The sequence below is a fragment of the Chiloscyllium plagiosum genome, chromosome 14, assembly GCF_004010195.1.
Source record: "Chiloscyllium plagiosum isolate BGI_BamShark_2017 chromosome 14, ASM401019v2, whole genome shotgun sequence".
Lineage (NCBI taxonomy): Eukaryota > Metazoa > Chordata > Chondrichthyes > Orectolobiformes > Hemiscylliidae > Chiloscyllium > Chiloscyllium plagiosum.
In genome coordinates, this window is record NC_057723.1 from 11,916,021 (window position 1) to 11,988,109 (window position 72,089).

General features: G+C 41.7%; 1 protein-coding gene across 1 annotated transcript; it reads left to right on the top strand.

Annotated features, from left to right (window-relative positions):
* Nucleotides 1-37,389: 37,389 nt before the first annotated feature.
* On the top strand, nucleotides 37,390-40,783 carry LOC122556889 (heart- and neural crest derivatives-expressed protein 2-like). The gene is made up of 2 exons (XM_043704148.1): nucleotides 37,390-38,514; nucleotides 40,187-40,783. The coding sequence occupies exons 1-2, from the start codon at nucleotides 38,020-38,022 to the stop codon at nucleotides 40,283-40,285; spliced, it is 594 nt and encodes a 197-aa protein (XP_043560083.1). The 5' UTR covers nucleotides 37,390-38,019; the 3' UTR covers nucleotides 40,286-40,783.
* Nucleotides 40,784-72,089: the final 31,306 nt, after the last annotated feature.

Sequence of the window (72,089 nt, forward strand, 5' to 3'; positions counted from 1 at the left end):
ATACCAAGCTTTGGTGCATCCCTCAGCACGTAGTCCTGGAACTTGCAATGTGCCAGTCTGCAACACCTGGTTGAGTTTAACTCCTTGCTCTGGAAGACCATGTGTAGCTTTAAAGTGTAGCATGAAAACACGGTAAACATGTTTAACTACATTGAAGACAGAGCGGACTCATCTGATGACAGCACACTAAGCAGAACAAGATTATTGAGTTTTTCCAGAGCTGACTCCCGCTGTCTTTCATTGCCTTTTAACTGTACAATGTCAGGTCATTATAAGAGGTAAACAAATTTTTCACATATTTACTGTATCAGTGTCTGTTTTTTGACATGTGTAGGCAAATCGGGTCATATAGGGATTCCTCGGCTACCTAGAAGATCCGCTGAATTTGAATTTGTGGGTGGGGCTTCTGAGATTAGATCTATCGCAAATTTGCTGTAGGTTAAATGTTTCCAAGAAGTGGAACAAGTTTGAAGATTGAGCAGTTTTTAAAATACAGCAAAGCAGCAACAAGACATTGATAATGAAATAGAAAAGAGAATATGAAAATAAACTCACAAATTGCAAAAGCTTCTACAGACATATAAAACAGCAGCAATTAGCACGAGTAAACATAATCCTTGAGAGCCAGAAGAAAGAGGAATTTATAATGGTGAATACAGAAATGGCAGAGATGTTAAACAATTATTTACTATCTGTCTTTGTGGTGTAAAAGGCGTTCGGAAGATTGTGGGAAATCATGGGGCTAGTGAAATGTGGAATTTAAGGATATTAGTATTAATTTAAAGAAAAAGTACTAGAGGGAAAAAACCGACAAATCTACAGGATCTGATTACTTAAACCTTGGAATTTGCATTAAAATATCAGCGACTGTGAATATAACAGACATATTCCTTTTAAACTTTCAAAAGTCTCTAAATTCTAGAGCAGTTTCCTGAATTGGAAGTGAGCAAACTAACCCTGTTAATCAAGATGTGGCAGAGCTGGTGTTGGACTGGGGTGGACAAAGTTATAAATCACACAACACTAGGTTATATGGAAGCACTAGCTTTCAGAGCACTGCTCCATCATCATGTTGTTGTGGAGCATAAGACCTTCAACCTCCACAACCATCTGATGAAGGAGCAGTGCTCCAAAAGCTAGTGCTTCCAAATAAACCTGTTGAATTATAACCTGATGTTGTGTGATTTTAACCCCGTTAATCTAGAAAGGAGGGAAATAGAAACTGGAAATTCAAGATTAGTTCATCTGACATGAGTAGCTGCGAAAATTCTTGAATCTATTATGAAGGATCTTGATATAATTGTGCAGAGTCAATGTTGCATTATTAAAGGGAAACTATTTGAAGGGTCTCTTTAGAATTCTTGAGAATGTAATCAGTCAGGTGGATAAGGGGAAACCAAGGTATGTAGTGCATTTTCAGATAATGTTCTGATCATGTAGAATTAGGACTCAAGGATTGGGATAATCCATTAACATGGTGGATTTGTTAAATGCAGTCAATACAGTCCCACACTCTTGTAGAGAAAGACAGCTGTTTTACATGCGTATCACCACACCTTAGGCAAGGGACGAGGTTAACAAGGCAGGAACCTTCATGATAACCTCAGCTTGTGCAGGAATTCAACCCATGCTGTTGGTATCACTCTGCATTACAAGACAGCCATATAGCCAACTAAGCCAATCATCTGCCCAAGGACCATTGCTGTGGAAACTTCCAATTCATTCTGCTATTTAAGATTTGTTGAAGCACAGAAAAGATAGAAAAAATGGGTCATTTTTTGTGTCAGTAGGATAGAAGTAGCGAGATTTAGTAAGAGTTAGTAATTGAGTTTTCAGTCTTTACAATCAAAATTGATGGATTCAATCCTGCCAGTTCCTGAACAGAATGGGCTCTGTCAAGAAATCTGGGAGAATCATGTGAGATGTTGGGTGAAGCATTTCTCAACACTGCAGTTAATTCATATTTTCAAACAAAGTTCTGGGCCTTCAGTATTGGGTCCTTCGTGTACCTCAAATATATGTAAATAATATGTTGCATAAGTAAGAAATGCTTTTCGGTTGTTGGAACTGTTGGGAGAGTCAAACGCCAATGATTGTTTATTCTCAAAATGTCAAGAGTGTACAGAATTGAACTGCTATCGTGACTACGCATGTATATAAAGATATTTTTATGAATAAAGTGTATTTTTTGAAACCCCAGATGAAGTCAAAGGCTTTTGCAACTTCAGCTAGGGGAACAGGCTGGTGAGTGGGTTGGCATTCATTGGACTATCCAGGGTTGTCAGGTAATAATCTTCCTTTTCATCCATTGATTCATTTTGCCTACTTTCCTGATCCACACCCCAAAAACACTGAGGACATCCAGGCTTGCTTTGTTAGCCTCATATTGCATGAGGTGTGCTTTAACATTTACAAAGGGTTACCAGGGTTGGAGGGTTTGAACTATAGGGAGAGGCTGAATAGGCTGGAACTGTTTTCACTGGAGCACGGAGGCTGAGGGCTGACCTTATACAGGCTTTTAAAATCATGAGGGGCTTAGATAGGGTAAATGGACAAGGTCGATTTCCTGGGGTGGGGGGTCCAAAACTAGAAGGCAAAGATTTAAGGTGAGATGGGAAAGATTTAGAAGGGACCTAAGGGGTAATATTTTCACACAGAGGGTGGTGCGTGTGTGGAATGAGCTGCCAGAGGAGGTGGTGGAGGCTGCTCCAATTACAACATCTAAAAGGCGAATGGATAGGTATATGAATAGGAAGGTTGTTTAGAGGGAAATGGGGCAAGTGCTGGCAAATGGGACAAGATTGGTTTTGGATTTCTGGTCAGCCTGGGCGAGTTGGACTGAAGGGTCTGTTTCCATGCTGTACATCTCTATGACTCTCTGACTCTTTGACCATGATTTCTTGGATTTTCCTGTGTCAATGGTGACAATGTTTTGGTGCCAATCAAAGGCCAAAGCAGTGAAATGTATTTGCTTCATTTTCACTATTACAAGTGATCTGGTAAAAGATGGTTAAAAACAGTCCGATTTTATTCAAGTCTTTTGGTGTGAAATGGTTCAGGATATGGGTGAACCCATTGCAATAGGCCCACCCGTGTTTCTGTTCTCCACTATGTCCTTGCATTGCTTCGCTTACTGGGTATAGTCATATCACAAGCATACATGAGTTTGTGTTTCCACAAATATGACTAACCCAGAGTTGCCATGCATTTGTTTGACCCGGAGTTACCATAAATTCAGTTAACCTGGAGTTACTGAGCATTTGGTTAACTCAGAGTTACTACAAATATCATTAACCTGGAGTTACCACGGATTTGGTTAAACCATAGTAGCCACAAACCTGGTTAACCTGGAGTTATCACAAGTTTGTTTAACTCAGAGTTACCACGACTTCAGCTAATCTGGAGTTACCACAAATTCAGATAATCTGGAATTAATAAGACCATAAGACCATAAGAAATAAGAGTGGAAGTAAGGCCATTCGGTCCATCGAGTCCACTCCATTCAATCATGGCTGATGGGCATTTCAACATCACTTATCCACACTCTCCCCGCATCTCACAAACTTGGCTAACTGAAGTTACCAATATTCTTGTAACTCGGAAATGACATGAACTCATCTAACTAGAATCATCACAAATTCAGATAACCAAGAGTTACCACAAATTTGAAAAATCTGGCATTAGCATGAATTCAGCTAATCTGGAGTTATTGTGAGTTTGGCTAAATCATTTAACAGTGTAGAACGTCAGTTTATCATGGGGATCTTTGTATTAGATTTCCCTGTTTTGCCAGTTGGAATGGTTGACACCTTCACGACAACTGGAGATTCGATTTGCCTAAACTTGACTCATTTCGACTTCACTGTGATGCTATCTTTGAATTCTCCTATTCATCCCGCCTGCACCTTTCCTTTAGGGTTTTTAGTTTCTGAAGAGAATGTAAAATCTCTGTGAATTAGGAATTAAATCTTTTAATGCTTGACATTGCCTACCTCCTGTCTTCTCTCTCAACCTAATTTTCAATCTACCTTAATAAAATTGCGCACTGTTATTCTGTAATTTGCTTTGTTCAGATTTAAGACCCTTGTTTTGAATAGTAGTGGGGATGAGACATTTAGTGACACATACCTGGAGAAATTGAGATAGCTACCCTTAAAGTGGAGAAGGCTAGTGGGGGGTTTGACAGAGCTGTTTAACATCACAAATGGTTTTTGTCTAATAAGTAGGTGGAGACTGTTTTCAGTGGCAGGAGAGAGTAACTAGAGGATACATATTTAAACGAATTATATGAAGAACGTTTTATTCTTTCATTGGATTTAGGTGTCACTGGCAACACCAGCATTTGTTGCCCATTTTAATTGCCCTTGAATTGAGTAGACATTTCAAAAGGCAGTTAAGATTCAACCACATTACTGTGGGATCTGGAGTCACTTAAAGGCCAGACCAGGTGAAGATGACAGATTTCCAACCCAATTAGTGGAGTAGATAATTTGCTGAATAACAATTAGTGATAGTTTTATGCTCCAGGTCGGTTCATTGATTTTCTACCAGCTGCTTTTGTGAGACTTGAGCCCATGCCCACAAAACCTTTATCTGGGTCTCTAAATTTGTGTTTCTAGTGACATTGCCAATACACCACCATCACCTGCTAACAACAGGGATCTCAGGAAACAAATTTTATGAAGCAACTTGTTAATGTCTAGAATTTGCTGCCTGACAAATTTGTCAAAGCAGATGCAAAAGTAACATTCAAAGAGCACTAAATGTTTGAAAAGGAAATTCTCATAGAGCTAAGAACATGAAAGGGGTCTATGATTTCAGAAAATCTGTACCAGGCTTGATGGGCTAAATAGCCTCCTTATGTATTGTACACATTTATGTTCAGCAGCCTCAACATTAACAGCTGAGAGTTGTTCGTAAAGATTCCAGTTTCACTGAGAATTTCATATGTAAGAAAGAATTTCACCAAATGGCCCAGGCACCTAACGGGCTCCACAATTCTATCACACACGACAGGAAACGAGAAACAGAAATTAAAAGTATAAGGACTCATTTCCTCTCTCAATGTTGAGAAACGCATTAGAGCCTGAAGACAAAGTAAGCAAGAAAATCAGTCCAGGCGGATAGCTACTGGCTCATATTACACATCTGGCTAACAATATTTTAATTGGTCAGTGTCACAAACACTTTAGCAATGTGGTAAATCTTAGAAATGTAGCAATATCTCAAATACAGTTAATCCACTTTTCTGATTTACATCCCAAGCATATTTTGAAGCTTATTTGAAATTTTGCTGTCTATCCTCAGCACTTGGTGCAATCCGCTCTATGAATAGTTATCATGTCAAATTGAATACTGCCTCAAAGTCTTGAAAGGGAAGGAAGAAGGATGAGAAAGCATTATAGAAAAGAAACAAAATGAAGTGAAGGACATGATGCAGGGCTCATCTAACAGTAACTGGATGGGGGAAATAACTGGGGAATGAGAGAAAGGGGAAGGAGTGTAGGAAACGAGGGAAGAATATGGAAAGGTATTTTATTTATAAGATATTTTACATTAAGTACATTAAAGGGAACAAGTTAACCAGGGAAAGAGTAGGGCCCATTAGGGATCAAGGGGAAAACCTGTGTGTGAAGCTGCAGGACATTGAAATGGTGCTGAATGAATACGTCTCCTCACTCTGTAAAAGGAGAATATAGACATGGAATTCAGGAAAAAGGACCATGAGGAACTTGCACAATTTTAGATAGGATATTGGGAGATATTAGAGGCTCTGTCAGGCTTAAAACAGACAAATCCCCTGGTCCAGATGAATTGCTTGCCAGGCTACTGTGGGAGGCAAGGCAGGAAACTGCAATAGTTCTGACATAAATGTATTATTCTTTTCTGAACGGGAGGAAGTGCCAGAGGACTGGAGGATGGTTAACATAGTCACACTTTTTAAAAGGAATAGTGGAGATGAAGCAGGAACTTATAAACCAGTGAATCTTATGTTAGTAGTAGAGAAGCTATTGGAGAAAATCAATGAATCTAGATAGAGAAGAATGTGGGAGAGAAAGGAGACTGAGAGATTAGAGATGAGGTGCTGGAAAAGAGCAAAATTCTCTCAATGATTATGGACTGCAGTGAAATAAATGTTAATACTTCAGATCTTGAAAGTCCAAAATAAAAATAATGCACTGGAGAAACTCAGCAGGTCTGATAGTATCTGTGGAGAAAGAAACAGAGTTAAAGTTTCAAGTTCAGTATGACTCTTCTGCAGAACAGAAGAGAGCTGTGTAAGTGATGGGTTTTACTTTGCAGAAAAATTGGACAGAGGAGTAGAGCAATAGATGGCAAAGGTACCAGAGCAAAAGACAAAAGGGGTTTGTTATGCTAGTAGAAATGAGATAAATTAAAGAATTTTAAAAAGTCTAGTAAGACTCTTCTTTAGAACTGTTAACTCTCTTTCTCTCTCCATATATATTTCTAGACCTGATGAGTTACTGATGCCTTTCTGTTTTTATTTACTGTGGGTTGTAGCAACATCTTCAATCTGTATACCACTCATGCAGCACCATTCCTCTACCTGTGACTCACCAATGCAGCATCATTCCTTAACCTATATCCCAACAATGCAGCATCACTCCTCAATCTGTACCCCAATGCAGCACCATTCCTCAATCTGCACCCTACCAATGCAGCATCACTCCTCAATCTGCACCCCACCAATGCAGCATCACTCCTCAATCTGTGCCTCATCAATGCAGAATCATTCCTTCATCTGCACCCACCAATGCAGCATCATTCCTTAATCTATATCCCACTAATGCAGCATCACTCTGCAATCTGTACCCTACCAATGTAACATTACTGCTCAACTTGAACCCTGAAAATGCAGCACGACTCTTGAACCTAAACCCTGACAAATAACATTATATTTTAATCTGAACTCCAATTTAGTTTTCAATTTATGATCTTCAACTGTCACATCTATAGTTTCTAACTTTTGGTTGAAAATTCTAATGAATGAGTCCCAACTGTCACATAAATTTCTCTTTATAAGGATTTGAAAATCACTTTCACATCTCCTCCCACCACTCTTTCGGGCCTAGATGACACAGTACAACAACAACTAGCAGGACAAATCCAATCCAATCCACCCAATCGTCACTTTTACACAAGTTGAATAGAGATCTGATTTCTCTCTCTCTCTCTCTCTCTCTCTCTCTATATATATATATATATATATGTACACACACACAAAGCTAATGGATAATGACATAAAGAATAGCACCAGTACTGCATAGCTTGCTACTGTCAACATTCATCCTGTGCACTTCTTTCAACGGAGTATCTTTATTCAGCTACAATTAAGAATTTGACACCTTGTCAGTGACAGCTATATTTAGAATTTAGTAAATGTTTTCTGCATAGTATCAGGTTTATGTACTGCAATTCGATAACACTGAAATGTGACATAAATTGTACTCTATACAAACTATTTAATCACTTCAGAATCTATTCAAGTGTGCTGAATCACAGAGGAAAGATGAGAATGCATTCGAGACAGGGCAGAAATGATTTTGCTCAGGGAAGAGTCATATTTGATGCAAATATTAACTTTGTTTCTCTCTCCACAGATGCTGTCAGGCCTGTTGAGATTCCTCAGAGCTATCTGGCTTTGGTAACATAACTAACTGCCAATACCCAGGTACAGGGCACTATAAACCTTACGCCCAACACATTGAGAGGAGGGCTATGTCATAAGGGAGCTCTGGTTTCCAGCATCTGCAGTCATTGTTTTTACCTATGTCATAAGGGAGTTGACTTCATCAACAGAGGAGGGTTCTATTCCACCAATGTGTAGGTCATTTGTGATCATCATTACCACCTCTTAGAAATCTGCACCATGCACCCTAGGAGCCATTCATGATGCCTGTATCCTTTAAAACTTGCATGTTCCTGCTTTAGTTCAAGAGTTGGATACCTTAAAAGGATGGCTACTTTGAGACATTGGCTACCTCTATGAACACGTCTGATGACTCTGTCACATAACTGCTTGGCTGAGGTAGTACTTAAATATAATGCAAAGTCGAACAGATGAGAGGTCTGCTGAAGGTAAGGTTTCAATACTTGGACTGGTGTAGGGGTCCTTGCAGTACACTCCAGACAGAGTGTACACAACCCTAGCAGCTGTGCACTGTACCACTGAAGCAGGCAATAAGGGGATGTGATGGACCTTGAAGAGCTGGCAGAGTGGTTGCAGTCTTCCAAGGATGAAGATGAGGAACTTTCTGCAGGATAGAATGCTGTAACCTCAAAATAGAAAGAACATAATTCTAGTGAATGAGAGTTGGATGCAGTGATCACTCATTGACTGAAAATTGAAAAGTAAGCAATCCGTATCTGTTCCCAGAGGTAAACTTCTTTTGTTTGTGTTTTGTTCACTTTTGCTGTTTTTGAATAAAATTAAATATTTTCAAATGTTTGATGACTTTCTACTATATAATCGATTCACAGAACAATGAGAAGATGCTGGGCAACACTGGGCATTGGGGGAAGACTAGTACTCTTTTAGATATCATTCTAAGATGAGATTGGCTAAGGAAGGAAAAGCTGTGTTGCCTGGTACTTAAACAGCAATTGATTTACAAATATACACTTGTATTTGCAGTAAATTGTGATGTCACCCATTTGCTCTGAGAATCATTTGTTTTTGGTTTCCCTTCCATTGTGTGGTGAAGGTGTACTCTTGGCTAGCAGTGCTTGACCAAGTATGTGGCTAGACTATAATGTTGACACCAGTGCCAGAGATATCGAGGAGGTCCCTGCAGTGGTGTGTACTTCTGCCTGTGGCATTGGATGAATGGGGTGTATTGGAGGCATCGTACACAGATAATGAGGTGAGTTTTTGAAAACAGATTGAGAAACTTCACTAGTGTTTATGAAGAGAAACCCTCCATAGAACCCAGCAAAATTGACACTTGAAAAGTTTTCTGGTAAAATTCAGTTCAATGTTTCAGCACACTTTTCAAGTTTTAGAAAGAACTGTTTTTAGAGAGAGGTGGTGAAAGAAGTATTTGCAGGATGCTCACAGATAGTGAAAAGGAGAGCAAGTGAAAAAGGCCAAAATTCAATATTTTGTCACTGGTGACAGGGTGATAGTATTGTTACCTGACTCTGGGCAACCATTAAAAGTGAGGTTCACTGTACATCACAAAATCACAAACAAACTCAGTGGTTGTGAATTATGTCATGAGTACACCAAACAGGAGGATAAATCAGTGAGTGTGTCATATTAATGTGGTAAAAAGCTATGACAGGGAGGATAATCAGGAGAAAAGTCTAGTTAGAATTGTGGAAGAGATAGGGAGTGAAACAAAAACATCATGATGACATGACAAAGTTTGAAAGTTGATTGTCCAGCAATCAGATTGGATAATACAAAGGTGCTTAAAAGTTTAGCTGCCATGAAAGTTTATGTTCTGGCAATCTATAAAAATGACTTAAAAGGCAACTGCAGACTCCTAAATTGGTTTGTGTGAAGAGGCCAGCTGCTTATGATGTTAAAGTAGGAGGTGGGATATCCTGCACACAATATCCTTATTAACTCAGTCCAGAGAAATTAGCATAATGGAAGGAAGACATTTGTTTCATGAAGGGCAATGATATTATTGAACTAAGTCACCGTAGTTGGAGCTCACCCTTTATGATGGTACTGAAACCAAATCAGTCACAAAGGTTCTGTAATGATTTTTTTTATTCATTCATGGGAAGAGGGTGTTGCTTGCTATGTGAGCATTTATTGTCCAGACAGCAGTTAAGAGTCAACCACATGGCTGTGGGTCTGGAGTCACATGAAGACCAGACCAAGTAAGAATGGCAGTTTCCCTCTCTGAAGGACGTTAATGAACCAGATGGGTTTTTCCAACAATCAATAATGGATTCATGGTCATTATTAGACTCTTAATTCCAGATTTTTGTTGAATTCAAATTCCACCATCTGCCGTGGCAGGATTCAAATGTGGGTCACCAGAATGTGACCTGGGTCTCTGGATTAACAGCCCAGTAAAAATGCCACTAGGCCATCACCTCCCTCCTTTAGCGAAGGTAATTACCTTCCCTAAATGGCATTAGTGAACAAGATGGGTTTTTCCAGACAATCAGCAATTGATTCATAGTCATTATTAGACTGTTAATTCCAAACATTGAATTCAAATTCCACAATCTGCCAGGATGGGATACAAACCTGAATCCCAGAAATGTTACCTGGGTGTCCAGTGATAAGACCTCAAGGGCCCCAAAGGAGTGGTGATTATCTTGTAAAATCAATGCAGTCAAACTTGGCAGATAGGTCTACAGTTCCCTGAGAGTGGGAACACTAATGGATAAGGTGATCGAGAAGACATAAGGCATGCTTTCATTGGTTGGGGCATAGCATATAAAAAGATCATTGCAGCTATATAGAATTTTAATTCAGCCACACCTGGAATATTGTATAAAGTTCTGATCACCACAATACCAGGAAGATGTGGAGATTTTAGAGAGGTTGCAAATATGGTTTACCAGGATGCTGGAGATGTGAGAAGCAATATTTTTCAGATAGAGGGTTGTAACTGCCTGGAATTTATAAACTTCTATAAGGTCAACCCTCAACCTCTGATTGGTCAGAGTATTGAGTACAGGGGTTGGGAAGTCATGTTGCGGCTGTACAGGACATCGATTCGGCCAATGTTGGAATATTATGTGCAATTCTGGTCTCCTTCCTATCGGAAAGATGTTGTGAAACTTGAAAGGGTTCATAAAAGACTTACAAGGATGTTGCCAGGGTTGGAGGATTTGAGCTAAAGGGAGAGGCTGAACTGGCTGGGGCTGTTTTCCCTGGTGCGTCGGAGGAAATAGGAAGGTACAGAGCATGAAGTGGCAAAAGTTTAGAAAGGAATCATGTGTTGACACATGTTGACACAGACTTAGTTGGTCCAAGGACCTCTGCCTGTCCCAGTGCTGTACTGATCTTTGTTCTAAAAACAGACTCTTATCCTACTCCACAATTGGAGGACTGCATTGAAAGATTTGGACATGCAGGGCTCGACATGAAAATTGACTTGCTAACAGGTCATTGGCAAGTTTCATTCACTGATAGAGCTTGAGAAATATCAATTTTGCAACAACAGATGGACCTTATCAATGCAAAGTCATGCACTTTGGAATGAAAAATGTATTAGCAACATTCCAATGATTAACCAACAAAGTCATTGAGGAACCATGTGACTGCATAGTTTAGATTAAGAGAAAGTGAGGACTGCAGATGCTGGAGAGTCAGAGTCGAAAAAGGTGACACTGGAACAGCACAGCAGATTAGGCAGCATTCGAGGAACAGGAGAGTTGACATTTCGGGAATGAGACCTTATGCCCGAAGCTAGATTAGAGTGGTGCTGGGAAAGCACAGAAGGTCAGGCAGCATTCAAGGAGCAGGAAAATCAACGTTTCGGGCAAAAGCCCTTCATCGATTTTCCTGCTCCTCGGATGCTGCCTGACCTGCTGTGCTTTTCCAGCATCACTCTAATCTAGACTCTGGTTTCCAGCATCTGCAGTCCCTGTTTTTACCTTATGCCCGAAGCATTGACTCTCTTGCTCCTCGGATGCTGCCTGACCTGCTGTGCTTTCCAGTGCCACCATTTTTGATTCTGAAAAGTTTACATTGGCGACGACTGTTTTCAGCCAAATCTGAGAAAAACATGTATACCACTTGACTTATCCATACGATTGGTACAAAGAGATAATTTTGTTCAAAATCATCAAAAAGTGAACTATTCAAAGCAGAAGTGAGTGACAAATTTGGGCTACACTGTGGGACAAGGCGAGGTAATGCCAAGAGAAGTGAAATTAAGAGCAATTTTGCCATGAAAATTAAGCATTAAATTTTGGGACATATTTGTTCTTTGAGGATGTAGCAAGCAGATATAATAAGGGGAAATGGTATTTATAATCTAGTTGGATTTCCATCGACAATCAAATACAGAGTGTATGTGACTGATTTGGTTTCAGTACCATTGGTTCACTAATGTCATTGTCCATCGTGAAATAAATCACTTCTTTGACTTGAACTAATTTCTGTAGACTGAGTTCATAAGGATGTTGTTTAACTTTGTGCACAAGATAAGAGCTTACCGTACTGAAGAAAATGCCTTTAAATCAATTGAAGATTGGTTAACACACAGACAACAGAGAGACTGGATTAATGAGTAAATTCTTAGTTTGGAAAGACATAATTTGGTGGGGTGTCACAAGAATCAGTCCTACAGCCTCAATTATTTACTATCTATATTAATAACTTCAAGCGGAGAGTTCTGGGTAATGCATACAAATTTGCTGATGGTACAAAAATAGCTGGGAAGTCATGTTATGATAAGGCCATAAGGAATTTGTATGTAGATGTAGATAGGTGAAGTGAAAAGACAACAAACTTGGCAGTTGGAGTTTAGTGTAGCAAAATGTGAGGTTATGCACTTGGTCAAAAGATTCAAAAGGCAGACCACTATTAAAATAGATGGAGACTGCAAAAAGTCCAGCACAGAGATATTCTTGTGCATGAGACAACAAAGCTGGTGTTTGTGCACAGCATCTACTTAAGAAAGCAAATTGAATTTTGGCCTAAGGAGTTGGAATATAAAAGTATGTATTACAACCATGTAGAGTGTTGGTTAAGCTGCACCTGGAGTACTGTGTACAGTTTAGATCCCTATATTTAATCAAGGATACATTAGAATTGGATGTAGTTCAAAAGAGATTCACAAGGCTGATTCCTGGGATGAAGGAATTGACTTATTAAGAACAGCTAAACAGGTTAGACCTTTCTTCATTATAGTTGAGAATAATGAGGGTTGATCTTATTGAAACATACTTGATTGCAAAGGGATTTGACAGGGTAGATATTGAGAAAATGTTGCTACCAGAGTGGGGGATTCTTAAAGATGGGGACGTAGTTACAGATCTGAGATGTGAAGGAATTTCTTCTGTTGTAGAATGGTTAATGCCTGAAACTCTCTACCTTGTAGCTGTGGAGACTAGATCATTGGTCGCAAGTATCAGTAAGAAGTGGCTGCGAACTCTTGAACTGGTTTTGTAATAAATGCTTATACTGTTAGGTTTGCAAGAGGTAGAATAATCATGAAAGGCCATTATCTTATTCTCAATTCTGAGTAATTATGGATTGATCTTAGTTGAGAAAACTCAAAGACTGAAAGTTTGTATGCAGCATATGACTCGAGTAAGATTAGGGCCAATAAACATAGGCGTGGGAAGTTGTGCATTCATTCAGAGGAAATAGGGGAAATGGTAAATGAATACTTTTCATCAGTATTCATACTAGACAAAGACAATGTAGTCAGGGAGAATACTGAGATACAGGCTACTAGACTAGTTGGGATTGGGGTGCATAAGGAGGAGATGTTAGCAATTCTAGAAAGTGTGAAAATATTGAAGTCTCCTGGGCCGGATAGGATTTATTCTAAAATTCTCTGGGAAGCCAGGGAGGAGATTGCCAAGCCTTTAGCTTTGATCATTATGCCGCCATTGTCTACACGAATCATGCCAGAAGACTGGAGGATAGCAGATGTTGTTCAAAGAGAGTAGAGACAACCCTGGAAATTGTAGACCTGTGAACCTTACTTCAGTTGTGGATAAAGTGTTGGAAAGGATTATAAGAGATAGGATTTATAAACATCCAAAAAGGAATAAGTTGTTTCGGGATAGTAAACACGGTTTTCTGAAGGGTAGCTTATGCCTCACAAACCTTATTGAGTTCTTTGACCAAACAGATGGATGAGGGTAAAGTGGTTGTTGTGGTGTATATGGATTTCAGTGAGGTGTTTGATAAGGTTCCCTACGGTAGGCTTTTGCACAAAATGGAACAGCTCCAAAGAGGCATGGGATTGAGGGTGATTTAATGGTTGGATCAGAAATTGGCTAGCTGAAAGAAGACAGAGGGTGGTGGTTGATGGGAAATAGTCATCCTGGAGTTCAGTTACTCGTGGTGTACTGCAAGGGTCTGTTTGGGGTCCACTGTAGTTTGTCATTTTTATAAATGACCTGGATGAGGGCATAGAAGGATGAGTTAGTAAATTTGCAGATGACACTAAGGTCAGTACAGTTGTGAATAGTGACGAAGGTTGTTGTAGGTTACAAAGAGACATAGAGCTGGGCTGAGAGATGGCAAATGGAGTTTAATGCAGAAAAGTGTGAGGTGATTCACTTTAGAAGGATTAAAAGACATGCAGAGTATTGGGCTAATGGTAAGATTCTTGGTAGTATAGATGAGCAGATACATCTCAGTACCCAGGTACACAGATCCCTGAAAGTTACCACTCAGGTTGATAGGGTTAAGAAGGCATAGGGTGTGTTAGCTTTTATTTGTAGAGGGATTGAGTTTTGGAACATGAGATCATGCTGCAGCCGTACACAACTCTGGTGCGGCCACATTTGGGTTATTGCGTACAGTTCTGGTCACCACATAATTGGAAGGATGTGGAAGCTTTGGAAAGGGTTCAGAGGAGATTTATTAGGATGTTGCCTGATATGGAGGGAAGATCTTATGAGGAAAGGCTGAGGGACTTGAGGCTGTTTTTGTTAGAGAGAAGAAGGTTGAGAGGTGCTTAATTGAAGCATATCAGATAATCAGAGGGTTAGATAGGTTAGACAATGAGAGCCTTTTTCCTTGGATGGTGGTGGCTAGCATGAGGCAACTTAGCTTCATATTGAGAGGTGATAGATATAGGATAGATGTCAGAGGTAGTTTATTTACTCAGAGAGTAGTAGGAACTTGGAATGCACTACCTGCAACAGTGTTAGACTTGCCAACTTTAAGGGTATTTAAATGATCATTGTATAGTCATATGGACCAGAATGGAATAGTGTAGGTTAGATGGGCTTCAGATTGGTCCCACAGCTCGGCGCAACGTCAAGGGCTGAAGAGCCTGTACTGAGCTGTAATGTTCTATGTTCTCTCTGACTGGAGTCAGAAGCAAGTGTAGTTTCTCTCCTTGAAAGCATTTTTCACAGCAGTTCAGGGAATAGGTAACTTCAGCAGAAGTTTAGTTTGTGCAACTTCCAAATGTTGGAATTTGATTAGAAATCTGCAGATTATTAGCAGCAGCTACAAAAGGTTAAGCAGTCAGTTTTATGAATCTTTACATTAGATGACTCCACAGTTCATAAGAAAGAAATTGGAGAGAATCATTTAAGTAGAATTGAAGGATTTAACTGAAGGACTTGAATCTCTGAAAATTAATGGTGTTAGGAAATAAGTTGAACATTTTTTGCTGGCTGTTTTAGGATTTTTCTAAGCTATATTCTATATCTAGATAGCTTGACTTATAACATATTTTTAATCATAAACCTTTTTCCTGCTGTTAAAGAAAATCTGCAGCTTTCTGTGACTATCTCTCAGTGACTGACCAGTATATTAATGAACTAATATTAACTAACTAAAAGTATGTTAACTAAATCATGCAGAGCATGGATAGGGTGAATAGCCAAGATCTTTTTTCCCAGGGTAGAGGAGTCCAAAACTAGAGGGCATAAATTTAGAGTAAGAGGGGAAAGATTTAAAAGGGATCTGAGGGACAATATTTTCATGCACAGGGTGGTGCTTGTATGGAACAAGCTGCCAGTGGAGGTGGTGGAGGCTAGTACAATTACAATATTTAAAAGGCATCTGGATGGGTATATGAATAGGAAGGGTTTAGAGGGATATGGGCCAAATGCTGACAAATGGGACTAGGTCAGTTTTGGATATCTGGTTGGCATGGTTGAGTTGGATTGTAGGGTCTATTTCCTGGCTGTATAAATCTATGACCCTAGGAGTCTACAACCAGACACAGCCAAGAAAAAAGATCAAGCTAGATTTCACACTATCTGACCTGTCCAATATTACTACCAGCTGGCATCATAACATTGGCAAATGTTTGAGGCTAAACCAATCTCTTTGTCTCAATTTGCCCCATCTCAGCTCATCTGCTACTGAAAACTTCATTCATGCCTTTGTTACCTTTAGACTTGGTTACTTTGAAAATTCTCACTTGGCACCAACTCTCTGTAAATTCTTCTGGCTAAGTTTTAACTTACACCATTAGTTACATTGGCTAATTGTCAAGCAACATCCTGATTTTAAAACTTTCATCCTTGTTTTCAGAGTTATCCATGATTTAATCTCTCCTTGTAATCACCTGGAGTCCCACAATGCTTCAAACTATCTGTGCTCACTTAATTCTGACCACTTGGCATTTCTCACTTTAACTGCATCTCTACTTGAGGCTGTAATTTCATCTGCCTAGACCCTAGCATCAGGACTTTCCTGCCTGTACCTCTGCATAGCTCTACCTTATATTCATCCTTTTCAGGTCCTGCTTAAAATCTATCTCTTGGACCAAGCTTCTGTTTAAATTATTAATTCAAATAATATCTTCACACATGGTTCAGTATCATTTTTCATAAAGCTTTTGTGAAGTACAGCACCTTGAAATATTTTGTATTGATAAAGGTGTAGTGCAAATATAAGTTGTCACTCCTGTTTTGGGTGCATTTCGAGTTGGCTTGCATTGTTTTGATTCAATGGGCTTTAACTTTAAAATTTTGAGTTACTTTGAATTTAGTTTGGCTTGAAAGATTGCACTGATTTATTTTCTGCTGGTTTTGGATAGAATTGGCTTGAGATAGATGTAGTTTGGGATGGGGGTCAAGTCAGCTTTCATTGACTGGGTGGTAATACTATACCTATGAGGAAAACTAGGCCATTCAGCCCATCAAATCTGCTCTGTTATTCCATGAGTTCATGGCTGACTTGATCACCCTCAGTTCCACTTTCTGCCTTTTCTCTATCACCCTTCATTCTTTTATTGTTTACAAATATCTATATTTAAGCCTCATCTAGCTTACAACCAAGCCTCAGCAGCCCTCTGTGATGCATTCCACAGTTACACTATCCTCTAAGAGAAGAAATTCTTCCTCATCTCTGTATTAAATGAGTCAAGCTTTACTTTGAGATTATTCCCTTAGTCTTAGATTCTCCCACAAAAGAAATAAACTCTCAGTATCTATCTTTTCAAGCCCTCTAAGAATCTTATGTTTCAATAAGGTCACCTCTCATTCTAGTAGACACTAATGAGTCCAGGCCCAGCCTACTCAACCACTTCTCAGAAGAAAATCCCTCAGTGCCTAGAATCGATCCACTAAACCCTCTCTGAACTGTCCCCAATGACAATATATCTTTCCTTAGATAAAAAGACGAAACTGCTCATAATATTCCAGCCGTGGTCTAATTACAGGTCGTTCTGCTACAACGCGTTTCATTAATGCAAACTTGCTGTAATGTGATTGATGAATTGGGGACACTGTTTCTGAAGTGCAAACTTTTAAAGCGTATGTTGGCAGCAATACAATTACATCATCAATACTTTAAGCACTGTTTCTAAAGTGCAATTCTTGTGCAAACATGGCATTGCACAAGAAGGCAACCATTGCATTATAGAAGAACTACTGTGGTGATTTGTAGCACAATTAGCACATTTTCTCTAATTTTGTGCACCAATGCTATTGAAGTAAAGACTAACTTTCCATTCACCTTCCTCATATCTATTGAAATTTTATGCCAGCTTTTTGGGACTTGTGTTCGAGGACTCCTAAATTTCTCTGCGCTATAGCTTTATGTGGTCTTTTTGCATAATTTTCAGCTCCTCTGTTCTTTCTGTCTGAATGCATAATCTCACTTTTTCCTGCACTATATTCCATCTGACAATTTTTGACCACTTACATAACCTGCTTGTATTCCTCTATAGACTCTTTGTGCCATCTTCACCACATGCCATCCAACACACTTCTATATCATCCACAACTTGGCAATGGTAGCCATGGGCGGCACGGTGGTACAGTGGTTAGCACTGCTGCCTCGCAGTCCTCTATAGACTCTTTGTGCCATCTTCACCACATGCCATCCAACACACTTCTATATCATCCACAACTTGGCAATGGTAGCCATGATTTGGAGGTGCCAGTGTTGGGCTGGGGTGGACAACGTTAAAAGTCACAAAACATCAGGATATAGTCCAACAGATTTATTTGGAAACACTATCTTTCAGAGCGCTGCTGGTGTTGTGTGATTTTTAACTTTGGCAATAGTAAATTCACTTCCCTCATCCAAATCACCAATATATGTTGTAAATAATTGTAGCCTCAGCTCCGATCCTGTGCTACTCCACCAAGTGCAGATTGCCAACATGAAAATCCCTCTTTATCTCAAATCTCTGTCTTTGTTAATCAATTCTTTATGAATGCTAATATTCTAGCCATAACCCCATGGGCTCTTATTAAGTAGCCCTATGTGTGTTCGTTTATTGAATGCCTTTTTGAAATCCAAATATATTATATTCTCTCCTTCCCTTTTATCCATCTTGCTTGTCAGCTCTCAAAAAAAATTCCATTAAATGTGTTGAGCACAATCTTTCTTTCATGAAGCCATACTAACTCTGCTTGATCATCCGTGCATGTCTAAATTCACTTCTGTTACATCCTTTATAATGACAGACGTCAAGCTGACTAGCCTATAGCTATCATTTTTTTCTGTCTGCCTCCTTTTTTGAATGTGAGTGTCACATTGGCAGTTGTCCAATCCTCTGTGACTTTTACAGGATTTAAGGAATCTTTGATGATTACTCCCAGTGCACTGACTGAATGTACTACAGTACTTCCTTTAGAATCCCACAATTCAACCCATCAGGTCCAGGGGATGTGTTGGTCTTTACTCTAATTATTTAACCCTAGTGTTTATTCTCCAGTGATAGATATTGTACTTGTTTCATAGAATCTATGTGGAAGGAGGCCATTGAGTCCATCATGTCCACTCTGACCCCTCATAATGCACCCCATCCAGACCCACCCCTTTACCATATCCATATAGCCCTACATTTTCCATGGCTAATTCACTTAACCTACACATCACTGTGAAATTTCACTATGTGAAATTTAGTTTGGCCAATCTACATAATCTGCACATTGTTGGACTGTGGGAGGAAACTCACACAGACATGGGGAGATTGTGCAAATTCCACACAGATAGTCTCCCAAGGCTGGAATTGAGCCCAGGTCCCTGGTACTGTGAGACAGCAATGCCAACCATTGAGTCACCATGTTTCTTCAAACCTCATATCCTACTCTCTACCCTTTGTCTTTTATCCTTTGATTATTCAGTATTTTTGGATTGCTATTTGTGTCCTCTAGATTGATACAAAGCCATTTCCTGGTTTCCCATTACCCTGTATTTATTTCTCAAATTCATTCTCTGACAGGCTTATATTCACATTCACCTCCCTCTTCCTTTTTCTATATATTTACAAAAACTGACTTTTTTTTAATATTACTTGTTAGTTTACCCTCATGATTTATTTTCTTCTTTCTTCAGTTCCTTTCTGTTGGTTTTAAAACTTGCATAATGCTGTCTCTTACTCTTAATCATTAATATGTTGATTTTTTTTCCAATTTAGTAATACAGAACATAGAACAATAACAGCACAGTATAGGCCCTTTGGCCCCTGATGCTGTGCCGACCTGTGAAAGCAATCTGAAGCCCAGCTAACCTACACTATTCCATTTTCATCCATATGTTTATCTAATGATCATTTAAATGCCTTTAAAATTGGCGAGTCTACTATTTTTGCAGGCAGGGGTTCCACTACTACTCTCTGAGTAATGAAACTGCCTCTGACATCTGTCCTATATCTATCACCCCTCAATATCAAGCTATGTCCCCTTGTCCTAGCCATCACCATCCAAGGAAAAGAACTCTCACCGTCCACTCTATCTGATCCTCGATTATCTTTTACGACTCAATTAAGTTATTTCTCAACCTTCTTCTCTTGAATGAAAACAGTCTCAAGTCCCTCAGTCCTTCCCAATAAGACCTTCCTTCCATACCAGGCAACATCCTAGTAAATCTCCTCTGCACCCTTTCTAAAGCTTCCACATACTTCTTATAATGTGGCAACCAGAATTGTTTGCAATGCTCCAAGTGCGGCCGCAACAGAGTTTTGTACAGCTGCAGCATGACCTCATGGCTCCAAAACTCAATCCCTCTACCAATAAAAACTAGCACATCATATGCCTTCTTAACCCTATCAGCTTGGGTGGCAGCTTTCTGGGATCTATGTACATGGACACCGAGATCTCTCTGTCCCTCTACACTAGCGGCACGGTGACTCAGTGGTTAGCACTGCTGCCTTACAGCACTAGGGTCCCAGGTTCAATTCCAGCCTTGGGTGACTGTCTGTGTGGAGTTTGCACATTCTCCCTGTGTGGGTGTGCTCTGGCTTCCTCCCACAGTCCAAAGATGCGCAGGTGAATTGGCCATGCTAAATTGCCCATAGTATTAGGTCAATTAGACGGAGGTAAATGGGTCTGGGCAAGTTACTCTTCAGAGGGCTGGGTTGGGTTGAAGGGCCTGTTTCCACACTGTAAGTCATCTAATCTTACCATGAGCCCAGTATTCTTCATCCCTGCTGTTTCTTCCAAAGTGAATCCTTTTCCACATTAAATTCTATTTGCCACCTCCCAGCCCAGCTCTGCGGTTTATCTATGTCCCTCTGTAACCTACAACATCCTTCAGCACTATCTACAACTCCACCAACCTTAGTGTCAAGCTCAAATTTACTAATCTATCTTTCTATGCCCTCATCTTGGTCATTTATAAAAATGACAAACAGCAGTGGCCTCCAAAACAGATCTTTGCAGTTCACCATTAGTAACTGAACTCTGAGATGAACATTCCCCATCAACCACCATCCTCTGTCTTCTTTCAGCGAGTCAATTTCTGATCTAAACTGCTAAATCACCCTCAATCACATGCCTCCGTATTTTGTGCAATAGCCTACCGTGGGGAACCTTATCAAAGGCCTTACTGAAATCCATATACACCACTTCAACTGCTTTACCCTCATCCACCTGTTTGGTCACCTTCTCAAAGAACTCAATTAAGTTTGTGAGGCACAACCTATCCTTCACAAAACCATGTTGACTATCACTAATCGACGTAATCTTTTCTCAATGACTATAAATCCTATCTCTTATAACCTTTTTCAACACTTTACGCACAACTGAAGTAAGGCTCACTAGTCTAAATAATATATTTTACTTCCTTTGTTAACTAGGGTGGTTTATCCCCTTTTTGGAATCCTTCTTCCTCACTGGGATATATCTTTGTTGCGAGTCATAAACTATTTTCTTAAATGTCAGCCTTTGTTCACCAACCAATTTTCTGCTAAACTCTTTTCCCAGTCCATTCCAGCCAGCACTTGAGTCTTGATAAGATTTGTAGCTCAGGTTGAGGTTTTTGATGTAGGTCTGCTCACTGAGCTGGAATGTTCATTTGACCTTCCAGCTCAGCAAGCAAACCCACATCCAGAACTCAGCACTCATTTGCAATTACCCTTATTTCAATTTCGTCAAATTATCTCTGACTCAGGTTGATCACTCTCAAAGTGAAAGCTAAGTTTTACCATTTTATCTATACAGTACTGTTTCCTATTGGAACATGTATTCTGTAAGCATTTATTAGACCTGCCTCAGGATACATCACAGGTTGAAAATAGATTGATCCATGGTTGCATCCACAACATATTATTTTCGGAAACTGTTCTGAATATGGTCAACAAATTCTTCCTTGTGGCCATCTCTGCCAATTTGGTTTTCCCAATGTATGCAAAGATTAATGTCACCCATGATTTATGCATTGCTTTTTTACATGACTCCATTATCTCATGATATATTTTTTATCCTACCGAACAAAAAATTGTTAGAGAGGCCATAGACTGCTCCCATTAGGGTTTTCTTCCTTTTTTTTAAACCTTCAGCCATTTTTATTCTACATCTTCCAATCCATGATCATTTTTCACTATTGTACATATACCATCTCAAGGAGCAAAGCTACCCTAGCACCATTTCCTTCCTCCCTGCATTTTGAAATGAGATATACCTGATTATTGAGTTCCCAGCTTTGACTCTTTGTAAACATGTCTCTACAACAGTTGTAAAATCATCCTCATTAACCTCCATTTATGTCATTAATATATTTTGTTCCAATTGCTATGCACATTTAACAACAACTATTTTTGCCCTTTTACCATTATTCCCACTTTAACCCTATTTGCTGTTTTTGTTTAATGTTTGTACACCTCTTCCCACTCTGGATATCATCTAAACAGCTACACTGTGATGCTGCCAAATGATTTTGCTCTGTAAGGGTGCCTATCCCCTCTGCAGACCCTTGCCCCTTTATTTAGGTTAAAGCTTCTTATTTGGCAATGATGTGGATTTAGGTTAGAAGCACAGTTTGTTTGGTTTGGATTGGATGTAATCTGTAGGGGGATGCATTGAAAGGATTTATTTTACATTCGCCTGGGATGTGTTATTATTCAAGACATATCTGGACTTTCTATATCCAGCCTCCTGTTTTCATCCCTCTCCAAGTGCACAGTTTTTCTGAAGTTACCATGGAGATTCCAAGTCACAGCAGACAGTCAGCCTGATGAAATTACAATCTCAAATACATTTTGAATGGAGGCTTGTACAATTGCAACACTTAAAGGGCATCTGGATGGGTATATGAATAGGAAGGGTTTGGAGCGTTATGGGCTAGGTGGGACTAGATTGGGCTGGGATATCTGGTCAGCATGGACGAGTTGGACCGAAGGGTCTGTTTCCGTGATGTACATCTTTGTGACTCTCTGACTGTAACTTGCCCTCATTCCTGGGTCCATGGGTTCCTTGGTTTTCATGAGGTCCTGTGTTTTAAAAGTCTAAAATGTTTCTCTCTGTACTTATAAGAAAGTTTTTATTTTTAAATATTCCCAAACTCAGATTTTTGCTTCAAATTGTGTCACATTTCGATGTTTTTACCATATGTCTACTAACCTTTTTAACTGCTCCAATGATTATAGCACGTTAGACTGTGGAGCACAATCAGTTATGTCGTTTGAGACTGAAAGAACCGTTAATTTTGGGACTGATGCTCGCTTTCAACAAGTGAAATAGCGACCAATTCTACCGCATTGCTGCTCCTAAGGATTTTTCAGTAGGATTGAAAGTGGGCGCTAATGTTCTCGACCCAGTTACAGCCAGCGGAATATTCCAATAGCGTTCTAAGGCCAGGCACAGGAGTTTTTTAAAGTGTCGCCGCCGTATCTTATAGCACTTAAAATTCCACATCAACGAGAGCACGTAAAAAAGAAAATCCCGACTTACTGCAAGATGGTCAGTCTATCCCAGAGCGCCCATTGACCAAGATCTATCCGTGCCATCTGATCCCTGGCAGCTTCCGCCTACACAGACGTGGGATGTAGAAGTCGAGAGAGAGGGAGAGAGAAAGAGAGAGAGAGATCATCGTCAGCTTCAATTAGTGAGCTTCCCGGCTCAGTGGGAGAAAGTTATATTCTGTCTCGGAATATTGCTGACTCTGGAAAAGTCCAGCCGCCTCTGAGTGCTCCAGTTCCTGGTAATTCATTCCCCACACCTCTGTTGCAGTCGAAAACTTTCCCAATTGGCAAACGGTCTGATTTCTAAAGCTTCAGATGAGCGATTGGGAGCGTGTTTCCTGCAGGCATCTCTCCCAGCGCCGCATGAGGAGGAGCAGGGGACCCGGAGGAAAAGTTACTGACTCCCCGGGGGCTATTCCAGCTCAATCAGACATGACAACACTATTCCAATCCCTCAACTTCCCTCTTGGCCTTGGAGGTGGTGCAGAGTAGATTTACCAATAGCCGGGATAACAGGGTTAAATATTGAGGACAGGGTGTATACTGTTAAAAATCACATAAGTTAAAAGTCACACAACACCAGGTTATAGTCCAACTGGTTTATTTGGAAGCAGTAGCTTTCGGAGCGCCGCTCCAACATCAGCTCCGAAAGCTCGTGTTTCCAAATAAACCTGTTGGACTATAACCTGATGTTATGTGACTTTAAACTTACTCCACTCCAGTCCAACACTGGCTCCTCCAACAGGAGGTATACTGTATACCAAAGCATCTAATCCCTCCATGCCGCGCGAATTTCGTTTTTACTGCGCTCGCCTCTCGGACTGAGAATTGAACACAGGACCATGTATTTCTGAAGGGAAGACCGATACTAAGTGAGCACTTACCCTCTGCATGTGTGTGCCAAAAGCCAGCAGCGCCAGTGTGCAGCGGGCTGTGCTCCTTTATACCCCCCACCGAGGTATGTAAAAGCAAGGTTCAAACCCATGGTGAAATCTGAAAGTCAATCTGTTATCATAATTCAACAAATGCATGACAAAACGTTAATCCGATTTATAATATACATTTTAAACTTTTACACGGTTCCCGTGACAATATCCAAATGCCTCCTCCCCATCAAAATACCTCACTCCCTCATCCAAATACCTACTATTCCATTCGAAAACCTCACTGCCCTCCGAATTCTCCGCTTCCCCAACCAAATACCCCACTTAGTGATTCAGATAATCCACTATCTCATCCAAATACCCCATCCCATCAGAATACTCCACTCCCATTCAAATACACCCTCCATCTCCAGATATCACACCTCCCCATCCAAATACACCTCGTCCAAATACACTTCCCCATTCAAAAAAACTCCATTCCCCATCCAAATTACCCACTCCCTCTCCTACTACTGCGCTGCCCTCCGAAGTTTCCACTTCCCCATTCAAAAAACTCCGTTCCCCATACAAATATCCCAGGCCCCATCCGCATAACCCACCCCGAAAGGAATGCTCCTCTCCCTCCAAAATACCGCACGCCCCGTAACTGAATACCCCACTCCGCATCCAAGTATCCTACTTCATCCACCTTTCCGCACATCCCTCCCTCAGGGAAATTAAAACAACATTGTCCCCTGAATCCGGTGTGGGGGTTGTGGCTGCTGGTTCTGAAGAAGGGTCACTTGACTTGAAACATTAACTCTGATTTATCTCCACAGATGCTGCCAAACCTGCTGAGAATTCCCGGCAATTTCTGTTTTGGTTTCAGGCTTCCAGCATCCGCAGATCTATAGGGTTTTTTTTTGTGTGTGGTGTTTTTGACTCTTGGACAATATTTTAGCACAAGCAGTAAATGGTTAGCACAGGTTGGGTGGCAAGGTGGCTCAGTGGTTAGCCCTGCTGCCTTACAGCACCAGACACCCGGGTCGATTCCAGCCTCAGGGGACTGTGTGGGGGATTGCATATTCTCCCCGTGATTGCATGGGTTTGCGCCGGTTTCCTCCCACTGTCCAAAGACGTGCAGTATAGGTGAATGGGCTATGCTAAATCGCCCATAGCGTACAGGGGTGTGTAGGTTAGTTGCATATATATTCCCATAGAAAATGGGTCTGGGTGAGATACTCTTTGGAGGATTGGAGTGGACTTGGGCCAAATGGCCTTTTTTCACCATGTAGGGATTCTATGAAATAAAAACAAAGCCTACGGCGGATACTGGAAATCTGAATTTAAAAGAAAACACAGAAAGTGCTGGAGAAGGTCTGGCAACATCTGTGAAGAAGCAGAGACATAGTTATGCAGCACGGAAACAAACCAAATGGTCCAACCAGCCCACGCAGACAATAATCCCAAACTCAACTAGCCCCATCTGCCTGCTCCTGGCCTACATCCTTCCAAACATTTCTTATTCACGTACTTATCCAAATACCTTTAAATGTTGTAACTGTAGCCACATACAACATTTCTTCTGGAAGTTCATTCCACGCAAGAACCACCCTGTAGGAAATGTCCATATCTTTAGTAAATTATTCTCTTCTGACCTTAAAAAAATGCCCCCAAATCCCCCATCCTATGGAAAATACACCTGTCATTCATCTTGTCTATACCCCTCATGATTTTATAAACCTGTATGAGGTCACCATTCAACTTCCTGCTTCCAGTGAGAAAAGTCCCCCGCTTCCAGCCTCTCCTTATAATTCAAACCCTCCATTCATGGCAACATCCTGGTAAATCTCTTCGGAACCCTCTCCAGTTTAACATTATCCTTCCCATAACAGGGAGACCAGAACTGGACATAAAACACCAGAAGAGGTCTCACCAACATCTTGTACATCTTCCCAACTCCTCCACTCAGGGGTGCGGTCTGAAATCTTGGGAAATTGAACATTAGTAGTTAGTGGGCAGGGCTTCATCCGTGTGCTGAAGAATGGGATTTCCCCCTCTTCATTCAGTCACTGGCGAGTTTCTCACACGAGTTCAAGTGGTTCCATACCTCCCACCCACAACACTTGGGATGATAAAGTGACAGAGCCCTGCAGGAGGCCAGTGAGCCCACCTCCGCATAGTACTCTCCCGGCCTTTCCATAGTATATCACTGTTCGCATTTATAACCCTATAAAAAAAACCCACCCGCGCCTGAAATCGCCCAGGATTTCACAACTAATAAATCTGCAGGACACAAGTGAAATCAGGCACTGAATCGCATTTGCAAGCCCTAATGAATGAAGTGAAGAGATGAACTGTGGCCTAAACCAGTTTCCAGTTTTATAATTGGATCGGAAATCAATATGCAGGAATATTGGCTGCCGAATGCGTGCGTGTCTAACTTGTTTTCAACGAGGAGGGAAAGTCACTTCCTACCGGCAGTTTGTAACACGGAGACCTGGTGAGAGGAATACTGGAGCGCAGACAACGACGAATCAATGTATCAGCTGAACATTATTTATCTTCCCCCCCCCCCCCCCAATAACATTTCCCTTGACGGAAGCTGTTAAAAGGAACTCTGACAACTCTCAGCCCTTAAAGTGAGGTCTGGTACGTAGAACCTTTCGCTGTCACAGATAATGGCACAAACTGGGGGTCATTCTGCCCACCATAGCTGTGACGGCTCTTTGAAAGAACTTTCTATTTACCGCCCTGCGCCAAGCTTTCTGCTAAGCCTTGCATTACTCCCCCTTTGAGTGTTATTCCAATTCTCTTTGCCAGTCGTTATTGGAGCTGCTTCCACCGTCCTATCAGGCAGCTCATTCTAGATCGTCATTACTCAGTTGCACAAAACATTTTCAATCTGCCACTATCTATCCTCCTTCCACCACGGGAAACTTCTCCCCTTCCTCTTCCTCTGTAAACTGGTGAAGAACATCTCGCCAAACCTCCCCTAACACCTCTGCTCTGAGGCGAGCCATCCAATTGTACGAAACTGCAGTTCCTCACATCTAGTACCATTCTCATACATTCCTTCCAATCCTTCTCTAAGACTTTGACATCCCAAAGTGTTATGCTCAGAACTGAACACAATTTGACGTTTTGCAAATGGTTAACGCAAATGCCTTACATTTGCAATCCAGAGCTTTATTAATAAAACGTAAAAATCACAATTTTAATATGTTGTCAATCTTCTCCCTGACCTTCAAATTCCGTTTTATTCGTTCAGAGAGTGTGGGCGTGACTAACTAGGCCAGTATTTATTGCCCATCCTAATTGCCCTTGAGGTGGTGGTGGTGAGTTGCCTCATGAGCTACTGCAGTCCATGTGATGTCAGCACCATCACAGTGAAGGATTAGCGATACGTCCCCCAGTCAGGACGGTGAGTGACTTGAAGGGGAACTTGCAGGTAACGGTGTTCCCATGTATCTGCTGCCCTTGTCCTTCTAGATGGGAGTGGCCATGGATTTGGAAGGTTCTGTTGAGGAGCCTTGTTGAGCTACTGCAGTACATCTTGTAGGGGTACATACTATTTCCACTGTGTATTGGTGGTGGAGGTAGCGTGTGTTGGTGAATGTGGCCTAAATCTAGTGGCTACTTTGACCTGGATGGGAGCAAGCTGGTAGAGTTTTGTTGGAGCTGCACTCATCGGCTAAGTGGATTGGTAAAAACGGAAAGAACTGAGGTAAATCAGAAACAAAAACAGAAATTGCTGGAAAAGCTCAGCAGGCCTGACGTCATCTGTGGAGAGAAAGCAGTGGCCACTCCATCCAAAAAGTTAACTCTAACGTCTCTCCACCGATGCTGCCAGACCTGCTGAGCTTTCCCAGCAATTTCTGTTTTTGTTTCTGAAATAGCTTTGTAAGGTTCATCAGATTGGGATGGCAGGACTGACATACCAAGAAAGACTGGATTGACTGGGCTTGTATTCGCTGGAATTTAGAAGGATTTGGGGGAGGGAATCTCAAGCAAACATATAAAATCCCATTGTGACTGAACAGGCTAGATGCAGAAGAATGTTCCCGATGTTGGGAAAGTCCAGAACTAAGGATCACAGTCTAAGCATAACGGGGAAGCCATTCAGGACTGAGATGAGGAAGAATTTCTTCACTCTGAAAGTTGTGAACATGTGGAATTCTCTCGCACAGAAATCTGATGGGGTCCAGTTCATCACATAATTTCAAAAGGGAGCTGGACTCTTGCAGCTCGGGGGATCAAGGGCATGGAGAGAGGGCGGGAATGCGACACTGAGATTGCATGATCAGCCGTGATCATATTGAATGGTGGTGCAGGCTCAAAGAGCCAAATGGGCTACTCCAGCACCTATTTATGATTTCTACTTTTCTGAGTATAAACCCGAAAGTCACTCTGCTCTCGCTCCCACTAAATTGTATCATGTTGTTCTTATTTCTCTGAACAAAGTGCGCCACCTCACACTTGGTGCTAAACATCATCTGCCACGAGTCTTTTATTTCACCAGCCTTTCTCTATCTTTTCACCATCTGCTATCTACACATTTTTATTACTTTCATGTCATTTGGAAACTTTGAAATGATGCCATGTGCACAGTAGTCCATGTCTTCAGGTAATATCAAAAGGGACAGGGCACCTAATACGGACCCCATGCAGGGCCAACGCTATACAGCTGTGATCCAGTCTCACGCTCCGCCCTAATTCTGAAATCGCACTGCTACCGTCACTGAGCTTCCATGGACTTTCATTTTGTGAACATGTCTGTCAACTTGGCAAGGACTGGCCACTTTCTCGATCGCTGTCTGTTGAATAAATGCAACCCCGCTCTCCGCAATGGGGGAATATTGTCGATTCATATGCATCCTGGAACCAATCCTATTCCAGGGGAGATCAGTTTTTCCAGTCGCCTTTTTCGCTATAACTTCTCCCGTTCTTGGCTATACAGTATTTCTACATCAGCATATTATTATCGATATCTGTATCATTCTTTTATGAAAAAGTAAATGCATCAAATTGGCAATATGGAATAATTATGGACCAAATCTGCTCCAACACTAAATTGGCCTTTCGTATCTTTAAGAAATTCGTCAGTTTTAAAATTAAAATCGAGATAAAATTATACGGTAATAAGATGGATTACATTGCATAAAGTGATGTTTGGCGGACAGCTTATCTTTCGCAAATATTTATTAAAATGATGTTTCCTTTCATACTTATAAAATTCCAAGAATAGCAGGGTTCTGCCTGGGTAGGGGCTCGATAAGGGGTTCAAGTGTGCAGCAGAAACCTTGGAAGGGAATGTGGGGATTGAGTGACTTTACAAACCTACCAGAATGAAATAAAACGCCAGCTCCGATCCGCTGGAAAGTCTGCTCTGAACCTCGGAACACATTAATTAAGCTTTGTGAGTTTAGATTCCAATTTTCCCCTTTGTATTAGAAAGCCACAGGGTTTCAGTTAGAGATTACCCTTAATCATTCTTGCTCAGAGCAGTTATAACACATCTCTAAAGCAGATGGGACTTGAACCTGGGTTAGAGGTAGGTATACTACCATACTATAATTACACCACACAAGCCCCCAAGTGAACCACTGAGAATACGTCCAAATAGGTCATGGTATCCCTAACGATGTTGATCGCGGAGGATTCTGTGAATATCAAGGGGCCAGTCAGATTGTCCCTTACTGTTGATGGTCATTGCCTAGAATTTGTTTGGTGTGTGTTACTTGCCACTCATCAGCCCAAACCTGGATATTGTCCTGAGCTTGTTGCATTTGAACATGGATGCTTCACTGTCTGAGGAGTTGCAAATGGTGCTCAACATTATGCAATCATCAGTGAACACCCCCACTTCTGACCTGAGGATGGAAAGAAGGTCATTGATGAAGCAGCTGAAGAAGGTTCAGCTGCTACCCTGAGGAACACCTGCAGAGATGTCCTGGAGCTGAGATTACTGACCCCCAAAACTATGACCCCAACCAGTGGAGTGTTTACCCCCAATACCCAATGATTCCAGTTTTGCTAGGACACCTTGATGCCACATTTTGTTGAATGTAACTTTGATGTCAAGAGCTGTCACTCTCACCTCACCTCTGGAACTCAGCTCTTCTGTCCATGTTTGAACCAAACTGTAATGAGATCAGGAGCTGAATGTCCCTGGTAGAGCCCAAACTGGACATTGCTAAGCAGGTTATTACTGAGTAGGTATTGCTTGATAGCACTGTTGATGACATCTTCCACCACTTTGTTGATGACCAAGTGTAGACTGACTGGGTCATAATTTGCTGAATTGGATTTGTCCTACTTTTTATTTACAGGACACAGCTGGGCAATTGGCCACATAGCTGGAGAGACGGCAATGTTTTAACTGTACTGGAAGACCTTGGTAGGGGAGCAGCAAATTCTGGATCATATGTTTTTCGCAATATTGCCAGACTGTGGCTCAGTGGTTAGCACTGCTGCCTCATAGCACAAGGGTCCCAGGTTCAATTCCAGCTTCGGGTGACTGTCTGTGTGGAGTTTGCACATTCTCCCTGGGTTTGTGTGGGTTTCCTCCCACAGTCCAAAGATGCGCAGGTCAGGTAAATTGGCCATGGTAAGTTGCCCATAGTGTTAGGTACATCATTCAGGGGGAAGTGGGTCTGGGTGGGTTATTCTTCGGAGGGTCGGTGTGTGGACTGGTTGGGCCGAAGAGCCTGTTTCTACACTGTAGGGAATTTTATAAATAAAATAAAATGTTGTCAGGGCCCATAGCCTTTACACTGCCCAGCGCCTTGAACAGTTTTATTTTTGATATAGCTTGGAGTGAACCAAATTGGCTGAAGACTGATATCCATGATGCTGGAGACTACTGCAGTCAAATGCAGTCTTGATGTTAACGACCTTTGTAAAGTCATCAGAGATGCTAGGAGGCAATACCAAACTAAGCTTGAGAGCCAGACTAATCACACATACACACTTCATTTGAAGCAAGGCCTACATGACATAATGGGCTACAGAACAAAGTCAAACAGAATCACAGACAACAATATGTCTGATAGGCTCAATGCATTCTATGCTCACTTTGAACAGAAGGTCAGTGAAACGATGTCACTTAACCCAACAGCCTTGGATGCGCCTATATGCCTGGTCACTGCCACAGGCATTAGATCGCTCTTCTTGAGAGTGAACCCACGGAAAGCAACTGGCCCTGATGGAGTCCCTGGCCATGCACTCAGATCCTGTGTAGACCAGCTGATGGGGGTATTCACAAACATTCTTCAACCTCTCCTTACTGCAGTCTGAAGTCACCACCTGCTTCCAAAAGACCACCATCATCCTGTTATCAAAGAAATATCATGCAGCGTGTCGCAATTGCTACCACCTGATGGCTCTGACCATTATTATTATGAAGTGCTTCAAGGGGTTAGTCATTGTTCACATCAACTCCAGCCTACCAAACTGCCTTGACCCATTGCAATTCATTTATATGTGCAACAGGTCCATGGCTGACGTAATTTCCCTGGCCCTACACTCATCCCTGGAACATCTGGATTACAAGAATACCTACATCAGGCTCCAACTTATTGACTACAACTCTGCCTTCAACACTACAGCTACCTGAAGAAGGAGCAATGGTCTGAAAGTGAATACTTCCAAATAAAGCTGTTGGCCTATAACCTGGTTTTGTGTAATTTTAACTTTGACAATAATTCTAAACAAGCCATCTCAAAACTCCAAGACCTAGGTTTCAGCACCCCCCTCAGTAACTGATACCCACAAACTACAATCAATAAGAATAAGTGACAACACCTCCCCCACCATAATCATCAATAGTTTTGCCCCACAAAATGGTGTACTCAGCCCTGTATTATACTCCTTATGTACTCACAACTGTGTGGCCAAATTCCATGCCAACTCCATTCACAAGTTCGTTGACGGCAACACAGTTGTAGGTCAGATCTTAAACAATGACGAGACAGAGAGACAGAATATAGGAAAGAGATTGAGTGCTTAGCAGCATGGCGTAAGGACATAATCTTTTCATCAAGGTCAGTAAAATGGAAGAGATTGTCATTGACTTCAGGAAGCAGATTGGAGGCCCTGTCTTCATCAATGCTGCTGAAGTGGAGATGGTTGACAACATTACATTTCTGGGAGTGACAATCACCCACAATCTGTCCTGGTCCACCCATGTCGATGTGACAGTCAAGAAAGGACAACAATGTTGCTACTTCCTCAGGAGGCTAAGGAAATGTAACATGTACACAAAGACTCTTAGCAATTTTTTTAATAGATTCACCATTAAAAGTATCTTATCTGAGTGTATCACAGCTGCTCTTCCCAAGACTATAAGAAACTACACAGAGAATTATGAACACAGCCCATCCATCACGCAAATCATCCTTTCATCCATTGATTTGACCTATACTTCCTCCTGCCTTGGGAAAGCAACCAACATAATCCTGGTGATACTCTCTCCTGCCCTCTCCTCACACGCAGAAGCTATAAACATTTGAATACACATACAAACAGATTAAATAAGTCTTCCACCTGTTTCAGACTTTTGAATTGACCTCTCAAATTTAATGTTGATCTCTCTCTCTGCACCTTTTCTGCATAATACTGTATTCTGCACTCTGTTCAGCTACTCTGATGCTCTTTGTCTGGTGTGATCTGCCTGTATAGCATGCAAAGCAACACTTTTCACTATATCTTGGTATGCGTGACAACAATAAATCAAACTCAAATGCAAACTCAGTCACTCTAGCCTTGCCACTGGAGTTCAGCTGTTTTGGCTATGTTTGAACCAAGGTTTTAATGATGTCAAGGACTGAGTGGCACTGGTTGAGCCCAAACTGGGCACCACTGAGCAAGTTATTGCAGAGCAAGTGCAGCTTGATAGCACTGTTGAATATGAGAAAGGAAGGATGCTGGAGAGTCAGCATTGTAACGTGTAGCACTGGAAAAGTACAGCAGGTCAGACAGTATCCGAGGAGCAGGATAATCAATGTTTCTGGCATAAGACCTTTGTCATCACATTCCTAATGAAGGGCTTATGCCCGAAATGTTGATTCTCCTGCTCCTTGGATGCTGCCTGATTTGCTGTGCTTTTCCAGCAGCACACTTTTCAGCACTGTTGAATACAGCCTCCATCATGTTACTGATAATCAAGATAGACTGATGGGGCAGTAATTGGTCAGGTGAATTTGATCTACATAATGTGTGTAGGATACACCTGGGCTCAGTTGGCTGGATTACTGGCCTGTAATGCAAAGTCAAACATTAACAATTTGGGTTCAATTCCGATGGTGATTGAGCATGAATGACTCACCTTCTCAACCTCTTCCCCTTATCTGAGGTGTGGGAACCCTCAGGTTAAACATCCTGTAGTTGCTTCTTTCCATTCGGAGAACACCCCTACGGTCTATATGGTTCATCATGGACTAAACTCCTCAAATACCAGGGTGATGAAGGTCATGACTTCCTTCCTTAAAATGCGGAACTTTTTTTCCCTTTTTCATATGTAGGTAAAACATTTTAATTAAACTTAGTTAACCAGATCAAAAATAAAGGTAAGCCAACTCAAAGTTGTCACAAACTCAACCAACTTTTTTTGAGTTAACAACAATGGAGTACAATTACTATTAATACTATGGATTACTGTTATTTGTAAAAAACACAATACACTTTCAAACCCGGGGAGATAAGTTTACAAAATAGAAGAAGTGAGGTTTCTAATATCGTCAGAAAGGTAAATGTAAACGCAGTTGCGGACGCAACAGAGTTCAATAACGTCAGAGCTTGGTTCCATCCTTCCAGCACTACAGTAATAAAAGTTCTGTACTGTGCTGTATGTTCTATGTTACAGTTCTTAAGACTCCATTGGGCTGTGAGAATGAAAAGTCCTGAGTCTTGTTTCACTCTCAGTGAATTGTTAAAAATTGCTTTACATTGGCCAGTTTCTGAGCTTGAGGGATATTAAGGGTTGGAGAGAAAGAGAAGCTGTAGCTTCAAGTGTAGCTCTGTTGCCTTTTACAAACTGAACTCTATTAGTAATCTTTAACCTCCAATATGTCATTATGCAGGTATGAGTAAAACAAGCATTGCAAATGCTTTGACACCTCACTGAGTTTGATTCATTCTGACTGAAATGGTAATTCTTATGCAGGTGATCTGAGCTTGTCAGATGATCACAGCAGCCATTTTAGGTCAGCAGCGTCCTTTGTTAAAGCACTTTTAGTCCATGGAATTCTCAGATTTTAAAGTTAAATGAGTAAAGTCAAATACCGTTATTCTATTTTACAACAATTGTAGTAAATTCATATTTTTTTTTGAGAGTAGCTTTTTATTTGTCATTTCTATCATATACAGCAGATACAGTACAAACGAGACAGCGTTCCTCTAGGGCTGAGGTTGCTACATGGACAGCACAAGCTACACATTCATACATGGCATAAAGTGCATAAGAAATGCAAAACACGTAAGCTACAGTGTAACAGAAGAATGATAAATAATAGACATTTTTCTAGCAGCAACTTGAAGTCATGAAAAGAATTCCAGAAGGGAAAGAGTCCAATCATACTGTGTTAAGGAGCCTGATAGCTTGGGGGAAGAAACTGTTGCACAGTCTATCCTTGAGAGACTGAATGGTCCAGTATCTTCTGCCAGATGGCAGGAGGGAGAAGAGTTTGAGTGAGGGGTGTGTGAGGTCTTCCACAATGCTGTTAGCCTTTTGGATGCAGTATGTGGTGTAAATGTCTCTATTGGAGGGAAGAGAGACCCGATGATCTTCTCAGCTATCTGTTGTAGGGACTTACGATCCGAGACGGGGCAATTCCTGAATCAGGCAGTGATGCAGCAGCTCAGGGTACTCTCATGTTCCAGAAAAGTAATATGGTACATTTGGGTACTATATAAATGTAAGTTCTTATTGCCACTTATCAACCCAAGCCTAAATGTTGTTGGGGTATTAATTCACTATCTGAGGACAGAGATGAATACTGCATCACCACTTTTGATGGAGGGATGGTTATTGTTGACATGGCTGGGGATGTATAAACCTCAGATACAGATTGTAGAAATTTCTACAGTTATGTTCTGAGGCTGAGATAATCACCTTCCAACAACTACATCCATCTTCCTTTCATTAGGTATGCCAGTGGAGATTTTTATCACAGGTTGCAGTGAACAGACCAGTGCATATGTAGGCAGCAAGGAAGTCCCTTAACCTTTATTCCCAAACCACAGCACCATTATGGCTGTGATGTTAGGATGACTCAATACTCAAACATAGAATATAGGAGCAGGAGTAGGCCATTTGGCCCTTTGAGCCTACTCTGCCATTCAACATGATCATGGCTAATCATCTCAGTCATCTGTTCCCACTTTCTCCCCATATCCTTTGATCCCTTCCTTTTTCAATGTTTTGGCCTCAACAGGTTTGCTGGGGCAGAGAATTTCACAAGCTCACCACTGTGTCTGTGACGAAATGTCTGCTGTATCTATTGTTAAAAGGCCTACCCCTTAGGTGACTGTGACCCCTAGTTGTGAACTTCCCCATCATCAAGAACATCCTTCCTGAATTTAATCTTCTTAATTGGAATAAATGGGAGGAAAATATGCCAATGACCTCAGCTCTAGCACCTTGTTGTGCTCCCATGTCATGGTCAGGGGAGAAAAGGGAAAGACAGTCATGGAGAGGTTGGCACAACCTCAATTCTGTCCCATCTAATGCAAGAGAATATCTGGCATAATTTCTAATCTTTTTTCTTTCTCTAGCACTGTTTCAGAATTTGCTGTCATCCAGTTAGTTCCTATTTTTAACAAATAGAGTGGAAAAACTGATGAAATGTTCATTCTCAAACTGCCTTTGTAACATAGACACCTGCCACCTGGCTCTGTGATCCTGCTGTGCTAAAGACCACTAACTTTTGAAGTTAATTTCCTTTTGAGAATTATATGCAATGTCAACTATTTTACATATCAAACACCATCTCATGGTACAACTCCCACATTCTCTTTAAAGGCAAAGGCTACATAAGAACCGAGCATCTCTGCCATTTCTTTGTTAATTTGATTAAGAGGCCTTTGATCTTATTGCAATTTCCATGATTCTATGATACTAGAAATATACTGCACCAGATTAAATGCAATAATAGTAATGATAGGCTATAGAAGTGAAATGCTGTATTTAAATGTTTTCTTTATTAATCTGAATATCCCCATAAATATTTCTGCCTCTTTTCTTGTTCAATACATTTCTCAAAACTACTCATTGATCAAATACTTTGATACCTGAGACTCATCCTGTATCTAAGTCAGTGGTTTCAAGTCCCACTGCAGGGCCTGAGAACAAAATCCATGCTAATATTCCAGTGGGAATGCTGCACAATTGCTGAATAATTACTGAGGGAACTTTGCACCGTAGGAGGTCAGAACTGGGGGAGCAGACGTTCAGTATTGAGGTAGTGCAGCATTGTCAGGAGGCCAGCATTGAGGAAACACTGCCTCATTGCAGGAGGAATACTGAGGAAATGTGCAGCGCCAGAGGGTAGATATTGAGTGAGTGCTGCTCTGCCTTTTCAGATAATATATTAAGTTGGAGTCTTGTCTCTCCTGTTAGCAGGATGGAGAAGATCATATGATACTATGTTGAAAAACAAGACAGGTGTCCGGAGAGTTCTGGTCAATATTTACCCTCAATCAACATCATGCTTCTATGATGTGGCTTAAAACATGTATTTTGTTCTGTAACAGTCACTGAACCATTGGCATAATGTAGTGAGCACCTTACTGCAATAATGGAACACAACAGTGGAGTTGGTGTTCAAATTATAGAAGGAACATAGCTATAGTATTAGAATATAGTATAGACACCATATTAATTACCTTACAATGATTAGACTGCTCAGGGCTGGGTCATTGAAAATAATCACAACAAAGTTAAATGGATTTTTGATGGAATGGGGGTGTGGTGGAGATAGGACAGTAGAGTTAAGACCACAATCAAATCTGCCAAGATCATACTGTATAGCAGACCAGCTTTGAGAGGCTGAAGGTCCTATTCCTGTTCCTATCCCTGTGTTCCTGCAGAGAAGTGATCTTTATGCATATGCATCAATAGCACCAGGAGTACAGAAGAGACCATTCAGCCCATCAGGTCTGTATCAACAAAACTACTCTAGATCTATATCAGTCTCACTTTCCTGCCCTAGGCCCATATTATATTATAACATCTCAAGTGCTCATCCAAATACTATTTTAAAGGTTGCCAGTGCACTCTAGACCCCTACTCGGCGGTGTGTGGAACCTGGCCGAGTTCTGCATTAATTTTACGTATTCCTGTTGGGTTTATACATCTATTGGTAATCATTCACAATGGAAGGGGAGATGATTGAAGTTAGAATAAGATGATTTATAACTCAGAACTTCAATTCCTTTAGGTGTTGCTGTTTAATATAGCTGTCATTACCTGCTCCCTCTCGACCCGCGTGTGTCTGAACGATTTGAAACCCTATCCAACTGTCTAAAGGGAGAATTCGAGTCTCCTCCCCCCGGTCGCCCGTGATCCTATTGGCTTCGTTCCGACAATACATTTTATAAAGCTGGGCACTGACAGAATGAGAAGGGTTAAGTGCGTCGGCGGTTCTAAGGGGAGCAGGAGCAGTAGGTTGTACATTGGCCAAAGGGAGATTCGAATGTCAGGCTGTCATCCCAGGGAAATTGGGAAGAGTTGGGGGAAAGCGCTGCTGGGAAAGGAGGGGGGGATGTAAACTTCCCCTCGAGGAGATGAGGTTCCCTCGGGTCAGGTAAAAGCAGTTTGAAGAGCTGCGGTTTGGTTAAAAATTGCTCTTATCCCGAAGTGAATCGAGTTGAGGATCATGAGCCTGGTGGGGAGTTTCCAACATCCCGCTTTAATGCACGAAGCTTTTCCATTCGGCCCCACCAATCGCTGTCACCAGGACCATCCTTTCTTCCAGAGCTGGGTGCTCAACCAGGCGGAGATGTCTCCCGAATACTCCACACAGCCCTCCTACAGCACCGAGATTGGGATTAACGGGATGGGTGCGGAGCCGGGCCGCTTTGAAGGTGTCCCGGAGCGGGCAGCGGCGAGACGCCGAGCGGTCTCGGTCCCGAAGAAGGAGAGACGCCGGACCGAGAGCATCAACAGCGCGTTCGCCGAGCTCCGGGAGTGCATTCCCAATGTACCGGCGGACACCAAACTGTCGAAAATCAAAACTCTGCGGCTGGCCACCAGTTATATCGCCTATCTGATGGACACCCTGTCCAAGGACACTCAGGTCGGAGAGGCGGAGGCTTTCAAGGCAGACTTGAAGAAAACGGACAGCAAGGAAGTGAAACGCAAACGGGAAACGGTAAGAACACACTTTACAAAAGCGGAGAGAGTGTGTAAACAATGGAAAATCCACCCAGAGCCTGGGATGTTGACTCTTGGTGGCGCAGAGTTTTAAGCAATAGACGCTTGAGATACTTTTGTCTTTGAAAAAAAAAACGAACTATTTTGCATCAAATGCGCACTTTTAAGATAAAATCACAAATGAAAGGTGTCGATGTTGGAACCTTAAACCCAGTGTTTTGTTTGTACCCACTGCCTGTCTCGCTCCCTCAAGAAGGGAGCTAGAACAGTCTGGGGTAAATTTAACATCTAAACGCTTTCAGTAAAGATCCGAAATTGGGGCGCGACCTCAATCGGGAAGCAGGAATCAGTCCTGATCAAATACCTGGAATATTTGGCGGATAGCTCAATAATTACAAAACAAAAGGAACACTTCGAATGAAATCGGGACTAATTTCTCTCCCTTTGACTAACACTCTAATTGAACAAACCGTATTCACCAAAAACGTCCAGACTGGGATTGTCCTGGTTCAAAACTCTATTCTAAACTGATTTGTTGATCTCCCACGAAAATAAAAGTACAACGTGTTGAATCTATTGGCGGTATAGGCAACGTTACAACTAAGCTAAATTTTAATTAACCTCCCCCCAGTCGAGACAAAACAACCGAATTGACTACGCACTATTTGGTATTTTCATCTGAATATGTGCTCTTCATTCCGAAATTTAAATCAACAACCATTAGATTTGGGTCGCGAAATTGTGGATTATTTGGGGGGGGGGGGGGTTCGAATTTTAATGTTTTCAGGTACAATTCCATTCGTTGTTCTATTTTCGTTGCAACAAAGACAAACCATCAGGAACGCCAGCAAACCGGGATCAAGAGTTCCTGAACAGGACCATTCATCCAATTAATTAAAAATGTAAAACTATAAACCAACAGAAAACAGTTGGAAATGTCCAGGTAAAGAGTCCTGTATGTTTAATAACAGGCTGGTTGATATGATGATTGCAACTTTCCAAAAGTAATTTTGTGAAGCGTGATTAGATCTTCACGAGGTGTTCTATTTGTTACATTTTCCGACCCTGTGTGATCTAATTTCAAACGCAGTTTCCAAGTAGACCAAGAATTCCGTTTGTATTTTTATCTGCTACAGTTTTAAATTAACGCTGAACCGAATCTTGCTTTGTGGAGCGCCTACACCCTCCGCCTCCTTCACTGAGACATGGCCCGTGAGGCAGTCGCGGAGAGAGAAGGTATTTTCGATGTAGTTAACGAGAGAGGTCAGGGAATTTACGACACCGAGAAGACGGTTCGGCCCAATACATCAATACTACGCTCGCTTCATTTAACCCCATCGTTATAGCGCAAAATTAACGGAAAGCGGATGCTGAACATTTGAAACAAAATGATAAATTGCTGGAGGAACTCAACAGGTCTAGCAGCACCATCGGAAAGAAAGCAGAGTTAACATTTCGAGTCCATTGACTCTTTTCCAGAATTGCTTGCTCCAGGCCTGGGAGCTTCTCCAGCAATTTCTATTTTTGTCCTATCAATATAGCCTTCTGTTACTCCCCCCCTCAAATGTGTGATTTTAGAGAACAGAATCGATTGCATATAACTGTGTGTGTTTCCACCTCCGGGACTCCTGTGCTCATCGACATTAAACCTTATGCTCTATTTGAACCAGAATGAACCTGTAAACGGCTCGGCCAGAAGCAGCGACAAGAAAGTGAAAGGACGGACGGGTTGGCCGCAGCAAGTCTGGGCTCTCGAGCTGAACCAGTGACTGCAGTGAACTTGCAAATTTGCACAGTTTTTGTTCCAATTTGAAGGCGGCTAAATGGTTCCAGGATTGATCCTCCAACTGAGCAGCAAACCAGCAGAGAAGCACAAGTGCAATTTTAAATCTGTTTAACTCCAGGACAATTCAGATGGGGAGAAAATTATCTATATTTGCAGCTAATTTTTCAATCAGTGTAAATCCTTCCAGTAAAAAGGGGCCAAATTGTGTTTGGACAGATGTGCCTAGACGGGTCAGGTATTCTGTCCAGTGCCAACAATTCTTGGTCCCCCTCGATTTGCTTAACCCATTATTAAACGCCTTAAATGTGCCAGGGTCTTATTTTACTCCGATTGAATTTCGCTGAAACGTTTACAAAAAGTCACACCAGTGAAGCGCGATTCCAGATTCTGTGATTTCTTGTCCGCGGCCGTTTCACACTTCTGCCCTCGTTAATGTGCGATTGTAAATTGTATTTAAAAAAAATAAATAATTTTCTATTTACAATTTTATTCGGTTGCATTTGTGGATACGAACATTGCAAGACTCGCCGTCCAGTGGCAAGGGCGCAGTGCCTTGTAGCCAGTCTCGGGTATGTCGAGGAGCTTGCACCGCTAGGAGCACTCACCCCGTTTTGTAGGAGATCGGATAGTTCCAGGAACCAAAGGGACACTCGGGTGAGTGAGTAGCAAAGGGCGAAGCAGTGACCCACAGCTACTTAAACCCAACTCCCCACGCCGACGAATTGCTGATGGGGAAACTTTGAGCTTAAAACAATCGGGTTCTTCCTATTATTATAGCCAACACCAGTGTGGACTCACAGAATGGTTACTGTACAGGAGGAGGAGATTCGGCCCGTCAGTAATAGACAGTTAGTCTCATTCCATTTTATCATGGTTCATGTCAGATTTTGACAGATCCTGCTAACTAAAAAAAAGGCTTTCGTCCTTGCACTTTTCTCTGTCATTAGCACCCTTTTTTTTAGTCTTCTGCCCGAAATCCTGAAGAATTACCAATTCCTTCAATGGTTGAAGGTAATGCTTACGGAAAGTCTAACGTTTACAGGTGTATTATGATTCCAATAATAGTTGCTGACTGGGGTTGTAATGGTGATTCACAGTTATAATATACAATGTAATTACAACAATAATTATTACTTTGGATTATACTGTTTACTGAGTTGTAGAATATATTAGGATTACAATAATTACAAGTTTGGTTTGTAATATTTACTGAGAGTTCTAATGTGCATTGTGTTTACAACAAAAAATCCTGACGAATTAATAATTATTTGGAGAGTTATGCAACGTGATAACAACAATAATTATTGCCTTGGGTTGTAATATCTACTGTTGGAATATTTACTGAGTTGTAGTATCCATTGTGATTACAATAAGTTATTCCCTTGGGTTGTAATATTTACTGAGAGTTGCAATAGACGTTGTGTTTACAACAATAATTCCTGACGAATTGTAATATTTGTGATATGTTTTGTGCTTACAACAATAACTACTAACTCGGGGTGTAATAGTGGCCGAGAGAGTTGCAAATTAGTATTGTGATTACAGCAATAGTTCTTATCTCTGGTTGTAGAAGTTATTCTGTATGGTATGGGATGGAAATTTCTTTCACTGTCATCGATACAGTAAACAAACACACAATGTTGTCAGAAATACTCTGAATGGCGAAACTGTTGGGAGGTCCGAGTGGGGAAACTACGGGCGGTGAAAGAAAGGATTATGAAAGCGCCTGGCTGCTCCTTCCACTCCAAAACCACCATCGTCGGTTTCACGCTTCTGGCGTTGCTAAACCAACATGGACTGGACACAGACGGAGACCACTCGGTCCATTTATAAACATTCAAACACATGTTAGGGGAGAGTCAGAAACACTAAAATAAACCACTTTTCAACAAAATTTCATCCACGGGATACAACTCCCATTGTAAAACAAAACTTGGAAGTTTTCAGTGTCAACTGTTTACATTCCAGTTGTTTTTATTTCAAATCCACCCCCCCCCCCCCCCCCACCAATTAGTGATAAATCAGTCCTTGTTAAATCCTCCTCCCCACTTTCTGTTGGTGGTAATTAATGCTGTCTCCAACCATCGCTGCAATTTGACTTCAGAGTGAACACCGCAGTCTGTAAAGACGGTCAGCTGAATCTTCCAATACGTCCAGGCTCTGTCAATCGGACAGTAGTAACTTCTAACTGCGAAAGAAACACACGACTCAGTGCAGCCCTGGCCCAGATTGTTTGGCCAGGTCAAAATCAAATCGCCCGAGTGTCCTCTTGGCTTTCATAGCAAAAAAAATCGGGGATTAAAATTTATTCAGTGAGATCCTCCCCCATATCTCTCGCTTCAAATGAAAGCTTGGAGACTCAACCATTGGTGAATCAGGTCAGAATCTGTTCAAAACCCGAAATCCGAGGAAGCTCTTCATTTCATAACTGTAGCTCGACGATTAATACGCCGAAAATTACAATGAAAAGAACGAACTTTTACGGTTGTCTTAGGTCCCTGTGCTGAGACCCTGCAACAAGGTGAGATGGAGGGTTCTGGCCTTCGACGTGGCGTTCGTTATTTCTGACAGAAATTCGTTCTCCTGGAATGGGGTTAAAATACGAAGGAGCTTTGTGGCTTTCAGAAGTTCTGCTGCAAGACTCGGGAAATTGGCGCACCGATCCCGGTGACTGACAGGACACGAATTAAGAGGTAGAGGGAACCTTTCCCTTTTACAATAAACAGACGGCTGCATTTAAGAAACGGCTTCCGTTGAGTGAAGCGTCCCGCCACTTCACAGGAACATTTGTTGAAGGAGATCATGCGGATTTGCGCTATGCAGATAACTTCACCTGGCGACATCAGCAGCTCCAGTCCATCACATGGACTCTATCCTGAAGCCCATTAAAATCACCGCATTTCATCTTCACTGAAGGAGTACACCACCACCCTTGAATAAATTCTTCATTTATCCAGGGGACAAGTTTCGACCAAGCATAGCTTTAACCTGACCCCAGCCATCCCTCAATCGCTCCTTCCAATCATCACCCCTTTGAGAATTTCCACATTTTCACTGTCCTGGTTTTAAGATTTAGACAAGGAACATTTAAAGTCTGTGAGCAGTGCTCGCTAGGGCCAGGCCGACCCCTAATTCCCCTAGAGGGGGCGGTGGTGAGTTGCCTTCTTGAGTCCACGTGCTGTGTGGATATACCCTCATGTTGTGTGGGTGCTTTGGTTTCAGCTGTTCTGTCAACCCAATGGAATGCTCTTATCATTTTAAACACCTCAATCTGATCACATCCCCTACTCCCTTTCAAACTCTAAATAATATAAATTATGTAACCTTCCTTCATAACTTAATCCTCTAAATCCAATCTCATTCCAGTGAATTTGTGTTCAAGCTCCTTAAAAGGTTATAATTCTTCCTGGCATGGTGGACACGAAACAGTTGCTTTTGAACGTCTATACAACTCAAGCATGACTGTCTTCCCTTTAATATCCTGCACTTCCATGAGAACAAGTCCAACATTCCATTAACATTTTCATACCTGTGCACCAATTCTTCATGATTGCTGCACTTGAACATTCAAACCATTGTTCCTCCACAGTTCCTTGTTTCCCAGCAATAAGACAGAGATTCAATTTTATCTTCTGATGTACAATCACAGTCTTGAAAAGTTAACCCTGATTTTTTATCTCTCCTTCAGAATGAGCAAAAGCCATCCTCAGTGTTGCTGGCTACAACTGTTGCTTTGCTAATCTTGTAAATATGTGGCCACTGTTTCTTTGATAGATGATATTACAGTGTCTCAACACTGAATCTGCTGCATAAAAAAATTAAAAGAACTGTAGATGCTCTAAATCAGAAACAAAATAGAAATTTTTGGAAAAGCTCAGCAGGACTGGCAGCATCTATGGAGAGAAATCAGTTAATGTTTCAGGTTCTGAGGAAGAGTCACTTGACCTGAAAAGTTAACTCTGATTTCTCTCCACAGATGCTGCCGGACCTGCTGAACGTTTCCCGTGAGCCTGTTGCAGATTGGTCTGTATAGTTAGCCAATGTCCCTTTGGAACACACTGTTTCTACTTGTGCTCTTTGATATCCTACATGTCTTCCTCCAAATCATTGATATAAATGCAAAAAGATCCTAGTACAGATCCCTGGGAAACAACGCTTCCCAGATCTCTTCAGAATTTATTTGCTTTCCTCCAAAAGACATCACATAGTGCTGAACTAATTACTAATTAAATTAGATTAGATTAGATTAGATTCCTACAGTGTGGAAACAGGCCCTTCGGCCCAACCAGTCCACACTGACCCTCTGAAGAATAACCCACCCAGACCCATTTTCCCTCCGACTAATTCACCTAACACTATGGGCAATCTGGCATGGCCAATTCACCTGACCTGCACATCTTTGGACTCCCTGTCACAAAATTACCTCAATTCCACACACCTTCACTTGTTCAAACAATGCCTTTTGCAGAACTCATTATAAAACAACATGCATTGATACTTCCTTGTATGCCATGCCAATGATGTTCTCAAAATGTTCCACTCAGGCTAACTGGTTGTGATAAAAATGAATTGAGAAAGTTGCATTTAAAAGATTAGCAATAGAAAAGTTACCCAGTCTGGCTGGAATGTGTCCAAGGTCACTGAGAAAACAAGGGTGGAAACATCAGAGGCTCTGGAAACAATCTTCCAATCCAATGTTACACCCTTGTTCAAAAAAGGTGAGAGAGGTAAAACAGGCAAGTGAGCTGAATGTGATTGGTTGGGTTTGGGAGGTGGGTGCATTTTGTTGTCTCTAACTTAATTGTCATTTGAAAAAGTATGGGTTCATAATTGAAAGCCAGCAGTGATTCCTTAAAAAAGAAAAAATGTGTTTGACTAACTTGACTTAACAGCAAAAGTGAACGAGGATAATTTAGTGGTGTTCTGCATATGGACTTAAAAAAAGTCTGAGAAAACATTGCCAAATAGATTTGTTAGAAAAGTTCAAACTCATGGCATCAAAGGAACACTGGCAGCGTTATTTACAAGATTGGCAAAATGACAGTTGTAGATAGCAATGCTGAGGATGGTTTTGATCATACTGAAGCATGTGTGCATTGCTGCATGTCAGATGTTGGGACTGCTGCTCTAATGGATAAATGCTAATAACCTAGACTTAAGTAAATAGGGTATAGTTTCAAAAATTGCAGATGATACAAAACTCAAATGTCGCAAATGAATAAATAGATTAAAACAAACAGCAGGACATAGAAAGGCTGGTGAAACGAATGGTCATGTGGCAGATTAAATGAATGCAGAGAACTGTGGTTCATAAGAGTAAAGAAAAGAAGCAATGGAAACTAAATTGCATAATTGTAATTGATATGCAGGAACAGAAAGATCCTGGATCTGTACACTTTTTTTTAAGCTGGCAGGTCAAATGGAGAAGGCTGTTATAAAAACTTAATTAGACGAAGGAATAAGAAATAGCAACTGAATTGACCATGTGGCCCCTCAGACCTAGTCCACAATTTAATAAAAGCATGGCTGCCCCTGTAAATCAGATACACCTTCCTGCACATATTCTTTTATTCCTGGAACATTCAAGAATCTGTCTGGTACTGACTTAAATGCATCAACATTTACAACTCTCTACAGTAGAAATTTCCAAATGTTTACATCCTTGTATGCTCACATCTTGAAAAAGACTCCAGGTGTAATGAACAAGAAAAGGCTCTCTACTTCATCCAGCTGGTTTCTTAGAATATCTGTTACATTACTTTTGTTAATATTTAGTGAATACTGCTCTGCATAACCAATCACTTCCCTTACAAGCCCTAGCAAGAGAAGGTTATCAATCAATGGGTGAGGTAGATCTCCCACCAAGACATTGTTTAGTAAAGACAAGTTTGCAACTATCTTCCTGTGCATAATACTCAACCATTGGCATGAGGCAAACAATTAATAATGTTAAATCTGTAGTTGAAAGGTTGCTGTGAAATGCAGGGGTTTTGTTTCACAAGGCACTGCCTCCAGTAATAGCGAAAATGGGAACTATTCTGCTCCACTTAAACTCCTGTTCAACTGAATACTAGTGCGATAGCTAAAGCTTGAAACAAGTTGAGGGGTGGAATGGGGAACATGTGGGAAAGTTCAGAAAGAGATAAATGATAAAGCAGTCAGAAAAATATTGTGTGTGTATAACAATAACAATTCTGCTGGAAATGTACAGAATGTGTTAGGAAAGGACACAGAACTTAATAAAGTTATTCAGCCATTCATAACAAAGGCAGAATCTGTTTTCTTAGGTTGCAAATAATAAGATGGATAATGGGAAACCAGTGCACGTAGTGTATTTGGGTTCTTCAGAAGTATTTGATAAGGACTCACACAAGAGGTCATTACACAAAATGAAAGTTCTTGCAACAGGCTGCCATTGGGATCAGTTAGCTTAGCTGGATGGGTTTGTGATATGGAGGGACACTAATGACACAAGTTGAAGTCCTACACTGGTTGAAGTTACCCTGAAGGTACCACTTCTCAAACTTGCCCAAAGGTTAATATGCAGATAGAGCAAGCAATTTGGAAAGCAAATGGTATCCCTTAATTACAAAGCAATTAGAGTACAAACATAAAAAAAGAAGCATTGCAATTACATGACTGCATGAGACCACATCAGAAAAGCATTTTATCATTTTGGTCTCCTTACTAAAGAAAGGTCATACTTGTCTTACAGAAACTGTTTTAAAATTTCACAAGACCGACTTGTGAATAAGGGTGTTGTCCTTAGTGGAAAGATTAAGTATCTTGAAACTGAGAACATAGAAGAATGAGAGATGGTCTCATGAAAACATTAAATTCTTAATGACTTTACAGGATAGATGCTGAGAGAAGTCTAGAACTAGAGGTCACAGTCTCAGATTAAGGGATCTTTCATTTAGGACTGAGATAAGGGTAAATTTCTACACTCAAAGGGTTGTAAATCTTTGCAATTATCTATGACAGAGGCTCAAAGGCCATCACAGGATTTGGGATTGGACAGAAAAGTGGAGTTAGGGTATTAATACCACAGTCAATTGTGAGTCAGGACATAGAGCTGAATAGCCTAATCTTGCTCCTATGTCTTATGATTTTTTTAAACTAAAAGTTAACTATCTAGTTGTTAAGTGAGTTTGACAGTGATCCCATTAACCATGGTTTTGGTTTAGTGTAACCGTATCTTGTACTAAGTCTCTACTTTGTTGAGTTTTATCAATGGTTAAATTATTACTGATCTTCTATAAGTTTCTGTTCTTTGGTACAAACGTAGCCACCAATTACACACCAAAATAAAACCTAAGAAATACTGAGAAAATCTCAGTTTTAAAATCAACAGTACAAATGTTTTTTAATAGTCCTTAAATATAGCTCATCCATAGATTGCTTGTTTTCAAAAATATGTATTCATTTGGAATGACCTCCCTTTTATCAAACCTTGCTGACTCATCCTTACCATTACATAACTGTTAATACGCAGCTTACCATTACATGTTTCATTATGCGTTCTAATACAATACCATAAGAAATTTTTGTCTGTAGGTTTCTGGAAAAAAAGCCTATCCTATTTTAAAAACTGATATTATACTAAATTAGCTAATTTCCAGTTTTGGGCACCACTCTCATTTATAATTGAACATTGAGAGAAAGAGTTGCATTTATATAGTGCCCTTTATTTTAGAATGTTCCATAGTAGCTTACAGCGAATGAATTACATGTGAAATGTACTCATATTCTAGTGTAAAAGATGTGACTGCTGCTTTGAGGCAGCAAGTCTGCACATTTATTAATTCCCCTGTTCTCTTTCCAAATAACATCCATGGAATCTTTTGCACTCATCACTTGAAAGAGGAAATGGGGCTTTTGTTTACTGTCTAATCCAAAACAGAGAAATTTCTCTGACAATGCAACACTTTCTCAGTACTACACTGGATTATCAAACCTGATTTGTTTGCTCAAGCCCTCAAGTGGAGTTTACATACACAGCCTTCTAACCAGAAAAAGAATGCTACCAACTAAACACTAGCTCACCAATTTTTAGGAAGTGGAATAAGGTGATGGCAGACCAACTTAACTGGACCACAGAGGATCGACCCGGGAGAATATTGTGGAGACCCATGCGAAAGCTGGCAGAACAGGTCATGATGGATTGGCATGGTTAGGTAGCCCATAACAGGACTTTTGCTTTCAGTTCTGATGTGGGGCTGAAACAGTGTGGAAGGTAGACATGGATTTTGGGGATGAGAACAACTCATTCAAGAAAATGGAAAAACAAATATGAAGGTGAGTTAGTAGTTTGCAAGCAAATAAAGGGAATTTGGACTAGGCATTACAATGACAGTATGTTTTGAAGGGGAGGTTGACAGTACCCATGGAGAAAAAGAGAGAGCACAGTCAACAGTATCAAATGAACTGGCCAGGGCAGGGAAATAGGGTAGTTAGCAGAATAGGGTCCAGGGAGTGGGAAATATATAGAGATGTACGGCACAGAAACAGACGCTTTGGTCTACCGTGTCCATGCCAACCAGATACCCTAAATTAATCCAGTCTTCCGCCTCGGGCAACTGTCTGTGTGGAGTTCATTCTCCCCGTGTCTGCATGGGTTTCCTCCAGGTGCTCCGGTTTCCTCCCACAGTCTAAAGATGTGCAGGTTAGGTGAATTGGCCATGCTAAATTGCCCATAGTATTAGGTGAAGGGATAAATGTAGGGGAATGGGTCTGGGTGGGTTGCTTTTCGGAGGGTCGGTGTGGACTTGTTGGGCCGAAGGGCCTGTTTCCACACTGTAAGTAATCTAATCTAATCATTTGCCAGCACTTGGCCCATATCCCTCTAAACCCTTCCTATTCATACACTTTTCCAGATGCCTTTTAAATGTTGGAATTGTACTGGCCTCCACCATATCCTCTGGCAGCTCATTCCATACACGTACCACCCTCTGCTTGAAAACGTTGCCCCTTAGGCCCCTTTTAAGTCATTCCCCTCTCACCTTAAATCTATGCCTATAGTTTTTGACTCTCCTACCCTGGGAAAAAGGCCTGTCTTTTCTATCATCAACAATGTAGAAAGGGCATGTGTGAGATAAGAGAGAAAGTTTTGAAAGGTATAAGTTCAGAATTAGGGCAGAAGGGAACCTTTGAAGGGAGAGAAATGGTAGATGAAGCTCGCAGGATTGTCTCAATCTTCATGAAAGACTTGCACTTAGATAATACAATTCACAACCCAACACCCAAATGCTTCATAGCCAATTAACTGCTTTTGGAATGTAATCCCTCGTCGTACAAGAAGCAGGACCATCAACTTTGAAACAGCAAGCTCCAACAAACTGTATTGTTACAGCAACCAGATAATCAGTTCTTACGTGTTGGTTTGGGGATAAATGTTGAACAAGCTACCAGGGAAACCTCCCTGGTCTTCTTCCAAATAGAACTATGGGTAGAGTTATAGAGTCAGACAGCACAGAAACAGAAACAAAAACAGAAATTGTTGGAAAAGCTCAGCAGATCTGAGCTTCAGAACACTGTTCAGTGGAAGGATCACTTGACCTGAAATGGTAACTCTGACTTCTCTCCATAGATGCTCTGAAACCTGTTGAACTTCTCCAGCAACTTCTGTTTTGTCTCTGATTTACATAATCTACAATTCTTAAACAGACCCTTTTAATCCAACCAGTCAATGCTGACCATAATCCTAAATTAAACTAGTCTCACCTGCCTGCACTTGGCTAGTATCCCTCCAAACATTTCTTATTCACTCATCTAAATGTCTTTTAAATGTTATAACTGTAGCCATAGCCACCACTTCCTTTGGTATTTTATTCCACACACGACCCATCCTCTGTATCAAAACAAAGGCCTCTAATGTCTTTTTAAAATCTTTCGAATTAATTAAGTTAATTCAAAAGACAACGTCTCCAGTAATGCAACACTCTCACAGCCTGGATTTATGCATTCCAAACCCTATAGTGTGACTTGAACCAGAAACATTGAGGCTCAGAGGTGAGAACAATCCAACTGAACCACAGTGAACTTGATGGAAAGGACAACATAGGGGGCAGGGAAGAAGGTTTGAGGAAGATGGTTTTACAATGGAGAAGGTGGCTATGAGTCATTGGTCTGGGGGTAAGATTCTCATTTTGGGGTTTGTACAGTTCAGGCATGTGAAAGGTCCCAGGTTCAGAACCCAGATCAGCTCTGATTGCTTGCCTTCAGTTCAAGCAGTGGCACAGTGACATTGTTGCCTCACTGCACTAGGAACCCAGGTTCAATTTCAGCCTTAGGTGACTGTCTGTGTGGAGTTTGCATATTCTCCCCGTGTCTGCATGAGCTTCCTCTGGGTGCTCTGGTTTCGTACCACAGTCCAAAAATGTGCAGTTTAGGTGAATCGGCTATGCTAAATTGCCCATAGTGTCCAAAGATGTGCAGGCTAGGAGAATTAGTCTAGCCAATTGCAGAATTATGGGGATAGGAGTAGGATGCTCTTTGGAGAGTAGGTGCAGACTCGATGGGCCGAATGGTCTCAATCTGCACTATAGGGATTCTATGATTCTGAGATAAATTGGGCTCATATATGGAATAGTGAAGAATTTCAGCAGAAGAGAAACTTGATATGAATTTGATGGTGGGGCGTTTAGGGGAGTTGGGATTGTCCTGTAAGGTATAAGGTATAAAGGTGAACCACTCTGTACCTAGCCTCACTATCCCTGTTCACCATTGACCGGAGATTCAACTTGTAGCGTTAATACAAAAAAAAGTTCAATATAAAGCTCCGTAATTTTATAGTATGAATAAAATAAAAACAAAATCATTAAAATCAAACATGTCATACGATAAGGTGATAAAGTTTTTCAAAAATGTAATTTTACCAATATAACATGAACTGCTTCTAACACGAGTTTTATTTGTGGATTCACATTAACCATTTTAAAGCACATCTGAATCCCCCAATCCTTTAATGTCTAATCAACAACTCCTTACCTCTGCCTCCTGCCTCACTGTGACTGCAGTTGGAAAGTCTAATTAGAAGCAACTTGTTTGTCCACTCAGCGATTGTAAGTGGTGGGTTTACTTGAACTCCTGATAAGGAGACAGCAATTGTGAAAGCAGCTATTGACGAGGCAGCGCCGTGGATTGCCATATTGCTGCCGGCTGCTTTTTGTAATATCACCAGTTTGTTTATCTACCATCGAGGAGTCGCCCTCTTATCAGGGAGACAAAGGGTTAATGTGCCCGGCCTGGTAGACAGCACGGAGCCAAGCAAAATACCGATTTGACAGTAAAACGACAGCGTGCAGCAATAGATAAATTGATGGAAAAGCAGGAATTGGCCGCTGATTGCAGTGTTTGGTGTAAATATGATTGTGGGCATCGTTGCAAGTGTCATATATAGTTCGGTTATTTAACTGTCCAATGTTTAATAAAGGAGAGCGGGTGTGACTGATTTGCAGCACATAGGTCGTGCCTTAATTTCACAGAAACTGCAACATTAACAACAAAAACAAAATCTATGACCTTATTAGCGAGTGGATGTAGTCCCGAAGCTCACTGTGGTTTTGCTCTGGTTATTTCAAAAGTTTTATTTAATCCAGAAAGCTGGATCATAAGGAAGCAGGAATATTCAGAGTCTTCAAGTAGTTAAACCAGCGCAGTCCCATAGAATCATTGGGCACAGGCAGATCAAAGATGAAGGGCTTTTGCCCGAAACGTCGATTTCGAAAGCTCCTTGGATGCTGCCTGAACTGCTGTGCTCTTCCAGCACCACTAATCCAGAACCAAAGACATACCGTCAACTGAAAAGATTGACGTGGCTGTTGAAACTGGGGAGTGTCCCATCATGCACATACCATCATCATTCACTCATTACGTGTCTCGTTTTGGCTCATTGACACCGCCTAATTTCTGGCTTTATGTTCAGGAGTTCGATGGACACACCTTTCGATCCAACCCCGAGGGTGTGTCGCCCCGTCTGCGCTGTTAGTTTTGATAATATGTTAAACTGAGACCAGTTACTGCTTCTCTGGTTTTGAAAAAAAAACCTTGTTTCAAATACCTGTTCAATTTACATTAACAGATACAATATTCTTAACCAGTCCCTGTTTCATTCCAGTCCATTAATCAATACCCTCAATTTTCTTAACTACTCTTTCATTCATATTGATAATTCCATCAGTAGAACAGGAAATACTTTTCCCCTATTGTGACTTAGAATTTCAAAAAAAACCCCACATCTCTTCAACCTTCTCTACTCCTAACTTGCAACATTCCCAGTATCCTAAATGTCACCTCCTACCAAAGTTATAGTAACAGCTATTGTTGAGTCTATAGTATCGGCTCCATGTGGATTTTAATGACCTTTCCAAAATGGAGCCGAAACTTGTACTCATGGTCCAACCAATTATATAATATTCATAATTATTAGTAATTCTTCATTTTGTCATTCTAAGTTCCCACTTACATATGTCTAAAATATAAAAAGTAGACCTGTCAACCCCTGGACCCTCCATCTCCATTGAATAAGATCATGACTAATTTGTTTGTGTTTCAAATTCCACATTCCCATCTACGTCAGTAACCAACCCTGGATTTCCCAGCTGAATTCGTATGTCCTTAAAAAAAACAATGAAAATCCCTCCAATACCATCCTAGGTAGAGAGTTCCAAAGCCACACACCCCTCTGTGAGAAACAAAACAAGTTCCCCATCTCTTTGAAGAAAACGTCACCTATTTCAGGAGTGGCCACAAGAGGAAGCATCCTTTCCATGTTCACCCATCAAAACCATTCAAAGGCCATATGTACTTCAACCAAGTCATGTCTCATTCTCAAACTTCAGTGGAAACAAGCCCAGCCTGTACTATCTATCTAAATAAGGCAGACACTGTACTGGGCCCATTATATAAGTGCTGTGGCTACAAAAGAAGGTCAGAATCTAGGCATCCTACATTGATTACATCCCTCCGCCTCCCAAAGCCTAACCACCATACACAAGGCACAAGTAGGAGAGTAATGAAATGTTCCCTACTTTTCTGAATAAGTGCAGCTCCAACAGCACTCAAGAATTTCACAACCTCCAGGAGAAAGGAACCTGCTTAATTGGCACCACATCCACAAACATCCTCTACTTCCACTACTGATGCACAGTACAGCAGTGCACAGTATCTACAAGAGGCACTGCAGAACCTTAATGAAGACCTTCCAAATCCATGACCTCTACTATCTTGACTGGCAACAATATTTGAGATTGGGGTCTCACCACTGCCCTGTATAACTGAAGTACAAAATCATGTGTCAAAATGTGTGGTGCTGGAAAAGCACAGCCAGTCAGTCAGAATCCGAGGAACAGGAGAGTCGACGTTTTGAGCATAAGCTCTTCATCTGGAATGTGCTTATGCTTGAAATGTCAACTCTCCTGCTCCTCGGATACTGCCTGTGCTTTTCCAACACCACACTTTTTGACTCTGATCTCCAGCATCTGCAGTCCTCACATTCTCCTGGCATGAAATCTTGTCTCTTGTGTTCAATTCCAATTCGGGAGACCAAAAAGCAGTTGGCTTTCTTTTTACGTTATCTAACTGCCCTCAGGAAATTGAACATTTGAACCACGAGCTTTGTGATTGTGACTGAAAGGCTTGGATGGTTCCTGAAGAAGGGCTTATGCCCGAAACGTCGATTCTCCTGTTCCCTGGATGCTGCCTGAGCTTTTCCAGCAACACATTTTCAGCTCATCAGCACTGATGCCAAGCAAGCTGTTAAGATCCCAACCATACAACTCAGGGTCCTGAATGCACAAATACCAGAATTTGTCTTGTTTTTGCACATAGACAGAGAACCATTAGCAGCAGTGCACACCCTTTGCCTCTTGAATCAAGAGGAAAAGTCAAATGTCAAAAGTTTTTGAGATGAACATTGCAAGATGCTATCTTTTCAAACATAAACTGAAATGAAATAACATTTAATTAAAAATCTCATTTGGTGGCTTATTTAATTTCCAAATTGTCAGTGCTCTTTACAAAATCCATACTACTGCACCTAAAAATTCAGAAACGTCCAAAAAATCTAATGTTATCAGCATGTTGCTTCATATTTCTATTTTACATAAGAGGATTAAAGCTGTTATCAATATTTCAGGTGTGGTCTGAGCAGTATCGTTTTAGCAAGATCACTGTATTTATGTATTCAATTCCCCTTGAAATCAAGGCCAACAGTCCACTACTGTGGGCAGCACGGTGGCACAGTGGTTAGCACTGCTGCCTCCCAGCGCCAGAGACCCGGGTTCAATTCCCGCCTCAGGCGACTGACTGTGTGGAGTTTGCAAGTTCTCCCCGTGTCTGCGTGGGGTTTCCTCCGGGTGCTCCGGTTTCCTCCCACAGTCCAAAGATGTGCAGGTCAGGTGAATTGGCTATGCTAAATTTCCCGTAGTGTTAGGTAAGGAGTAAATGTAGGGGTATGGGTGGGTTGCGCTTCGGCGGGGGGGTGTGGACTTGTTGGGCTGAAGAGCCTGTTTCCACACTGTAATCTAGTCTACCTTTCCCTATCATCTGTTCATCATGGATGTTAATTCTTTATGATTCATGCATAGGGAGCCCCAAATCCTTTGTACTTTAATTTTCCTCAGTCTTTCCCTATATTAATAATTTTCAACTGTTCTATTCTTTCTGCCAAAGTATATAATCTCATATTTTCCCATGTTATGTTTCATTGGCTAGTTTTTGAGCACTTGCTTAACTTGTCTATATCTGTAGGATCTTTCTACCATTCTTATTATTTGCCTTCCCCACGCTTTTTGTGTTATCAACAAACTTGGTGTTAGTACGTTCACTTCCAAGTTGTTAATACATATTGTAAAAAACATGTGGCCCCAGGACGGATCCCCATGGCATACCGGTAGTTAGAGGTTACAGAAGGAGTTGGAGCATGTTGTGATGAGGAAACAAACAGCAGCATGCAGAATTGCCAGGGCACCTTTAACTGGTGCAGGGCTACACAAATCCTGCACTCACTTGGCACACCACTCTGCAGCTCTGGAACAAAGCAGTTCCACAACTTACAGTTCATTCCTTTGACAGACACTTGGTGCTCATCTACAAATCTCATATTTTACTCTTTCTCACAAGACATAAGGCTACTTGCTGGGTATCAGGTGTGCTAATGAAACTGAAATGCTAATGCTGTTTCTCTCCACAGATGCTATGTAACCTGCTGAGATTTTCCTGCAATTTCTTTGTCCTATTTATAATTCAACTGACATATCCTGCGTACTCCAGCCACACTGCAACCAGAGGATTGCATTGCCATGATATTTTATGAGTCAGGCTCCTTCTGGGATAATTGCATCTATTGCAATGGAAAATAAGGAAATGGCAGAAACACTAAACAAATTCTCTTGACCTGATTGTTAACTTTGTGCAAGAGTTTAGGTGTAATCAAGTTAAAATCTCACCCTTTGTAGCTGTCTTAATGGTTATTATTATTATCATGAGTGCATTGCCTGTAGGCACTTCCTTATCTTTTTTAGCTACAGATGCTTCATCCTGGACCTTTTTTTTAGTGGTAGTTTGCCATCCTTCCACTCTCAGAGGCAAGGAATCAGATCCCAAGTATACCTCAGCCAGAATGGGAATGGATTATTCTGAATCATACACTGGCCAGCTAGACGATTAAGCTAAACTTGTTTCAATCAATGGTAGAAGACACGAAAGCATTCTGGAAAAATTGGGAAATCAAAATCCTACAGGAATGAGAATTTTAAAGTGATTTTAGTAAAAAGCAGTACTCAAGAAATTGGTGGAATGAAAAACCAACAAACCCCCTGATTGATGGCCTACATCCAATGGACTTAAAGAGGTGGCTACAGAAATAGTGGATGTCTTTTTTTGTTCCAGACTCTACATTGATTTCTGCAAATTGAAAGGTAATAACCATAATTTCAGTGTTTGGGAAAGGACAGAGAGAGGAAACAGGGAACTATGGAGTAGTTAGCATGAAATTGTTCATCAGAAAAGTCCTATAGCATATTATTGGTGATATGGTGGCAGAACACTGAAGCACAATACGATTAAACATTGCTCACGCAATTTACGAAAAGGAAACTGTCCAGCAAGTTTGTCTTTTTGAGGTGTTACTGGTATAACAGATAATACATGTAGTACATTTAGATGTTCAAAAAGCACTTGATAAGGAAATGCAGATGCCAGTTCACACTAGTGAGGTCAAGCACAAGCTCTGTTGCAGTGACTCAGGTAAGTCCTTCAATGGGGCAGCCTCCAGATGAAGTCCAATGAATAGGCACAATGAAATGCTTGCTACACTGGCGGGCCTGGCATAAATCCTGAGGGCAACGTCAAGAAGGATGGATAGGGTTTTGCGTCAACTTTGCGCTAAGCTTTGTGCGGAACTTTGAGCCCTTTCTGTCCTCCAATGGAAATGATGGCACACATTGAGCCAAGCAGGATGCAGCTTCTGATGGTCAATGTCCCCACTGCCATTACAGTACGAGCAGAAATCCAATCTGCTGGAGTCAAAACTGAGGCTTGGGTTGCACAAGGTATCCAAATTCAGACTGTTGTCACTAGAGCTGCTCCTACCTGTGCTCAAAGAGGTTTACAGGGTGTCACAGCAGGTCAGTGATCTGCCCTTTGGTGGCTTATGAGGTTTGCTGGGACAGATGGTAGTAGCTACATGGAACATCAATGCCTTCTGTTCTCTATTCTAGAGTAACACCATTTCTCTCAACAATTGCCATTCCGCCTGTGCCTTTGTTGCAGTCACCTCCTCCTACTGCCCCCTCGACCACAACCTCACTTCCCATCAACAAACCATCACCTCCCAGACCATCCACAACCTCATCACCTCTGGGGATCTCCCATCCACAGCCTCCAACCTCATAGTCCGAGAACCCTGACCACCTGATTCTACCTCCTACCGAAGATGCACAAACCTGACTGCCCCAGTCGACACGTTGTCTCAGCCTGCTCCTATCCCACCGAACTCATCTCTGCATATTTTGACACTGTCCTGTCCCCTTTAGTCCAGGAACTCCCCACCTACATTTGGTTCACCAGCCACGCCCTTCACCTCCTCTAAATCTTTTGTTTCTCCGGCTCCCTATGCCTTATCTTCACTATGGACATCCAGTACCTGCACACATCTATCCAACGCGTTAAAGGCCTCCAAGCCCTCCGTTTCTTCCTCTCATGCTGTCCCAACCAGTACCATTTGACTCACATCTTCATCCACCTGGCCGAACCGGTCCTCAACCTCAATAACTTCTCCTTCCAAACCTCTCACATCCTCCAAACCAAAGGGGTAGCCATGGGCACCTGCATGGGCCCTAGCTATGCCTGCCTCTTTGTTGGGTACATGGAAAATCCATCTTCTGCAGCTACACTGCCACTATCCGCAACCTTTTCCGCCACAGCATCGATGACAGTATTGGTGCTACCTTGTGCTCCCATGAGGAGGTTGAACAGTTCATCAACTACACAAACACTCCAATCTCAAATTCACCTGGACCATCTCGGAGGGGCTCCCCTTCCTGGACCTCTCCATCTCCATCTCTGGCACTGACTAGTCACAGTCATCTACTACAAAGCCCACCGACTCTCACAGCTACCTGGACTAAACCTCCTCCTGCCACGTCTTCTGTACAAATGCCATCCCTTATTCCCAATTCCTCTGCCTATGCAACGTCCATTCCCATGATGACCAACTCCACCATAGAACATCACAGATGACCTCCTTCTTCAAAGACAGCAATTTCCCTTCCCACGTGGTTGACAATGCCCTCCAGCGTATCTCCTCCACTTCCTGCACCTCTGCTCTTGAACTCCACCCCTCCCAACACAACAAGACAGAACCCCCCCCCCACCTTCCTCCCCACCAATCTTTGTATACATCACATAATCCTCCGGCACTTCTGCCACTTACAAACAGGCCCTATCACTACGGATGTATTTCCCTCCTCACCCCTATTAGCATTCCGGAGAGACCATTCCCTCCATGATTCCCTTGTCAGACCCACGCCTTCCACCAGCCCACTCCCCACTCCCGACACCTTCCCCTGACATCTGTCCCACACCTCCCTCCTCACCTCTATCCAAGGCCCCAAAGGATCCTTCCACATCTGTCAGAAATATACCTGTACTTCCACATTTACTATATCCGTTGCACCTGATGTGGTCTCCTCTACATTGGGGAGACAGGACGCCAACTTGTGGATCATTTCAGGGAGCATCTCTGGGACACCTGCACCAACCAATCCCGCCGCCCTGTGGCTGAACACTTTAACTCCCTGTCCTACTCCACCAAGGACACGCAGGTACTGGGTCTCCTTCATCAGCAAACCCAAATCACGCGATGCTTGGAGGAAAAACGCTTCATCTTCCGTCTTGGGACCCAGCACCTACACGGGATTAATATGAGTTCACCAGTTTCCTCATATTCCCTTCCCCCACCTTATCCCAACTCGGCACCGCCCTCTTGACCTGCCCATCATCCTTTCTGTCCATCCGCTCCACCCTCCTCTCCGGCCTATCACTTTCTCCCCCACCTTTCTCTGCCTATTGCATTCTCAGCTACTTTTCACCCTCCTCCACCCCCTTCTCAATTATCTCTCAGTAACCCTGTCCTACGAGCCTCATTCCTGATGAAGGACTTATGCCCGAAATGTCGACTCTCCTGCTCCTCGGATGCTGCTGTGCTTTTCCAGCACCACACTCTCGACTGTGCTTTGTTGTTGGCTAGCAGTCACCCACATGATGATATTAAACCATGACTGGAATAAAACTGGGCTTTTTAGGCCAAAAGCTTCTCACAGCTTTCCTCTAAGGCAATCTACAGCCTTTGCAAAAGGTGGTATATCCTTACAGCCATCTTCCACTCACCACATTGCAGCCTATTGGGCTACTGTTGTCTCAGAACACTAGAAGAAGCAAAGATACAATTTATTAAAATTAGGGCAAGGCTTGAATTGCATTATGGTTAGAAGTTGGGCATAAAAGGTCAGGCTTGAGTTTGGGATTAAAGGTTAAGGTTGTGAGTTAAGGCATAGGGTTAGGGTTGGGTTAGAATTAGGTATGCAATTGCACTATTTGAATTGGCGGTGGGATTAGAGGATTGGTGTCTTGGGTAGGTTTGGTATTGGGGTGAGGGATTAGGTGTATGGATTTGGATTAGAAGCTAAGTATTGAGGTTTAGATTCAGCTAAGAATATCAGAATCATACAATTAATCTAAGGTATTCATAGAATCCCTAGAGAATCATAGAATCTCTACAGTGTGGAAACAGGCCCTTCGGCCCAATATATCCACACCGATGCTCCGAAGAGTAACCCACCCAGACCCATTCTCCCACCCTATCACTCTACATATACCCCTGACTAATGCGCCCCATCTCCACATCCTTGGACACTATGAGCAATTTAGCTTGGCCAATTCACCTAACCTGCACTTGTTTGGACTGTGGGAGGAAACCCACACACACGAGGAGAATGTGCAATCTCCACACAGACAGTCACCCGAGGCTGGAATCGAGCCCAGATCCCTGGCGCTGTGAGGCAGCAGCGCTAACCACTGAGCCACCATATTAGTGTAACTGTTAATGTTTGGGATAGGAATTAGGATTATAATGAGGCACAGTCTAGTAATAGGATTGAGTTAGGATTAATGTCTATTTAGGACAGGATTACTCTCAGTCAAAATGTGTGGCGTTGGAAAAGCACAGCAGGTTAGGCAGCATTCGAGGAGCAGGTGAGTTGACGTTTCGGGCATAAGCCCTTCATCAGGATTATTCTCCTCGGCAGGTGATTATCTCTCAAATTTACTTGTGCTCATAGATGTTGGCAGAAGCCCTCCTGAAGTCCTCTCATTGACATTCATTCTACAGAATTGAAGTTGATAACATGTTGTTATGAAATTTTTACTGGTTACTATAAACCTACTATAAATGAAGCTCTTCAGTTCATTTCCTTTCTGGGAATGATTCTGTCAGAGTAGGTTCACTGTTTGCAGAGATGGGGTAAAATCTTGTAAAAAAAAAGCTGACTCCTGTGTATGTCATTAGTGGAGGATTTTGACTTCTTCTCCTTCGAGGTCAGCCAGTGCTCAGAGTTCACTCAGGAGTGACCCTTTTGTCTGGGTTTTAATGTTGTCGACTGCTTCTCTTGCAATACAGCAGTGCCACCCAGTGGTTCTGTTGGGTACCTGCAAGTGCCCTCTGAAGGCTTTTCCAGTCTGTACAATAGGTGGCAGTGGACACAATTTACCGACTTCTTAAAATCATAGAATCTTGACAGTGTGGAAACAGGTCCTTTGACCCAACAAGTCCACATGAAACCTTTGAAGAGTAACTCAACTATTCCCCTACATTTACTCCTGACTAATGCACCCAACCTACACATCCCCGAACATTATGGGCAATTTAGCATGGCCAATTCACCTCACCTACACATCTTTGGATTGTTGGAGAAAACCGAGCACCCGTAGGAAACCCACGCAGACACGGAGAATATGCAATCTTCACACAGACAGTCGCCTGAGGGTGGAATTGAACCTTGGTCCCTTGCGCTGTCTCACAGCTATCGGATGTATCTACGATGCTGATGCATTCAGTTTTAAAAAAGAATTTTAATTTTTGCATTTCCATTTCAGGTATGTCTCAGAATTTACAGGACTAAGACAGGTATCTGATGAGGAAGAACTTCGAACAACAACAATTTGTACTTTTGTAGCATCTTTAACATAACTAAAGGTACATAGAGTCATAGAGATGTACAGCATGGAAACAAACCCTCTGGTCCAACTTGTACATGCCGATCAGATATCCCAACCGAATCTGCCAGCACTTGGCCCATATCCCTCCAAACTCTTCCTATTCATATGCCCATCCAGATGCCTTTTAAATGTTGCAATTGTACCAGCCTCCACCACTTCCTCTGGCAGCTCATTCCACATACTTACCACCCTCTGCATGAAAAAGTTACCCCTTAGATCTTTTTTATATCTTTCCCCTCTCACCCTAAACCTATGCCCTCTAGTTCTGGATTCCCCCACCCCAGGGAAGAGACTTTGTTGATTTATCCTATTCATGCCCCTTATGATTTTACAAACCTCTATAAGGTCACCCCTCAGCCTCCGACGCACCAGGGAAAACAGTCCTGGCCTATTCAATATCTCCCAATACCTCAAATCCTCCAACCCTGGCAACATCCTTGTAAATCTTCTCTGAACCGTTTCAAGTTTCACATCATTCCGATAGGAAAGAGACCAGAATTGCACGCAATATTCCAACAGTGGCCTAACCAATGTCTTGAACAGCCGCAACATGACCTCCCAACTATTGTATTCAATACTCTGACCAAAAGAGGAAAACATACCAAATGCCTTCTTCACTATCCTATCTAACTGCAGGGGACTTTATAAAACAAAGTATGACATTGATGTGTAAAGGGCATATTACAGTAGATGGCTAAAGGTTTAGTCAAACCTGTAGGTCAAAAGATGTTAAAGAGAAAAGAGGGACAAAGATGAGGAGCGAGTTTCAGAGGAAAGTTTAGAGGAAAGTTGAGTGCTTAAAATCCTGCTTTGTGAAGGCCTGATCTCCAATGGTGTAGCAATTAAAATTAGCAATACTCAAGAAACCAGAATTGGAAGAATGCAGGTATTCCATTGAACTGTAGGGCTAGATAACACTTGTCAGTATACTTCGATACAAGTGACAGTAATAAATGAAATAAAGTCAAGAGTATAGATACAGATGGGTGAGGCCATGAAAGAATTTGAAAGAATTTTAAACACAAAGCATTTCTTCATCAGAAGCCACTGGAGGTTTATTAGACAGGGGTGATGAGCGAACAGCATTTGGGATGCATTAGGACACAGACTCCAGATATTTAGATGGCCTCAGGTTTATGAAAGGTTAAAGATTGTGATAGTGTATTTCAGGGGTGGCAATTGCCTAGTGATATTATCACTGACCTATTAATCCAGAGACACTGAATCCCATCATAGCAGACTGGTGGAATTTGAATTCAATAAATATCTGGAATTAAGAGTCTAATGACTATGTGGCTCAGTGGTTAGCACTGCTGCCTCACGCACCAGCGACCCAGGTTCGATTCCAGCTTTGGGCGACTGTCTGTGTGGACTTTGCACATTCTCCCCGTGTTTGCGTGGGTTTCCTGCTTCCTCCCACAATCCAAAGATGTGCAGGTTGAGTGAATTGACCATGTTAAATGTCCCACAGTGTTCAGGAATGTGTGGGTTAGGTGCATTATTCAGGGGGAAATGTAGAGTAATAGGGTAGAGGAATGGTTCTGGGTGTTGCTCTTTGGAGGGTCAGTGTGGACTCGTTGTGTCAAATGGCCTTGTTTCCATACTGTAGGGATTCTATGAAACCATTGTTGATTGTCAGAAAAACCCATCTGATTCATGAATGCCCTTAAGTAAGTTAACTGCTATCCTCACCTGGTCTGGCCTGCACGTTACTCCAGACCCACAGCAATGTGATTGACTCTTGACTGCCCTCTGGGCAAGTAGGGAAGGGTAATAAATAATGGCCAAGCCAGAGATGCCCTCATCTTATGAATGAATAATAAAAAACTACCATTGGTCTAATAAGCGGTAACAAAGGTATGGATGAAGGTTCAGTGAAAGATGGGCTGAAACAGGAGTGGAGTTGTGCAATGCTATGGGGATGGGTGTAGGAGGTCTCTGAATTGGCCTGAGTATGTGCTTTAAAAGTGGACAATGAATTTGGTGGCTGGGGAATGAAGTTTGCAGTTGGTACGAAGAACCATGGTTTTGAATGTCCTCAATGTTTAATTGGAGGAAATTCCATGGATGTCAATTAAGCTGCTTGATAATTTAATGAAAGTGGAAGATTGGAAAGGGATGGTGGTAGAGTAGAGGTCATCAGTGTACACAAAAATACTGTTTCTGTGCTTTTGGATAATGATGCTGAAATAACAGCAGTTAAACTAGTTGAGTGAGGTCATTGCTGTTTGGCAGCTTTACCCCAGCAGCTCTGAACTGTGAAAATGATAATGATCGTGCTACCTCCATCGGCTCTGACAGCTTTCTGGTTTTTGAAATCTTTTCAGCATGGCTGAGAAGAAAGACCATCTTTGATTAATTGTTTTTGCATGTTTTAAACAGTTTGGCACGTTCAACAACATCAAAATTATTTTTGGTGCTAGTCTTCTCAATCATATACAATATTACACAATTGTTTGGTTTCCTTCATGCTTCGTGCATCGAAAGACAATTGTTTAATATATAGTATTTTTATTGAGTGTTAATTTGGGTGTGTTAGTGAACATTTTGCTGAATTGTAGTTCTTTTGTTCAGGTGTCCAAATTACCATCCAATTATTTGCCTCCCTATGAGAGAAATAAGGACTTTTGTTGCTGTAATTACAAAACCTGTCATTGCACTATTGAAACATTACAGACGTTTTGTCATTTTGTGGAATACAGATGATGGCTCCAAATGTACATCAAAAGATAGCAGATAAGGTATAGCCAATGTCAAAATGATCAGAAATGCAGAGTGATCAAGGAAGCAAAACTTTCTCCCTTCAAGAGAATAAAAAATGACTGACATAGAGTCACAGAGATGTATAGTATGGAAACAGACCTCTCGGCCCAACCTGTCCATGTCGACCAGATATACCAATCCAATCTAGTCCCACCTGCCAGCACCCGGCCCATATCCCTCCTAACCCTTCCTATTCATATGCCCATCTCCAAATGCCTCTTAAATATTGTAATTGTACCAGCCTCCACCACTTCTTCTGGCAGCTCATTCCATACATATACCACCCTCTGCATGAAAAAGTTGCCTCTTAGGTGTCTTTTATATCTTTCCCCTCTCACCCTAAACCTATGCCCTCTAGTTCTGGACTCCCCGAACCCAGGGAAAAGACTTTGTCTATTTATCCTATCCATGCGCATCATAATTTTGTAAACCTCTATAAGGTCACCCCTCAGCCTCTGATGCTTCAAGGAAAACAGCTCCAGCCTGTTCAGCCTCTCCCTATAGCTCAAATCCACCAACCCTGGCAACATCCTTGCAAATTTTTAAGTGGATGGACAGGAGAAAATGGAGCAATATGCATCTTTATATGAGGTGCAGTGTCACACATTAGCAGCACTCCTGCATCAAAAGGGCAGCATGGTGGCTCAGTGGTTAGCACTGCTGCCTCAGAGCACCAGGGTCCCAGGTTTGATTCCAGCCTCGGGTGACTGTCTGTGTGGAGTTTGTACATTCTCCCCGTATCTGTGTGGGTTTCCTCTGGTGCTCTGGATTCCTCCCACAATCCAAAGATGTGCAAGTTAGGTGAATTGGCCATGCTAAATTGCCCACAGTGTTCTGGGATATGTAGGTTAGGTGCATTAGTCAGGGATAAACGTAGAGGAATGGGTTTGGGTGGGATACTCTTCAGAGGGTCAATGTGGACTTGTTTGGCCAAAGAGCCTGTTTCCACACTGTAGGGATTCCCCCGGGTGCTCCTGTTTTCTCCCACAGTCCAAAGATATGCAGGTCAGGTGAATTGGCCATGCTAAATTGCCCATAGTGTTAGGTGCATTAGTCAGAGGTAAATGGGTTTGGGTGGGTTACTCTTCGGAGGGTCGGTGTGGACTTGTTGGGCCAAAGGGCCAACTGTAGGGAATCTAATCTAATCTAATAACACTGGCAGCAAGAAAAAAAACAAATGCACGTCAGAGTTCAGAGTCAACCAAGCTGGTTGGGGAATGGTGCCTTTGCTCTGCTCATTAATTACGATGACACAGTGGCTCAGTGGTTAGCACTGCTACCTCACAGCACCAGGGACTCGGGTTTGATTCCAGCCTCGGGCAACTGTCTGTGTGGAGTTTGCACATTCTCCCTGTGTCTGCATGGGTTTCTTCCGGGTGCTCTAGATTTCACCCACAATCCAAAGATGTGCAGTTTAGGTGAATTGGCCATGCTAAATTGCCCACAGTGTTCTGGGATGTGTAGGTCGGGTGCATTAGTCAGAGGCAAATGTAGAGGAATGGGTTTGGATGAGATTCTCTTCAGAGGGTCAGTGTGGACTTGTTTGGCCAAAGAGCCTGTTTCCACACTGTAGGGATTCTAATTCAAGCAAAAGGTAAAGTTCATAAGAAAATCAAGTTTTCCATATTAAACTCACACATCATGTTGGTAATACAAGGCAATCAGAAACTTTTACAGCCATTTATATCATATGTGCTGAAAAGGCATGATGACACTTTAAAAACTAAAATTGACAAAGCCATATATTACCATCACATATCCTGAAGGACATGTACCTCAGCAAGCAGTGCTCCATGGTCACAGCCTACAAGAGACCATATCAGAGCATATAACAGATTCCATGCATTGGAAGAATTATACAACAGTGCCACTGTGCAAACTCACCTTGCCTCCCAATGAAGGGCTTATGCCCAAAATGTTGATTCTCCTGCTCCTCGGATGCTGCCTGACCTGCTGTGCTTTTCCAGCACCACTCTAATCTTGACTCTTTGCCACAAAAATGGTACAGGCAGGGTCACTGAATATTTGAGAGATAATTTGGATAGATTTGTGTGATGCAGGAGAGTCAAAGGATATTGGGATAGATAGGGGGAATTGTAAACACAAACAGATCAGCCATGATCTTATTGAATTGCAAAGCAAGCTGTAGAGACTAAATTGTCCACTTCCCCTTTTTGTAAAAATGTCTCATACTCCATCCTACCCCTGGATTACTTCATTCATGACACACCATGAGAAGCATGCTTTTCTGCTGTAATCAAATTGCTTAATATTAGCACAGATTAGAGTGGTGCTGGAAAAGGATGCAAGGGTGCCTACCTTGAAGAAGTTCTCCTCCTCTCTCTACAAGGATTTCAGTGAGTCCCTCTCTTACTGCAACCCCCAGGGTCATCTCCTTTGTTTACCACTCTAATCTAGACACTGATCTCCAGCATCTGCAGTCCTCACTTTCGCCTACTTAATATTAGCCCAGACATTTCTGTGCTTGTGAATGTAATAATTATGTACAATACCCAGCCATGAGGAATGTCAGTTGTGTTTTTCACTTCTAAGCTATCCATGGCTTAATTTCCTTTGTTACAAGAGACAATAAAAGCATTGTTGCATTAGGTAAAACTCCTGCTGGAGGCAAAACTCACATTAAGTGCAAATAAAAAGAGTTTTAGTCCATAAAAATTAAATAACATAAGTACTCCCCACTTCATATTGACTCATTAATGTTGTTTTGCTTTAATATTGTTACTAATGTAAATGTATTAATTAAATATTGAGTTATTGATATTTAAACATTAATTGAATATTTAAAATTCCTGCTGTGTGTGTACATGCACATGTGGCTTCTTCCATTCCCACTGTCAGTCTGGTTGTTCCTCATGCTTCCACCCTGTATTCTCACCTTTAAAGTCCCCAATGTCTATTGCCACCTCCACATTAGCTGCTGTTCCTCTTCTGGGTAAAAACAATGACTGTAGATGCTGGAAACCAGAGTCTATATCCTCTTCTACGTTTTAGTTTCTCACTCCTGTTCTGAATACACATTGAAGTCCTGGGCTCCACCTAGAGGCAGAGATTGACAAAGCGGGTAGTCATGAGAAACAAAAACAGAAAATGCTGGAGAATCTCATCAGGTCTGGCAGTATCTGCAGCAAGAAAGCACAGAGTTAATGTTTTGAATCCAATTCTCTTCTGTTCTGACAAAGAGTCACGAGAGTCAAAATTTTAACTCTGCTTTTCTCTCCACAGATGCTGCCAGACCTGCTGAGTTTCTCCAGAACCTTCTACTTTGAATTTGTAATGACCACATTCATAGCAGCTTGATCTATTTTAAAAATCACACAACACCAGGTTATAGTCCAACAGGTTTAATTGGAAGCACACTAGTTGTGAACCACCTGATGAAGGAGCGTCGCTCCGAAAGCTAGTGTGCTTCCAATTAAACCTGTTGGATTATAACCTGGTGTTGTGTGATTTTTAACTTTGTACACCCCAGTCCAACAGCGGCATCTCCAAATCATGATCTATTTTAGGTAGTTATGAGACTTCAGCTGCTACCTGCACAACCTCACCACTAGATGGAGCCTGGTCAAGCTACAGTGTTAAAGATGGAAAGTGGTGGAGAAACTCAGCAGGTCTGGTATTCTCTGTGGAGTGGATGTACCACAATCCAAGTTTGTCCAGCCTCTCCTTATAGCTAGCATACTCCAATCCAGTCAACGCCCTGGTTAAGCTCAACATTGTAAAACATTAACTCTGCTTTCTCTCCACAGATGTTGCCTCTGTGTTTCTCTAACAAATTCTACTTTTGTTAAAGAATTTCATATCTGTTACCCAGACTTTGTTTACTATTAATTTCCACAGTCAACATTGGTTCATGTTAATTTCTCAGTTCTCGAGATTTTCAGAATGATCTAACTGAATTATTCTCCCCACTGATTCACCAAACCATATCCGGCTTGTAATGCTTTACAAAAGCCCAATATCATCTGAAGGGGTTTTAAAAACCTATCTGTTCATGGGATGTGGGTGTCACTAGCTCGACCAGTATTTATTTCCCATCCAGAGAAAAAGATGATGAGATACCGACTTTAACCCTATTATCCTTGATGGCAGAGACGTCACCAGGGTTGGGGTATTAGGGTTAAGCCCAAAGATTGTGAAGGAACAGCAATATATCTACACATCAGAATGGTACGTAGCTTTGAGGAGAACTTTCAGGGAGTGTTGATTCCTTGTACCTGCTGCCCTTGTAGATCTTGTGGGTTTGGAAAGATGCTGACTAAGGAGCCCTGGTGAATTTCAGCACTGCATCTTGTAGATGGTGGACACTGCTGCTGAACAGTGTAGGGGATGGGAGTGAATATTGCAAGTGTTGGATGGTTGTAAGAAACTTCGCTGCTTTGTTCTGGATGGCATTGAACTTCTTGAGTGTTATTGGAGCTGCACCCATCCAGGCACGTGAAGATTGCTCTATCACACCCATGACTTGTAGATGGTGGACATGCATTGGGGAGACACTCACCACAGAATCTCAGCCTCTAACTTGTTCTTGTCATCATGTTCATTATATGACTACTGCAGTTCAGTTTCTGGTCAACTGTAAATCTCAGGTTACTGAGAGGATTCAAGACAGTAGTGCCAATGAATGTCAAAGGTGATGATTAGATTTTTCCATTCATTGGTTGTGGGTGCCTCTGGCGAGGTCAGCATTTATTGCTCATCTCCAATTAGCCAGAGGAAGCTTAACTCTCAACATTGCTGTGGGTCACATGTGGGCCAGTAAAATTCCTTCTCTAAAGGGGATTAGTGAACCAGGTGGGTTTTTCCAAAAATCAGCAGTAGTTTCACGATTAAAATCTTAATTCTATATTTTTATTGAATTCAAATTCAATCATCTACCATGGCAGGATTCAAACCCAGTTTCTGGGGCATTACCTGGGTTGTCTAGTGATAATACCATTCAGCTAAGGCCACTCTGAGAAAGCTTCATCTTTCAGATGGTCATTACCTGGCACATGTGTGGTGTGAATATTTGTTGTCACTTATCACTCAAGCTTGGATATAATCCAGGTTTTGCTGCTAATGGACATGGGCTACTTCAGTACCTGAGGAGTCATGACTGGTGCTGAAACATAGAAACCAAAATCAGTAGGTGGCCATTCAACCCTTTCAGCCTGTTCGACCATTCCATATGATCATGCTTGATCCTCTATCAAATGCCAGGTTCCCATTTTCTCTTCATACCTCTTGACATCTTTAAAATTTGAAGAAACTATCCCTTTGTTGAATATATATCTAGAGACACTTCGCCTGAGTGAACAATCTTTCCTTCATCTTGGTCCTAAATATCCTGAGACCGTGTCCCTTGGTTCCAGATTGCACAACAGAAAAAACGGTCTGTCCAGCACCGTTACAATTCAGTCAGATACTCTCTCACTCTTCTAAACTCTAGTGAGTACTGGCCCTGTATAATTGCTGTAAGATATCCCTTCTTCTGAACTCAAAACCTCTGGCAATGAAAGCCAATGTATCACTTGCCTTCCTAATTGCTGTCGGGACCTGTCTGTCTACTTTCTTTCATTGGTGTGAAGGACACCCAGATCCTTTTGTACAACCACATTTCCCAAAATACTGCCATTTAAATCTGTCTTAAGTATTTCACATCAAAATGCATTTCTAATCTCTGGGGCAGGAGGTCTGCTTCAGGGGTGTGTACTAACAACTCTGAACAGGTTGTTTCATATTTAGCCCCATGTTGTATTCCATTTCCTATACATTTTATCCACTCACTCAACTTGTCCAAATCACCTTGAAGATTCCTTTCATTGTCCCATCACCTCATGACCCCACAGGTTTTGTGTCATCAGCGGACTTGGAAATGTTACATTTGGTTCCTTCATCCAAGATGTTTATAGATATTGTGAAGAGCTGGTGACCGACTAGCCACTGCTGTTCAGAAAAAAAGACTATTTATTCACACTTTCTGTTTCCTGTCTGAGAACATTTCTCAATAGATGGCAATATATCAGCACCTATTCATAAATAATAGACAATACGTGCAACGGTAGGCCATTTAGCCCTTTGAGCCAGCACCACCATTCATAATGACCATGGCTGATCATCCACAATCAGTATCATATTCCTGCCTTATCCCCATAACCCTCGATTCCACTATCTTTGCTCTATCCATCTCTTTCTTGAAAGTATCCAGAGACTTGGCCTCCACTGCCTTCTGGGGCAGAGCATTCCATATATCCACCACTCTCTGGGTGAAGAAGTTTCTCCTGCTTCCAGAGTGTCCAATTCGTTAATAATCTTATACGTCTCAATCAGATCCGCTCTCATCCTTCTAAACTCAAATGTATATAAGCCCAGTCGCTCTAAATCTTTCAACATATGATAGTCCCAGGAATTGACCTCATGAACCTAGACTGCACTCCCTCAATAGTCAGAATGCCCTTCCTCAAATTTGGAGACCAAAACTGCACACAATAGTCCAGGTGCTGTCTCACCAGGGCCCTGTACAGCTGCAGAAGGACTTCCTTGCTCCGTTACTCAGTTCCTCTTGTTATGAAGGTGAGCATGCCATTAGCTTTCTTCACTGCCTGCTGGAGCTGCATGCTTGCTTTCATTGACTGATGTGCAAGAACACCTAGATCTCGTTGTACTTCCCCTTTACCTAACTTGACTCCATTTTGATAGTAATCTGCCTTCCTGTTCTTGCCATCAAAGTGGATAACTACACATTTATCAACATTAAATGGCATCTGCCATGCATCCGTCCACTCACCTAGCCTGTCCAAGTCACCCTGTATTCCCACAACATCTTCCTCACATTTCACCCTGCCACCCCAACAAATTTGCTAATATTACTTTGAATGCCTTCATCTATATCATTGATGTATATTGTAAACAACTGCGGTCCCAGCACCGAACCTTGTGGTACCCCACTGGTCACCGCCTGCCATTCCGAAAGGGACCCATTTATCACTACTCTTTGCTTCCTGTCAGCCAGCCAATTTTCAATCCAAGTCAGTATTTTGCCCCCAATACCATGTGCCCTAATTTTGCTCACTAATGTCCTATGTGGGACTTTATTAAAGGCTTTCTGAAAGTCCAGGTACGTTACATCCACTGGCTCTCCCTTGTCCATCTTCATAGTTACATCCTCAAAACATTCCAGAAGATTAGTCAAGCACGATTTCCCCTTTGTAAATCCATGCTGGCTCTGACCTATCCTGTTACTGTTATCCAAATGAGTTGTAACTTCATCTTTTATAATTGACTCCAGTATCTTTCCCACCATTGACATCAGGCTAACCAGTCTATAATTTCCTGTTTTGTCTCACCCTCATTTCTTGAAAAGTGGGACAACATTAGCCATCCTCCAATCCACAGGAACTGTTCCTAAATCAATAGAACATTGGAAAATGATTACCAATGTGTCCACAATTTCTAGAGTCACCTCCTTAAGTACCCTGAGATGCAAACCATCAGGTCCTAGGGACTTATCAGCCTTCAGACCTAACAGTCTATCCAACACCATTTCCTGGCTAATATAAATTCCCTTCAGTTCATCCATTACCCTAGGTTCTTCAGCTACAATTACAACTGGGAGATTGCTTGTGTCTTCCCCAGTGAAGACAGATCCAAAGTACCTATTCAACTCTTCTGCTATTGCCTTGATCCCCATAATAAATTCACCCGTTTCTGTCTTTGAGGGCCCAATTTTAGTCTTAACCATTTTTCTTCTTTTCACATACCTAAAAAAAGCTTTTATTATCCTCCTTTATATTTTTGGTTAGTTTGCCTTCGTACCTGATTTCTTTCTCTGGGTATTGCCTTTTTAGTTATCCTCTGTTGCTCTTTAAAAGTTTCCCACTCCTCTGGCTTCCCGCTTATCTTTGCTATGTTATATTTCTTCTCTTTTATCTTTATACAGTCCTTAACTTCCCTCGTCAGCCACGGCCGCCCCTGTCTTCCCTTAGGCTCTTTCTTCCTCTTTGGAATGAACTGATCCTGCATCTTCTGCATTATATCCAGAAATACCTGCCATTGTTGATCCACTGCCATCCCTGCTCGGGTATTGAAACATTGAACTTTGGCCAGCTCCTCCCTCATGGCTCCATAGTTCCCTTTGTTCAACTGCAATACTGGAACTTCCAATTCTCCCTTCTCCCTCTCAAATTGCAGATTAAAGCTTATCATATTATGGTCACTGCCTCCTAATGGCTCCTTTACTTCGAGGT

What these genes read in the sequence shown, in the direction of transcription:
- LOC122556889 (XM_043704148.1), top strand. Translation starts at nt 38,020, where the DNA reads ATGAGCCTGGTGGGGAGTTTCCAACATCCCGCTTTAATGCACGAAGCT. An exon ending in TGAAACGCAAACGGGAAACG is followed by an intron (nt 38,515 to 40,186) that starts GTAAGAACACAC and finishes TATTTGAACCAG; the next exon opens with AATGAACCTGTAAACGGCTC.